We start from the raw sequence: 72,089 nt of genomic DNA, 5'->3' as shown, positions 1-72,089 counted from the left end.
CAACGGATTCTACACAACGCTGGTGACTACCATGAAGGACAGTAACAGGTGTAAACATCTATCGATTGTGAATAAATAGTTGCCACTGTTTAAGTTCCAACCATCGTATATGCAGGGCGGCCAAACTAAGACTCGCACCGGAGAATTTTTCCTTGACAACCTAATATATACACCACGGAGAACGTTTGGTTAGATTAATACGTTCCAGCATTAAAGGCAAGATTTTTGCATGGATCGAGTCATATCCCATCAGAAAACAGAGAATGGGATTAACAAATAAAAGTTAGCACATGTACTAACGTAAATTGAGAGCCGGAAAGTATTAAATACAGTTTATTTGTGTATGTGTGATGCCTGGGGTTTGGGACAGGAGTGGAGATGATATTTGGTTTGTGGGACGCTCAACTGCGCGGTCATTTGGGATAGGGGGCGCTACATACGTAGTGTGCGACAAGATGGAAAGCTGAGTCGGAAGGAAAGCTGCTCGGATAGCGATAGCGGTTAAGCCGACTGCTCACGTAAAACGGTAAATCAGGATCTGAGTCCCGGTAGGATACAAACTTTTCACTTGTCATCACTGAATTTGTTTCAGGGCCCAATTGGAGATGATGTCAGAATTTATCTCATTTCGGTATTAAATAGTGTATCTGCTAAGGTTCAGTACTCACTCACTCAGGATCTAGAATTACACCACTGGCAAATTAGTCTGCAACACAGGCAATAGAGCAAATGAACACGTTTTATGATGTTATGTGTAGAAGAAGGAGTATATGATTAAATATATAGAACTGGAAGAAGACACAGAGCTACATGGCTCTAACACGGCAAGGTATCAAGTGGGACTGAGTCTGGATGACAGACATGGGTTCACTGGTGCATTCTGCTTCAATTCGATGCCAGAATTTTAGTCACAGCGGCTGGCGAGTTGTGGCAACCCATGACCAGCAGGTTTTCAGCAGGTAAGAATGTACTAGGATGGCAGCATTCGAACACCCTTTGTATCGATGTATGTCACGACAGCAGGCCCAGCATGCCGTTTGGCGTTGCCTTCTTGAAAGATTTCACTGAGACCTGAAAAATAGGTAACAACCGGCAGACTTAATACGTGAGATATGGTACCACAGGTGACCGTGTTGTGTATCCAATGATGTCCCACACCACACCAGCTTCTGAGGCCGTTTGACGATGAATGCAATATGAGAACGTTCATTGTCCTTAGAGCCTCCACGCACAATACATTCATCATGATGCTAAATACAGAATCAGGACTCACCTTAAAGGTGGCGTCGTGTCACTCTTGTGTTCACTGTCGTCTCTCGGCCCTCCAATGTCAGCGCATCTCTCTCTGCTGATGAGGTAATGAAGCTGCAATAATAGTCTCTTGGCTGGCAGTACGTGGCGCCCCAGTCGTCATGGCATTGGTCGAATGGATACTTGTCTTGCTGCAAACGAGTCCCTTTCTGAGTCATATTAGCCGGCCGCTGTAGCTGAGCGGATCTAGGCGCTTTAGTCCGGAACCACGCGGCTGCTACGGTCGCAGGTTCGACTACTGTCTCTGGCATGGTTGTGTGTGATGTCCTTAGTTCGGTTTAAGTATTTCTAAGTCAAGGGGACAAATGGCCTCAGATGTTGTCCCATAGTGCTTACAGCCATTTGAACCATTTTTTTCCTGGGTCAAGGTACGTCACGTGGCTGTGCGATTCTATATCGCAAAGCGAACAATGTGTCTGTCCTTTAGGACGATCGTCGCCTGAGTCTGTCGAGCTCCTGCATGGCATTGAGTATGGCCTCCTAAACCCATCAGTTCTTTATTCAAATGATAGTTCGGACCAACATAAGCAGCAACATTCCAATATGTAACAATCCTGCTGCTATCCAGTTTCCAAATGTGCCGCTAGACTTTTTTCCTTACTACCCGAGGTATAAAACGATCTTCTAACCAAGAATCAAAACTGAAATGTGATTTCTGGATGAGAAACCCACTGCGTAATCTTTCCTTATCTGTGAGGGGTAGTTCAATCAAATCCGAAAACCCGCGAGAACAGGACCGTGGAACGGTTCCATTTAACAGTAATCACTCTACACGCGTTAAGACTTTATCCCGCAGGGAGATGAGGTGATGCAATTCCTGTTTCATAGAATGGGGTCAACGGATCCGCAGCTGCATCAGTTCGCATACTAGATCTTCTAACTTGAGACCACCGTCCATCCACGTCTTTCTTCAGGTCGCCAAAGATGTGGAAATTAAATGGTGAACGATTTTGGCTGTACGGAGAACGTTGTAGTCGAATGAAAAAACAAGTTTACAGTTACCAGTCACTGTTCATTTATATCCAAAACGAATTTCGAAAGTTGAAACCTTGATCATCAGATGGATTTACATGTGTTAGTATGACATGTTGTGTTACGATGTAGGGTAACTTGTGGAACTCTCTTGTGAAGAAACAAATAAACAGTGAACTGGTAACAGAAAACCTGTTGTTTCATTCGATATCAATCACAGTCACGGTAAAGCCGAACCAAAAATGTTCTCATTTAAAATGGACGTAGTAGTGTTTCTCAAACAAACCGTTGAAGTGTAGCTTCCGTGTTATTGGCCTGTAGGGGCGGGCATTATCGTGCAACAGGATGATTTTGTCCAACAGCACCCCAGGGCTCTCTGACTTTATAGCGAGTCGCAGTTTCTTAAAAGTGTCTTCATAGTGTCACACATTGATTGTGATTTCGCACTCGAGGAACTCAACGGCCAGAGGACAGTCGAAGAAGGTCACCATGACTTAACGTGAGTCAGCCCATATCCTCCCCGCTAATGAAATCGAATGCTGTTCACACAAGTTCCGGTAAGGTGAAGACCACCTTCCTCTTCGACTGCAGGGGCCCTCTGCTTGTACAAAATGTAGCTGTTGCCTTACTCCCAGCAGCTTTATGGTGAATCCTGATAATTTTCACATCCAAACATGTAGTACGCTTCACGTCAGTTTGACGTTCGTCGCATGCCGTCTTCATGCTGCTGCCTTTTTAATTTTCAACAGTATACATAAATGACATCTGGATCTGTAGTCGTGTTGTCGGGATACGTATACCAGCGCAAACTAAAGAGGGAGCAATGTGCTGGCGGGACGAGTGGAGGAGGAGATGCTGGGCGTGACAGCGATTAGAACGGGAGGGGTGGGATGCGGTCTGGCGGAGGGAGAGAGAGAGAGAGAGAGAGAGAGAAAATCACTGCGCAAGCTCCGAAGTAATCAGTTCATCAACGCTTTGATGATGGCAACTTGGTCCTTCTCTGAAATATTATTCGCTTTGGACACTGTGATCCGCGAACTACACTGAAGAGCCAAAGGAACTAGTACAACTGCCTAACATCGTATGCCCCTGCTAGCACTCAACACGACGCGGCATGGACTCAACTAATGTCTGAAGTAGTGATAGAAGGAACTGACACTATGAATCCTGCAGGGCTGTCCATAAATACATGAGAGTACAAGATAATGGAGACCTTTTCTGAAACAGGACGTTGCAAGGCATCCCAGATATGCTCAATAATATTCGTGTCTTGAGAGTTTGGTCACCAGCGGAAGCGTTTAAACACAGAAGAGTGTTCCTGAAGTCGCTGTGTAGCAATTCTGGACATGTGGAGTGTCGCATTGTGCTGCTGGAATTGCCCAAGTTCTTCGGAATGTATAACGGTTATGAATAGATGCACGTTATCAGAGAGGATGCTTAATTTCGTGTCACCTGCCAGAGTCGCATCTAGACGTATAAGGGGTCCCATGGCATTCCAACTGAACACGCCCCACACCATTACAGAGCCACCACCAGCTTGAACAGTGCACTGTTGACACGCAGGGTCCATGGATTCATGAGGTTGTGTCCATACCCGTCCACGTCCATCCGCTCGACACAATTTGAATCAGGACTCGTCCGACCAGGCAACATGTTTCCAATCACTAACAGTCCAATGTCGATGTTGACGAGGCGGAAAGCTTAGCGTCGTGTAGTCATCAAGGGTACACGAGTGGGCCTTCGGCTGCGAAAGCCCATATCGATGATGTTTCGTCGAATGGCGCTGACACTTGCTGATTGCCAAGCATTGAAATCTACAGCAATGTGCTTGAAGGGTCGGACTTCTGTCATGTTGAAAGATTCTTTTCAGTCGTCATTGGTCCCGTTCTTGCAGGATCTTGTTCCGGCCGCAGCGATATCGGAGATATGGTGTTTTAACGGATTCCTGATATTCACGCTACATTCGTGAAATGGTCGTAGGGGAAAATCCCCAGCTCATCGCTACCTTGGAGATGCTGTTTCCCATTGCTTGTGCGCCGACTATAACACCATGTTGAAACTAACTTAAATCTTGATAACCTGCCATTGTAACAGCAGTAACCGATCTACCAAAATCGCAAGACACTTATTGTCTTATATCGGCGTTGCCGACTGCAGTGCCGTAATCTGCCAGTTTACTTACATCCGTATTTGTATACGCCAGGAGAAGCTGGAGAATAACACTGAAGAAAACGTTGACTGGAATGGACAGTCTAAAGAGTACAGAATATTGATTGTGAATAAACTGAAGAAGACGGTAATGGGTAGTAGCAGAAAAAAACTTAACATCGAAATTGGCGTCGAACAAGTACCGTATTTGCCCGAAAAAAAGCTGCCAGCACATGTAAGCCGTAGTCTTACGTGTTGAGGAAGAAATAAAGAAAAACATTTTGCGTGAAAATAACCCTCACACTGCTTAACACGAGAAAAATTACCAAAAGTGTATGACATAAGTATGTACTGCAAACGTTTGTTTAACATTTGATGCAACTTATTGACAACATATTTCGTCTTATTTACTCTCATCACAATCAGCAGCAGTATACGCTTCGACACACTCACTCCTATCATTTTCTTCATTCTCCGCCCACACTATGGCACCCTCACTGACAATTTTCGTTCAGCACTCTCTCCGCTGCTTGGACTCCTCTGCTTGATCCCATGATGTCTGCTGCACCCAGATTCTTGTACAGTCTTTGTTGTAGCGAATGACTCTTAGTGTGTTACACCTAAACTGTACTCTGCATATCTCCTTAAAATGCTTACAAGAGGACGGTTTCTTCTCATTCCATTCAGGATTGACTTCTTATACGACAATCTACCCGGTGTTATCAATCGCAGTGTCATCTTCACATTCTCCTAGAAACTGCGTCTTAGAGTTAGCCTGAACAGCTTTTGATGTGACATGTGGCGTTTTTCTTCTAGTGTCTGCTAGCTGATATTTTTCAGTATTTATGTTACTCTCTCGAAAAAGGAAAAGAAGTTCGACCATTAGCACCACCTTTCTTTCCGTACACCCAATGTCTCGCGCAGTTCTGACTTGATCGAGCAGTACCGACGACTGTGCCGCTAAAGCGGAGTTATTGAACGCAGTTTTCCGAAATTCCTTCACCAGGGAAGACGAATGGAATATTCCAGAATTTCAAACACGAACAGCTGCTAGCATGAGTTCCTTAGGAGTAGATACCTTAGGGATTGCGGAACAACTCAAATCGCTTATACGGGCAAGTCTTCAGGTCCAGATTGTTTACCGATTAGGTTCCTTTCAGATTACGTTGATACAATAGCTCCCTACTCAGCAATCATATACAACCGCTTGCTCACCGATAGATCTGTACCTACAGATTGAAAAATTGCGCAGGTCGCACCAATGTTTAAGAAGGGTAGAAGGAGTAATCCATCGAACTACAGACCTATATCATTGACGTCGGTTTGCAGTAGGGTTTTGGAGCATATACTGTATTCAAAGATTATGAATCACCTCGAAGGGAACGATCTATTGATACGTAATCAGCATGGTTTCAGAAAACATCGTTCTTGTGCAACGCAGCTAGCTCTTTATTCGCACGAAGTAATGGCCGCTATCGACAGGGGATCTCAAGTTGATTCCGTATTTCTAGATTTCCGGAAAGCTTTTGACACCGTTCCTCACAAGCGACTTCTAATCAAGCTGCGGGCCTATGGGGTATCGTCTCAGTTGTGCGACTGGATTCGTGATTTCCTGTCAGATAAGGTCGCAGTTCGTAGTAATAGACGGAAAATCATCGAGTAAAACTGAAGTGATATCAGGTGTTCCCCAGGGAAGCGTCCTGGGACCTCTGCTGTTCCTGATCTATATAAATGACCTGGGTGACAATCTGGGCAGTTCTCTTAGGTTGTTCGCAGATGATGCTGTAATTTACCGTCTAGTAAGATCATCCGAAGACCAGAATCAGCTGCAAAGCTGTAAGGTGTCAGGCAAATCAAACACGTTCCATGAAAACCCTGACATGATAAGCAAATCCAGTAGTATGTCACATAGCTCCAAATAAATCGTGACATTAAATTAACCAAAGTAATACGAGTAACGAGTGAGCAAATGGAATACCACAACTAACACAAGAATGCCTAAATGCATGTCGTACCTTCCCACCGTGAGGCAGACGCAGCTCCAAGGGGAGAAACGAGGACAGAAGCCGAGAGCAGAACCGTGTTAAGCTAGAAGGCCCTACGATAAGGGATGGACACCTACGTCTCCGGCTAACCACTAGGTCTCACCACCCGCACGTTTTAGCGTGAGACTTTTTCGCGTCTCAGGTACGTCAAGGACCACCCCCCGGCCCATGTTAAAAGGTAGAGCCCTCCAGAAAAACAATATAGATCTTAACATAACACAAAAAGGGCCACTACCACCCGCAAGTTTTAGCGTGAGACTTTTTCGTGTCCCAGGTACGTCAAGGACCACCCCCCAGCCCATGTTAAAAGATAGAGACCTCCAGAAGAAAAGTATAGATCTTACGATAACGCTAAAAGGACCACACCAGCTGCAGGTTTTAGCGTGAGACTTTTTAGCGTCTGTTACGCTTCAAACTTTAAAAACATTGCCCCACCACGAAAAGTATAACGTTTCTCATTGGATAGACAGAATTTTTGTAGGCGGAGCTTAAGGTTAACATTGAGACCCTGATTGGTCAGATGAAAAGTTTTAAATTAACTTCGGAAAATTGTAGCAAGGAGAAGTTAGGAGAGTTGGTTCCGAGACGGCGAGCTGGATGGCTGCTGCGCCGGCCGCTGCCACCCTGACGTTGCTTAAACACCGACAAGGTAATGAACGTACGCGATTCCGCATTTTTGAGCGCATAAGGCTTCACTCAGAACTGCAGAAGTCTCATCTGTTACACCCCCTTTTTGCGTAATACTAGTGTCGATCGTTAATTAAAACTCATGGTGTTCACATTTGCCACTTGAAGAACAGATCTGAAACGCGATGATTTTTCTTTTATATAGTTATTGAGAAGCCACATCAGCCACTGTAATTTACAACAAGTTAAATAAGTAATTAAAGATAATTGAGGGTCACTGTAGACCATTTTGATAGTTTTCTTTTTTGTGAAACTTAAATTAAACCTAGATTATAGATGTGATATGGCATAGGTCATCCTTCGATCGATTGTAGAACTTGGGAATCCATTCAGGGAATATTCGTTCACATTTTTATTGAATGCAGTTGGTTTTTACCATCCTGTATTAAAACATTTCTTTTTATCAATAGTGCAATTTATAAACGATGTTTTGTGAGTAGAATAAAATTTCCAATGGTATACTTAACTGCTTTTTCTTCGTTATTTTACCAGCTAACTAAAAATAGGAGAGCCTTGAACCCTTTTCCACTAAATTGAGTTAGCATTAAGATTCTGTTACAGGGAGTGCAATGGAGCTGACACTGAGATCATTTAGTATTTGGTTATATCATCGCTAGTCTCACTGAACTCTTCTGAATTCTACATGTCATGTGTGGTCTGGCGTCTCCTTACCAGCAACAGGTCCCAGGTTCAAACTAGTTTATTCCCTAAAAAACACGCTCAGAGCGTCGTTGCGCGAAAGTGGTAGGGAGACACGATATAAGACATACAGACACCACCATGAACGTTTAGAAAATGGCGACCCTGCCAGGATGGTAAATTACCATGATTGAAGGTCGACCACATGCCTAACTAGGTCAGAAAAATATCCTGCTGAAAAATTTTCGTAGTAAATTTTTTTCTGAATTTATACATAGTCGAGAACAGTAGCTGCAGCGATAGATAGTAAGAAAGTATTCAAGTGAGAATTCTAGCAGAGACAATAGCATAATTATGTTATGAATTTTGAAAATTGTTAGAATTAAGTTTTCTCTCGAATGCAAGCGCGCAGGTGGCGGATACATCGTTGACAAGTTGGTTCTGACCCAACAAGTAAGTGAATGGATTGTCAGTCTTGGTAGTGTCAAGTCGTGTGAACAAGAAGTTTATGAAACGCTTAAGATCGTATGAGCGTATGGTGACGCGGAGTAGGGCGCGTGAATTGCTTTTAAAACAGAAAATAAGGGATTCGGAAAGATTAGCAATGGCAGATCGTGACCTTTACCGAATTGAGGTAGAGACCCATCATGAAAATTGTCAGAGAATAGAGGACAGTACAACAGACGATGCAGTATCGCGAGAAATAGGCCAGATATCGCACCATAACGAGGATAATGTACGCCAAGGCACAGAAAACCTAGGACAGCATACGACAGAGGAGCAGGAAAGTAGAGAGACAGTCGATAAGGATTGCGTCTTGAATACGTAGAACCCATAGTACAAGTAATCAGAGCTCCCTCATCAGAGAGTACAAGGAATGCGAGCAGAAATGTGTCACAGCACAGTTCAATGCAATCGGTTGCGAACCAACACTTGGGCGAAAACACAGAGCGTAGGACGTCGGAACAAAACGCAATAGGACCCACCAATCTGGCAGAATTATTACAACAAATTACGGAAACCATGACAAGGCAAAATAAAGACATAGCGAACCAAATTCAAATTCAGAATGCAGAAACCACGAGACAAATGCGTGAGATTAAAGAACAAAACAAAAAAATTCAGTTACACCTAAGTGATATTGAAGACGAGGCAAAAGAATCTCGAGAAGTGATAGGAAACTTAATAATAGGTCACAATCAATTGAGAACAGACATTGACAAGGTACAAGCGGACGTACAAACATTGCTTAATGACACTGAGGACGAGATCAAAACATTACGTAACAACACCGAGGGAGAAGTCAAGAAATTAGAGAAACAGATAAACGAAATTACTAGACAAGCAGCAGGTACAGCACGTGAAATTGTTGAAAACGATGTGTTACACAAACGTATCACAAAAGCAGCGCTGAAAAGATATGATAACTGCATAGTCAAAATAGAAGCGCAAACGAAGCGACAATTTCAGAAATTGCGAACAGAGTTGTAGCAAACCACTGAAGAGCGTAGTGAACAGGATCGAACAAGCACAGAGTCTGCAACCACATCCGTATCTGTAACAGCACCGGAAAAACAAGCAATTAACGAAGACATTACGCATTTGCGATTCCAATCACAGACGGAAAGTAACATAAGTGACAATGGAAAGCCAGGTCGCGAAGAGTACAGTGCAATGCATTCAGCTACACGTTCACAACCGATGGAAGAAAATTATTGTGTACCACTCCAACGATACTACGCAAGGGTAGGCGAAAGTTACAGTGGACAATATCCAATGGATCTACCACAACAGGAAAGAACGACGGGAGAAATGATCAGAAACAAAAGTGGCGAAGAATCGCGAATTTCATATGGAACTATGACGAAGTACGACAACGATCATTTCCTCACAGTCAGAAAATTTCAACACTTTCGAGAAGAAAACTCATTACATCCACGAACTTTTATTGATCAATTCCGAGTAGGATTACCAGAACACTGGACGCTAGCACACAAATTAGACTTTATATGTGCACACATGTCAGGAACAGTCGCAGAAACCATGCAGAATGTTGCAGCGACATGCTGATCGTACGAAGATTTCAGAGAGAAGTTTCTCTCGCGATATTGGTCGAGCGAAGCACAGAACAGAGTGAAGTACGAATTATTACAGAACCCATATTTTGAAAATTCAGGAGAGAAGAGTCCCGTGAAATTTTTCGAAGTAATGGCAAACAAAAATCAATGCTTAGATGTACCATACAGTGACGAAGAGTTGATTAAATTATGCGCGATGAAGCTACCATTGAAATACCAGCAATCATTAGTAGGTCGCGGAGGCAATGACGTCGAAGCATTTAAAGGTATTCTAAGGGAACTAGAGTTCATATTTTCGGAAGATGACGCAAGAAAAAGACGAAGCGCACGTGAAAACGAAGGCAAAAAGCAGTGGAATCCACAAGAAACAGTACGAAGAAACAATAATTACGAACCACGTGATAACTTCGCACCAAGAAACGACAATAGATTTCAACAAAGAACCAGTTATGGATTTAGAAGGGAATATGGGAATAACTATAATTCACCCAGGATCGGCAACAACTATTACAGAGGGAATAACGACAACCGGAACGGGTACTGGAGAACCAATAGACCGACAAATTATCAACAAAGAAACCACTATCAACAAACTGAACAAGAACAGCGAATACAGATAGAAGAAATGGAGGTAAAACCACCAAACCCCGATAAATGTTCGAGTTGACAGCTAAGCGCGCATGCCAAAGAGAATGACGCACCGACCCAGGACAATTGCAGCACCTTGAACAGAGAATTAAAAATCTTATCTTGAGAAGAGAAGAAGGAAGAAACAAATCTGCAGGGACCAGTTGAAAACGAAGACAAGAAAATAAGAATATCGTGTTGGGACGAAATTATTTGGGAGAATACTGACGAGGAAGATGAATTATCAGAGGCATGCACAACGAATGTAGGAGGAAAGGACGAAGTAATGAGTATTGCAGAGCTATTTGAGATGGAAACCAGGGAAAGCGAATTCAATGAGGATAATGCACAGTCGACAGAAGTTGTAAATAAATTACGAGTGGGCACACAACCCAACGTATATAATGATGGAAGTTATGAAGCGATAATTAGAGCATTTAGATGCGATTATGTGGAAGTAGCGACGAAGAAGGAGAAGATAGACGAGGATGAGGAAAAAGTAGGGGATGTAGAAGAAAGGGTAAATGAAGAAAGAAATAGAGAAGAGGTAATAAAAGAGAGAGAAGTAGCAGTCGAAGCTTATCCTACAGAAATTTCGAATTCACAAAGGAAATTCCTAAAAAGACTCATGTATGATTCAGTGGAGGATTCGTTGATGCAAGAAGAAGAAGAACAAGTAGATACTAGATATATGTTAGATGATTATAAGTAAAACTTTTGTAAGAACCATTGTAAAAACTCCAGCAAGGAAGAGATGCAACGACCCACAAGTTGCGACGCGAGATGTATCAAGAAAGAAAAGGACGTAATTAGCAAGACACGATTCCTACGTAGCAGGAGCGTCGAGAGAAGGAAAAGGACAGCGAACCAACAGAAGGCCCTTGTAGCGAAAGTGGGCAATAAATATGCCCACTAGGTGGAACCTTGCTGGGATGGAACACCGAGCCGCACAGTAACAGACCCCTGCTGAGACGCGGCGGGACGGCGTTGGGACCGCGAACGCCGGAAGGGTCTCTGAGCCCCGACACAGCGGAGCGAGCAAAAAACGGCCGGACGAGAAGACCTCTTGGGCAAGTCACCGCTGGCAAAAAATATGTGTAAAAGTGAATCTACTGCTATTAAACAGCACGCTGATGCACAAAACTGAAGAAGAATTTCCACAAATTAAAAATGACACGCCCAAACAATTTATCAAACTGTTACTAGGAGGAGAACTTCAAAGCGACTAGTTATCAATAAATATTTCCATATCCTGCTCAGAGAAGAACCAAGAGGCAAGTAAGAAGCAGAGAAAAAGCAGGAAGAACAGAAGTTGAAGATTCGCAAGATTGAGACCAAGAAAGAAGATGGGTGAAGAATAGACGACATACCTTCCCAAATCCCTATCCTATTGTAAACTTGTCGTCTGAGAAGTATTACAACGAAAAACGACCGCTTTCAGCGACACATAACGATGACTTTCACGCATACAAAGCCAGTAATCCACGAGATTCTGGACTCTCAGCTCCATTCCATTATGGGACCTCCACAACAGCCACACACACTTGCAAAGCCAACAAGGAACGACGAACGAAGTTGTACATCAAATGCTTGCACACATCCATCTCGCTCAAGTCCATCACCTTAGTGCAAAAACATTCGCCAACCTCATGCTTGAACATTCATAGGATTGTGTGAATGTGTGAAATCAAATTATGTGATGTAGGAATTGTGCAAAAGAAACGTGTGAAAAACTATATAAGTTAAGCACACCAGACAGCTAATAAACAAAAAAATAACAGTCATTGACTATGGACTTAAATAAAAAAATAGACTGTCGATAAAAATAAGTCATTAGTTCTGAAATGGACAGTATATAAAGAAACAATATGCCACTTATTTTCTCTTCATAAAAATAAAAGAATAACTATTTTACTTATTTTCTCTTTATAAAAACAAAGAATAAAAAATTATCTTGTTGGATGTTTTCCCTTTTTTTAACATTTGTACCATTTAGTAGGATAATATCTCAATACTTGTGTATGTATATTTCTTTGTCAAAGCAATTCTTGGAAATAATTCTTATTTGTTAGTGTAACAATGTTGAAATGAGTGTCTAGAAACAAAAACATTTTTACTTGCACATGATATTTAGAAAATGTGTTAGGAATAGATTTTACTTAATTACTATATTTATAAAAACAATATTTCTAAGAAAGAAAATAATTAAAAATTAATAATATAAAAATATTCTTCTCTCGTCATTTTTAATTATACTGTGGAAGAATATAAAAATATAAATTAGTAATACAAACTAGCATAGAACAGAATAACGTGGCTGAACAGAAGGCAACAAAATTTAGACACCGGAATAATTTTTGACTGACTTAGACAACGATTCAATCATTGCCTAAATTCAGTGCAAAAATTAAGTTCGAAGGGTGGTGATATGTATGGTGTCAGGCAAATCCAACACCTTCCATGAAAACCCTGACATGGTAAGCAAATCCAGTAGTATGTCACATAGCTCCGAATAAATCGTGACATTAAATTAACCAAAGTAATATGAGTAACGAGTGAGCAAATGGAATACCACAGACTAACACAAGAATGCCTAAATGCATGTCGTACCTTCCCATCGTGAGGCAGACGCAGTTCCGAGGGGAGAAACGAGGACAGAAGCCGAGAGCAGAACCGTGTTAAGCTAGAAGGCCCTACGATAAGGGACCGACACCCACGTCTCCAGCTAACCACTAGGGCTCACCACCCGCACGTTTTAGCGTGAGACTTTTTCGCGTCTCAGGTACGTCAAGGACCACCCCCCAGCCCATGTTAAAAGGTAGAGCCCTCCAGAAAAACAGTATAGATCTTACGATAACACAAAAAGGGCCACTACCACCCGCAAGTTTTAGCGTGAGACTTTTTCGTGTCCCAGGTACGTCAAGGACCACCCCCCCCCCCCCCCCCCCCCGCCCATGTTAAAAGATAGAGCCCTCCAGAAGAACAGTATAGATCTTACGATAACGCTAAAAGGACCACACCAGCTGCAGGTTTTAGCGTGAGACTTTTTAGCGTCTGTTACGCTTCAAACTTTAAAAACATTGCCCCACCATGAAAAGTATAACGTTTCTCATTGGATAGACAGAATTTTTGTAGGCGGAGCTTAAGGTTAACATTAAGACCCTGATTGGTCAGATGAAAACACAGCCAGATAGTTTTTTTAAACCAACTTCGGAAAATTGTAGCAAGGAGAAGTTAGGAGAGTTGGTTCCGAGACGGCGAGCTGGATGGCTGCTGCGCCGGCCGCTGCCGCCCTGACGCTGCTTAAACACCGACAAGGTAATGAACGCACGCGATTCCACATTTTTGAGCGCATAAGGCTTCTCTCAGAACTGCAGAAGTCTCATCTGTTACACCCCCTTTTTGCGTAATACTAGTGTCGATCGTTAATTAAAACTCATGGTGTTCACATTTGCCACTTGAAAAACAGATCTGAAACGCGATGATTTTTCTTTTGTATAGTTATTGAGAAGCCACATCAGCCACTGTAATTTACAACAAGTTAAATAAGTAATTAAAGATAATTGAGGGTCACTGTAGACCATTTTGATAGTTTTCTCTTTTATGAAACTTAAATTAAATCTAGATTATAGATGTGATATGGCATAGGTCATCCTTCGATCGATTGTAGGACTTGGAAAACCATTCAGGGAATATTCGTTCACATTTTTGTTGAACACAGTTGGTTTTTACCATCCTGTATTAAAACATTTCCTTTTATCAATAGTGCAATTTATAAATGATGTTTTAAGAGTAGAATAAAATTATCGATGGTAAACTTAACTGCTTTTTCTTCGTTATTTTACCAGCTAACTAAAAATAGGAAAGCTTTGAACCCTTTCTACTAAATGTAGTTAGCATTAAGATTCTTTTACAGGGAGTGCAGTGGAGCTGACGCTGAGATCATTTAGTATTTGGTTATATCATCGCTAGTCTCACTGAACTCTTCTGAATTCTACATGTCATGTGTGGTCTGGCGTCTCCTTACCAGCAACAGGTCCCAGGTTCAAACTAGTTAATTCCCTAAAAAACACGCTCAGAGCGTCGTTGCGCGAAAGTGGTAGGGAGACACGATATAGAACAAACAGACACCACCATGAATGTTTAGAAAGCGATTTAGAAAAGATTGCTGTATGGTGTGGCAGGTGGCAGTTGACGCTAAATAACGAAATGTGAGGTGATCCACATGAGTTCCAAAAGAAATCCGTTGGAATTCGATTACTCGATAAACAGTAAAATTCTCAAGGCTGTCAATTCAACTAAGTTCCTGGGTGTAAAAATTACGAACAACTTCAGTTGGAAAGACCAAATAGATAGTATTGTGGGGAAGGCGAGCCAGAGGTTGCGTTTCATTGGCAGGACACTTAGAAGATGCAACAAGATCACTAAAGAGATAGCTCACACTACACTCGTTCGTCCTCTGTTAGCGCGGTGTGGGATTGACGGAGGACATCGAGAGGGTGCAAAAAAGGGCAGCTCGTTTTGTATTATCACATAATAGGGGAGAGAGAGTGGCAGATATGATTAGCGAACTGGGATGGAAGTCATTAAAGCAAAGACGTTTTTCGTCGCAGCGAGATCTATTTACGAAATTTCAGTCACCAACTCTCTCTTCAGAAATCGAAAATAATTTGTTGAGCCCAACCTACATAGCTAGGAATGATCATCAAAATAAAATAAGAGAAATCAGAGCTCGAACAGAAAGGTTTAGGTGTTCGCTTTTCCCGCGCGCTTTTCGGGTGTGGAGTGGTAGAGAGATAATATGATTGTGGTTCGATGAACCCTCTGCCAAGAACTTAAATGTGAACTGCAGAGTAGTCATGTAGATGTAGATGTATTAAAATATGGCTCGTACATTTGTTTTGTATGCTGTCGTTTTCGTAGGCTACATCTCCCAGGAATCTTGCCAATTAATCGTAGCTTGTTGTTAGCTTTATGTGCGACTGTTTCTAAATGATCGTTCCACTTCGTACTCAAACACTACTCGTGCGGCGTGATTCCAATTCCGACCCTTTAATCTTGTATTCAAGGGCCACTACTTCTTTTGCATGACGTAAATTACGTAATCTTACATTCCTATAGTGAAATTCTAATTGGTAGTTTTCGTATTAGCTTGATATTCCGACCAGGGAAAAGAAAATACGTGACACGAAGAGTGAAGCTTAAAATATGTGCTGCACAGATATAAACAGATTACAGCCTACATGGGCCATGTCTTCGTTCTCGAATTGGAATACGACAAAATATGGTTCGAATGGCTCTGAGCACTATGGGACGTAACTTCTGAGGTTATCAGTCCCCTAGAACTTAGAACTATTTAAACCTAAATAACCTAAGGACACCACACACACCTATTCACGAGGCAGGATTCGAACCTGCGACCGTAGCGGTCACGCGGTTCCAGACCGTAGCGCCTAGAACCGCTCGGCCATCCCGGCCGGCGGAATACGACAGAGACTGTCTACTAATGGTACGAAGTACCCTCCGCCAGGTACTGTACAGTGGATTGTGAAATGAATTTGTTGATCTGGATCCAAATGGATATTGCTTTTCCTCATATATAATGGCGTTATATGTACAAAGTGTCGGCCGTGGTGGCCGAGCGGCTCTAGGCGCTACAGTCTGGTACCCCCGCGACCGTTGCGGTCGCAGGTTCGAATCCTGCCTCGGGCATGGGTGTGTGTGATGTCCTTAGGTTAGTTAGGTTTAATTAGTTCGAAGTTCTATGGGACTAATGATCTCAGAAGTTAAGTCCCATAGTGCTCAGAGTCATTTGAACCATTTTGTACAAAGTCTTGAGCCTGTAAACTAACATTATTTGCTAAGTCAGTAACACAAGGTGGCCTAAATAAAACGACCCGGTAATGGCACACCAAACATAAATCCTGTACATCATACTGGTAATGCTTTATCTGGCATATAGTGGTGAATTTTCCTGGTTTCAGACACCAGGCAGTGATCCACATCTCTGCCGCAGAATTGTGAAACTGAACCTTCATATCACTTCATTCGGAAAATACGCAAGGACTGAGCTCGCGCAAGTTAATCTAAAAGTCTTAACTCATGCACGATGGAAAATTAGTAAGTTGATTATTTTTTTTTCGACGCATCAGCCTTTTAATTTTCGTTTCCGCCGTTAAACGGCTTTGCCATTTTATTGGGTTATTCTTTGCGCTATTTTTCACTTGAAACATATTTTGTAATCCGCCTCCGAAGTTGAGTGATCAGCTTGCCTGACTGCCATACGGAGCATCCGATTTGGATTCCCGGTACTGCCTGGGCTTTTCCCTTGCTGAGAGGATCGGAAATGGGTGCACTCAGCCTCGTGATGCCAACTGAGGAGCTACTCGACCGACCAGTAGCGGCTCCACGTGACAAAAACAAACAGCGACCGCGAGAATGGTGTGCTGGCCCCACACCCCTCCATATCGATACCAATAATGCCACTGGCGTAGGATGGCACGGCGGTCTGTCGGACCGATGTGCCCGCCAGACTGTCTAGACGGAGTTCGCATAATTTTTGGTGTTCGTACTCTTTTCGGGTACTTCTCTAACATTGCGTATGGTGTCCATGTTATGTTGTGACCACATCATTTTCTTGAGCCAGTTTCATTTTTGTAAGATTAACAGTTAATGTTTTTGTTGCGATCCAATTGCAAGCCTCAAGCCTGTTCCACTATTCTTCCGGCTGTGTCCACTTTATCAGTATACTTGTACCTTGACAAACGTCCCAATTTTTTAAGAGTCCTGCAATGTCTTCGGCTTGTAATTTCAATGATTGCAATATAAATGTATTCAGTGATAAGTCTGTTTCGAACTGAGTCTCGATGACCAGCGAACACTTTCCTGCAGACGCCCGGACAGCGATGGGATACCAACTTCGCTGTCGCGTGCCATACAGTCCGACAACCAATAGTCATGGTCAGGGGTGCCATTTAATTTCATAGCAAAACACCTTTGTTCGTCATCTGTGACACCCTTACAGCACAGCGGTATGTCGACGATGTTCTATGCCCCTTTTTGTTGCCCTTCATTGCAACCCATCCTGGGATCTCATTTCAGCAACAGACTTCCCGTTGTCTTCGTGTTTGCCAAACCCAATTTTGGGCAGCAATGTCACCGGATCTCTCCCCAACTGAAAACGTTTGGAGCATTATGGGCAGGGCCCTCCAATCAGTTCGGGATTTTGACGATCTAACGCGCCAGTTGGACCAAATTTGGGACGATATCCCTCAGTAGGACATCCAACAACTCGATCAGTGCCAAGCCGAATAACTACTTGCATAAGGAGCCAGAGGTGGACCAACGCGTTATTGACTTATTCAATTTGAGAAGCTTTTTCTCTAGAATAAATCATCCATTTTTTTCTAAAGCTGAAATCAATTGTTTGTCTGTGCATGTGCATCACATCCACAGGTTTCCATTCAATTCGGATAATTACTTCGTGGTTCGTTTTTTTCGACGTGGAGTGTATTAAAATTGTTAACAAGGTTCAAGGGTTAACAATGTCAGGCTGCAGGCCTTCGTGTTCGATGCAAAGGCTGACGTCTCGCCGTATTCTCGTGTGCATGCGCTGCAGTATACCATAGGACCATGGGAGAACCTTTCAATGGCCATGCCAACTCCGTCTTTCAGTTGACCGTCATTCGCCTGTCGTCGTTTATAAACGTCTTCCCCAATGCTGTTATCGCCATGTGCCCGCCTAGGATTGTAATACTTACATGCAGTCTGAAAGAGCCAACGGCCTTGCCACAGTGGTAACACCGTTTCCAGTCAGATCACCGAAGTTAAGCGCTGTCGGGATGGGCTAGCTAGTTCTTGGATGGATGACCATCCGGTCTGCCGAGCGCTGTTGGCAAGCGAGTTACACTCAGCCCTTGTCAGGCAAACTGAGGAGCTACTTGATTGAGAAGTAGCTGATTCAGTCTCGAAAACTGACATACGGCCGGGATAGCGGTGTGCTGACCACAAGCCCCTCCATATCCGCATCCAGTGACGCTTGTATTGAGGATGACACGGCGGCCGGTCGGTACCGTTAGGTCTGACGGAGAGACAGATGTCTGAAAGAACAGACAATTTTGTTATGTCCCATAAGGCAGTGTTCGATTTGTTGACGTTTAAGCTTCGTGGAGGTCATGAGAATGGTGCTGGTAAGTACCATAACCCATGTGCAAATCAGTCGTTTGGAAACTGGCATTTGGCCGTTTGCGGACAGGCAGCAAACTGTGTTGGAGCGCAATCTTGTTGAAGCTTAACGGTGTCAGCTATTCTTTTAGACATTAATTATGAATGTAACCACATATTAATCATTTGAAGACAGCTATGGAAGTTCATAGTAGCATCAAAGAAATACGGTCCGAATACAAGGTCAGCCGTTAACCCTGCTCAAATTATAACATGTGGCAGATGGCACTCGATTTTCACATATAAGGGAGGACTGCCTTTGTCGAAAAGAAGACGGTACGATTTCATTAGCTACGATAAACAGCACACGCTACAGAAAATCTGAAGTTAGTTTTATCGTTTGCATGAGGGAAGCGTGCGAGAAGCATTTCACTTGAATGCACACTTTGCTACATTCGCTCACCTCGTTCATTTAGAATGACCAAAAACTTGAAACATTCAAGTCTTTGCGCATGTGATCTCTCACAGCTGATCACTGAGTGCCTAATTATGCAGACCGGTTACGGGTTGACTTCATCAGCGATCGTGGGTCGGCGCAGCAGTACAAGTTTCAGTACGAGCCGTAGGCCGTCTGTTCTCGTGATAACAATTTTCTGTATGTGTAACTATATTACGCTACTACCAAGTAAAGGGACTTACCGCCGATCCGATTCTCTTTAAAAGATTGACTGCTGTTAACAGTAATGTGAATAAATTCGAATAGTATCTGTGTTCATTATACTGAGAAGTACTTAGAGCTCTCGTAAGGGTCGCGGAGAAAATCTAGATAACTGTCAATTTATAGTATCCCATACATGCTCAACGCAGTTAATGTAGAGGAGCCCAAAATATCATTCCGCATGTACACCTTGTTTCTCCAATAATTACCCGATTAGAAGTACTCTGTGTGGAAATAATCATAATTTAACATAGTATAATATTTGTGAGACAGATTTATTATACACTCCTGGAAATGGAAAAAAGAACACATTGACACCGGTGTGTCAACCCCACCATACTTGCTCCGGACACTGCGAGAGGGCTGTACAAGCAATGATCACACGCACGGCACAGCGGACACACCAGGAACCGCGGTGTTGGCCGTCGAATGGCGCTAGCTGCGCAGCATTTGTGCACCGCCGCCGTCAGTGTCAGCCAGTTTGCCGTGGCATACGGAGCTCCATCGCAGTCTTTAACACTGGTAGCATGAAGCGACAGCGTGGACGTGAACCATATGTGCAGTTGACGGACTTTGAGCGAGGGCGTATAGTGGGCATGCGGGAGGCCGGGTGGACGTACCGCCGAATTGCTCAACACGTGGGGCGTGAGGTCTCCACAGTACATCGATGTTGTCGCCAGTGGTCGGCGGAAGGTGCACGTGCCCGTCGACCTGGGACCGGACCGCAGCGACGCACCGATGCACGCCAAGACCGTAGGATCCTACGCAGTGCCTTAGGGGACCGCACCGCCACTTCCCAGAAAATTAGGGACACTGTTGCTCCTGGGGTATCGGCGAGGACCATTCGCAACCGTCTCCATGAAGCTGGGCTATGGTCCCGCACACCGTTAGGCCGTCTTCCGCTCACGCCCCAACATCGTGCAGCCCGCCTCCAGTGGTGTCGCGACAGGCGTGAATGGAGGGACGAATGGAGACGTGTCGTCTTCAGCGATGAGAGTCGCTTCTGCCTTGGTGCCAATGATGGTCGTATGCGTGTTTGGCGCCGTGCAGGTGAGCGCCACAATCAGGACTGCATACGACCGAGGCACACAGGGCCAACACCCGGCATCATGGTGTGGGGAGCGATCTCCTACACTGGCCGTACACCTCTGGTGATCGTCGAGGGGACACTGAATAGTGCACGGTACATCCAAACCGTCATCGAACCCATCGTTCTACCATTCCTAGACCGGCAAGGGAACTTGCTGTTCCAACAGGACAATGCACGTCCGCATGTATCCCGTGCCACCCAACGTGCTCTAGAAGGTGTAAGTCAACTACCCTGGCCAGCAAGATCTCCGGATCTGTCCCCCATTGAGCATGTTTGGGACTGGATGAAGCGTCGTCTCACGCGGTCTGCACGTCCAGCACGAACGCTGGTCCAACTGAGGCGCCAGGTGGAAATGGCATGGCAAGCCGTTCCACAGGACTACATCCAGCATCTCTACGATCGTCTCCATGGGAGAATAGCAGCCTGCATTGCTGCGAAAGGTAGATATACACTGTATTAGTGCCAACATTGTGCATGCTCTGTTGCCTGTGTCTATATGCCTGTGGTTCTGTCAGTGTGATCATGTGATTTATCTGACCCCAGGAATGTGTCAATAAAGTTTCCCCTTCCTGGGACAATGAATTCACGGTGTTCTTATTTCAATTTCCAGGAGTGTATAATGAAGACTCAAGGAGATTAAAATTCTCAGTTTCAGTTTTACTGCAAGTTCTGTTTCAGTTCAGTTTCTGACGAAGGAAAATCGTTTGTCGTAAATTGATATTCCTGAGATGATCTACACATTATTTAAGTAATGACAAATGCAATGTGGTGGCTTGAATCATTTTAACAATTATCCGTGAAGATGGTCCAGGACCGAAACCGGTTGATATTTAGGGTTTAAGATAAAAGCAGCTGATAGTCAAACATGCATTTTATACCTTACGAAGTAGTCTGTGCCTCTGCTCTTTTCTTCTCCTCTCTCTCTCTCTCTCTCTCTCTCTCTCTCTGTCTCTGTCTCTCTTCCTCTCCCTCTCTTTGTGTCTGTCGCAAATTTACGCCATGCATTTCCGATTTTAATTTAACGTACTACAAAAGGTGAATATACAGTCGACCTCAACGGTAGTGAATGGAACGTTACTTGATTTACAAGTTGATGATCGCCGTGGCCGCTCTTACACGGTAATTATTCACGTATTTGCTTCAAGAGTTCCATTCGTTACGGAAACAATACACATTGTATTCAAAAACACAACATTCAACTTCTACAGAAATTAGCACTTACATTATTATTATATCCAGGAAATCACTGTATAATGGAGAGGGTGCAAAATTCGACATCCCATCTCGAAGAAGCAAACGGAGCGAGGTGGCGCTGAGTTTCACGCAGAGGACTTTCATTCAGGAGCACGGCAGCCAAAAACCACGTCCGTCCATTGCGATTTAGGCTTTCCGTGATTTTCCAAAACCAGTTCAAGTGGATGCCACGATGGTTCCTTCGAAATATACACGGACGGTGTCCTTCTCCGTCATTGACAGATCCGAGTTTGTGTTACGTCTGTATAATTTGTTGTCTTCTTCTTTCTCTGCATGTTGAAGCTATATGAACGTACAATATTCGGAGTTTGTACTTAATCACCATCCTCGCCAAAGGTAAAAAATGATAGCTAATTATGAATTGCGCGTATCTCAGTATTATAACGGCCCTAGGAAAGAAACCTTTGTATCTAGTGAAGTCGTGATCTGCCCCATTTGTGCTTCTGCTTCGCATGGCAGTGATCATATGTCATTTGCTCTATTGTAGTGAGTGAAAATTATATAGTACTACTCAGAACAATGCCCGAGTGGTGGATGGATATTGAGAGTAGAGGATGATTGTTGCGAATGAAGAACAACAGTTGAGTGCGGTGCACTACCTCTGAGAGCGGAGGCCGTCTAATGAGTGTGGCGTATTTCTACCGAAAACGGCGACCGCTGGAGCGTAGCCTGATTGTTGAATTTGAGTCACTAATAGACAACTGTCTGTCATTACAGAGATCCTGGATGACGATGGATGGCAGCTATCTTTTACTTTGAGAGCAGTGATGTCTACACAGAGATTCTAAACCAGGTGAACAGTTTCTTCTTAAGAGAAATAAGGCAAATAGTGCTTCGATGCAACAAATGTGCTTTGAAGTAAAAATGGTTCATGAGTCTAGAAGAAGAGTGCAGAGGGCCATAGTTGGCCAAGGTCTTTATAGTAGGAATACCAAACTTAGATCTGAGAAAATGCTCAGAAATTAAGTGCCCGAAGCCGTTTTGGCTTATATGTCGTGCCGTAAAATTGACTTTCGCAGCATGCTCGTCTTCCCTCCCAACCAATCGACTAATCTCGGGCTCGGTGTCTAACCAGAGGGCATGTCTGGCGCAACTCCGAGCTTTCGCCTGCGAGACCCGACCTCGGCCTGCTGTGGCGCGCAAAACAGGCGACATCGATTTGGGCCAGCACTGCTGGTCGCTGCGGCAACGGCTGAGAAGTTGTGGGGAGGCGCCGCGGACTCGATGTGCGCTCCCCACACTTCTCTGCGTTGACATGGCTGACTGAAGAGTCAGTGCGCGACACAGGCAGCACCCGTAAGTGGGAGAGGCCATTATTTTGAGCCACCACTAGCGGCCGCTGCCCTGTTGGTGTACAAGTCGCGTGGTGGCGTCAGGGACTTGTGGCGCGCCTTCTGGACTTGTTCTGGTTCTTGTATTGCTGTAGCTAGCCAAAGGGTCGGCCACAGTGTCTTGCAGAAAGTGCAGCAGATCTGCCGGAGGGAAGAGTTTGCTGACGACCAGCAGGAGAGCAAGAGAGAGTGGAACGTTGAGTGCCATGCAGGGGACTCGGCAGAGTCGTACCGGTCTACGTGAGGCACAGCCAAGCGGTATGTGAACAGTGTATAGTCACAGAGCGGACGGCGTTTTTTTCGTTGGTCATAAGAAGACGTTAGCCCATAGCCAGAGACAAGGAATGGTGGGAAGTTGTTACTGCAGAATTGTGCAGAGCACAAAGAGTTGTGCCTTTGTGGCCCGGATCTATTAGTGGGAAGCTGACAGGTTTTTACACAGTAAATTTACGCGTGGTGAAGTTGGCTCGCACTATATCTGTTGAGGTGTTTTCAAACACGGCGATCCGTTACAAATTGTGCGAAGTGAAATTCCGTATTGCGCGCAAGGGTTGTGGTGCATAAAATAGTGACATTTTATTCCACTACGATTATAGTAACACGTAGAGAATGTAATTCAGTTACTGTAGATAGCCACAAGTTTCTCGTGTGGTGTTGTTTTTTTTCTGTTTATATAATAGGTAGCTCTGTGAAGTTGTGTTGTGCGCAAGCACTGGTTAGGAAGTCGCTGCAGGTAGATTCTAGTAGGGTGTATCTCTTTCTGTGGCAGTTGCTAATCTTAGTTATACAGAGTGCGTGCCCGCTTGTAAAGGTATCGTGGGCTGATATTGTGATATTTCTTTCTTGACTGGTGTCCGCTTGTAATGTCACCGGGGTCAAGTAAGACTATTGTTTAGGAACGTCTGAATCTGTTAGGAACAAGACAAAGATTTTTATTGTTATTTTGCTGTACGCATTTTCAGCTAAAATTATTCCTGCGCTAAATATTGTTTTTTTTTTTCTGATTTTAACGATTGAATTTCTGTTGATGTCGTTCGAGCTTCCATGTTACAACATATGGTAGTAAATAAGAATCTTTTAAAAGCTAACCCAGGATCGCACTACCCCTAAGCTCAAAGCTCCAGTGCATCTGTGGTACAATGGGCAAAGTACTTTTTTTTTCTTTACAGCTGCACCGTGACACTACACTCGTTTCCAAAACGTCTACATGAAAAAGAGGGAGCTACGCACAAAGGCGATCCATCATTATAAGTTGCTAACAAGATTTTACCCCATATCAGTATTAAGCTATCTGTCCAGCAAAGGACATGCTGCAAGCATAAAGAAGAGCGTTGCCTTAGCTCCACAGCTGTATTTGTATTTTCTTAGTAATTAGTGAATTTACAACGTAACGCCACAAAGACACCATTTGGACTGTGTTTTTCTGGATGATGATGATATTGATGGTGATAAAGATGATGACGATAATGACGATGACTCATGTTTTAGGTCGCTTGAGTCCTCGGATACCTTGAAAAGATCACTAATAATGTATTTAGAGGTTCTGATTGTTAGTTCGTTTTATTTGGCCTCCAGAGTTTTTGGTGCTAGAAATTGGAAATTTGTGGTAAGTTCTGTGGGACCAAACTGCTGAGGTAATCGGTTCCCAGGTTTCCACACTACTTAATCGAACTTAAACTAACACACTACGGACAACACACACACCTGTGCCCAAGGAAGGGCTCGAACCTCCTTCGGGAAGAGCCGCGCGAACTGTGGAAAGGCGCCTTAGACCTTTTTACTCTATTTAGCCATCGACACCGCATGTGTAGATAAAATACATAACTGTACAGAGGAAATATATAAATACATATTGACAGAAGTGGAAGTTCCAGCCGTCAGTTTTTCCCACAAAACTTGTTTGACAAATAGAATGATAAGTAAACTAGACATATTTAAGATATCAATTCACACTACTTCTTAAATTCAATAGTAAGCGATATTCATAAATGAAAATATGAGACATACATATTTTTACTTGTACTCTTCAGAAAATTGAGAGTCACTTTATACAGATGACTGTCTTTAGAAACCAAAAGAGAAGATCCTGATTGAGGGAGGAGGTAACTCGTACTCATCATAGCCTTCAGAAATTCCGATCGTTCGGTGTCAAATTTGTAACACGAAAAATGGATGTAATTTACGTCAGCTTCTGACTCGGAATCAAACTTACATGCAGGAGAATTGTAAATATAGATTCTTTATAGATGTACAAGAAACGAAGCTTGGTTAAAGCGGTGTCGAATGATCATGGAAATCGTAGACTGGTCGAAAGACGTCCTCGTAAACCACTAACTTTCAGGAATTTGAGGTTGTAATGCCGCATAATATCCACCTTTTGTTTGATGGGACACATTACAGATATATTGACATTGTTGTTTTCCGTGGTGTCAAATGTGCCACTGAGTGTAATTTTAAGAGTTGGATGATGGCTCCAAGACAAGTTAAATATTCTTCGTAGGCAAGTACAGGCCGACACAGAGTTACTATTACACAGAGAGGAAACTAATCAGACAACTACGCGATTATATTTAAGGATGAGTGCAAGACAGTTTCTACTGCTGCCTCAGGAGTAACAGTTTCTTGATAACTTTTTATCGGTGGCTTAGATCAGATCAGATCATTTGAGCTGAAATGTATTTGTACATGTTGATACGTGGATGAATGTATTAGGTGATAAGGTTGCGAAAGTACATCTATTCCTGCATCTCTGTGTATGAGGTTGGAGCCATGTTGAGGTTTGGGCATCAACAGTGTGTAAAATGAAATCAACAAATCCAGTTGATAGGAAATAATAAATAAAATTCGGGAATAAAAATTTATTTAGCGCAATGAGCTTTTCGTATTCATTGACGGTAAGGAGACGAGAATCACGGTTTCATTGGAGATACGAAGACTACTGTCAACATGTAGAGGTACAGAGGCGAGACACTGTCGACACGTGTGTCACTTTTTAATGCCAAAGACATCCTCTTATTAGGATATAAGTTCCGTCCTACGACAGCTGGAATGGAGAGGCCAGTTAGGTTCCTAGGCCTATAGTGTTGAGATTCCCAATCTGTGGCTAATTTCCCTTTGAGGTGATAAGAACGAAACTTTCATTGGGGTAAAAATGAAAAGGATTCTGTTGTTGTTTAGAGGGCCCTCTTATTGAATTTATAAAATATTCTCCATTACCAGACAGGCTCTTATATTTAACAGATCGCTGTCATCATCAGCATCGTCATCAGCAATCTGACATCCACTGCTGGACAGAGGTCTCGTCCGGATTTTTCCATGCATTACGATCTTCAGCGATATGCACCACTGTACTTCCTGGATATTTTCTAATGCCATTCATCTTCCTAACACTAGGTCCTCGTGACTTTCTTTGTCCGTCCACTAAACATCCACCGCTATTTCAGTTTCATTACAATCATTTTCCACTCGAGGCCCTGGTACATTTGTTTGTTTTCCTGTCTGTCCTCGTAATATTCAATACTCATTGTTCGCTAAGCAGTCCTAAAGTTTAGGATGCTTTTTGTGTTGAAATCCATGTCATCTTTCTACGTGGGAAAACTGTTAATCCATACTGGCTTTAAACTTACGTTTCTGAGAGAGACTAGAGACTCGCATCCGTACACATGTTTAGCTTACAGAGATCTATCCAGACCAGTTTTACTTAAGACGTGCACGATTGTACAGCCATGTTAAGTGCAGGATGTTCAGTGAAGGACTCGCTGATATTAGAATTAAATAGCTCGAAAACTAATATATACAGACGACTGAAACAAACGGTATGTTTATTACGATAGCTGTAAGAATTTTGTACAGAAGTTTCGAAATAGTTCGAAAAGCTGCTAACAGATGGCGCTGTACTCTGAGCAGCTCCTAAAGTGCAAACGTGTGTAATTAAATTCGACCTCTGAAAGCACTCTTTCATTCACATCACAATCTTGTCGAAATGTCCACCACTGACACTACGGATGTGGCGCAAACAAACAATGAAATTTTCTATCATAGCTTGTAGTGCTTCAAAGGAATTGGATTCAGATGCCACGTAAGATTGCTGATTCAAGCTCTTCTAGCATGTTTTCGGTAGACAGTGTCCTTCAATGTGTCCACGAAAAAGTGAACACGAATATGGAGCCCATCCCATCCCTGCAGCAGTAAATCTGAAATAAACCAATGCGGGAACTCTATTCCCGAAGCACTCACCAATGAAGCGAAAAACCAGTGTCATGTGGCTTGGCCCCATCTCGCACGAACCGCGCGGTGCCTGGTCCATCGTTCAACGTTAGCTGTGTTCCAATGTAACGTTCACTAGTGATGATTTCTCGCATGGAAACAGGGCCAATAAAGCCGCTGCCGCACATCGCAGCTCAAGCAGTAACTCAGGGAGAACACAGTGATTTCATTTCACGCAATTGGGGATTTTCGGTACACCGAAATCGCCAGTTTTGTTTATTCACCACTCCATTTAAGTGGAAGTGTGCTTCATGTGCGAGCCAGATGCAGTCAACATAAAAGCCTTCATTATTAATCAATGCGAGGATCTGATTAGCAAAAGTAGCCCTCCGTCGCACATGTCTTAATGATACGGCGTGGTGACTTCGGATTTTCAGTAGGAAGATATATGGGTTCTGTCACAGCGTTTTCTGTTGGAATGCTTCAAACCAGTTTCAGTTGCAATTCTGATTTACTTGGATTTTACTGAATAATTTCAGTTATGGTGGCGACGTTATCAGGAGTAGCAACAGTGTGACTGGAGACACAGTCCCGGGTAGATCATCAACGACGCTGTCTGTCCGTTGGATTTGGTGAAGATCTTACGAATGGTTTCGCATCGGGTACTTTCAGAATATTCAATCGTGTTTAAAAACTATGTATTATTGACAAAAACATGTTGTTCAACGGAAAACATGATTTACAACACTTCCTGCGGAACATGAACTACTTTTCTTTATTTTTTATTTGCACGTAAGTTCCGTAGGACCAAATTGAGGAGCAAATCTCCAAGGTCGTGGAAAGTGTCAGTATATGAAATCACAACATAGAGGTAATAACAGATAAAAGTAAAATGTTCACGAACCAGAAAAAAGTCAAGTAAACGCAATCAACAATACAACAAGAGTCAGCTTAATTTTTCAAGGAACTCCTAGACAGCATAGAAGGAGTGACCCATGAGAAAACTCTTTAGTGTGGATTTGAAAGCGCGTGGATTACCGCTAAGATTTTTGAATTCTTGTAGTAGCTTACTGAAAATGGATGCAGCAGTATACTGCACACCTTTCTGCACAAGAGTTAAGGAAGTCCGACCCAAATGCACGTTTGATTTCTGCCGAGTATTAAGCGAATGAAAGATGATTATTCTTGGGAATAAGCTGATACTGTTAACAAGAAATGACAGTAAGGAATGTATACATTGAGAGGCCAATGTCAAGATACACAGGCTAGTGAACAGGGGTCGACAAGAGGTTCGCGAACTTACACCACTTATTGCCTGAGCCGCCCGTTTCTGATCCGAAAATATCCTTTGAGAATGGGAAGTGTTATCCCAAAATGTAGCACCATACGACATAAGTGAATCAAAACAACCAAAGTAGACTAATTTTCGTGTCAAACGACCCATCGCTTCAGATACCGTTCGAATAGTAAAAATGGCAGCATTAAGTCTTTTAAAAAGACCCTGGATGTGAGCTTTCCATGACAGATTACTATCTATCTGAACACGTAGAAATTTCAGCTGTTCAGTTCCATTAATGACATGCCCATTATGTGAAATTAAAACGTCAGGTTTTGATGAATTGTGTGTTAGAAACTGTAAAAAACTGAGTCTTACTGTGAGCTAGCGTTAGTTTATTTTCTACAAGCCATGAACTTATGTCCTGAACTGCACTATTTGAAACCGAGACAATGTTGCACACAACATTCTTTACTACCAAGCTAGTATCATCAGCAAGCAGAAATATTTTAGAGTTACGAGTTACTCGTAATACTAGACGGCACACCATTTACATAAATAAGGAACAGGAGTGGCCCCAACACTGATCCCTGGGGGACAGCCATTCTCAACACTGTGAATAATTACCTTTTGCTTTCTGTTACTAAAATAAGAAGTGAACCAATTGTGAGCTACTCCCCGTATTCCATAATGGTCCAACTTCTGGAGCAATATTTTGTGATCAACACAATCAAACGACTTAGTTAGATCAAAAAATATGCCTAGCGTTCGAAACCTTTTGTTTAACCCATGCAGAACCTCACAGAGAAAAGAGAATACAGCATTTTCAGTTGTTAAAAGACTTCTAAAGGCGAACTGTTCATTTGATAGCAAATCGTGTGATATACAATGAACAATTATCCTTACATACAGAGCCTTTCAATACCGTTAGCAAACACTAATGGCATAGACATAGGTATAAAATTGTCTACATTATCAATTTCTCCCTTTCTATAAAGCTGCATTACTACTGAGTACTTTAATCGTTCAGGAAACTGACCATCCTAAAGGAAAAATTACAAATATGGCTGAATACAGGGCTATCATGTGCAGCACAGTAATTATATATTCTGCTAGGCACTCCATCATATCAATGAGAGTCCTTAATCTCCATTGATTTAATTATTGACTCAATCTCTCCATTGTCTGTGTCACAGAGGAGTGTTTCAGACATCAATCTCGGAAGGGCATTTGCCAAGGGAGTTATATGGTTCCCTGTAGAAACTAATTTTTTTTAAATTCACCAGCAGTGCTCAGAAAATGATTGTTAAATACTGTACATATAACTGATTTAACAGAAATACTTTTACTACGAACTGACTTTACATCGGTGACTTGGTACTGTTCACCAGACAATTCCTTCACAACTGACAATATGGTTTTATTTTTATGGTGCGAATTAGCTATTCTATCTGCGTACCATATACTCTTTTCCTTCCTAGCAACATTTTTAAGCTTCTTACAGTACTGTTTGTAATGGGCTGCTGTAGCTTGATTGTGACTACTTCTATCATTTTGATATAATTCACACTTTGTTCTACATGATATTCTTATCCCACAAGTCAGCCAATCAGGCTGCCTTTTACTGCTAGCACTCCGTTTAGGACGTTCTAATGGAAAGCAACTCTCAAAGAGCATGAGAAATGTGTTAAGGAAAACATTGTATTTGTCATATATGTTATCGGCATTATAAACATCCTGCCGCTCTTATTCCTCTATGAGGTTTAAAAAACTCTCTACTGCTATTGGATTAACTTGCCTACATAGTTTGTAATTTTATGTGACTTTTTTGATTTCAAAAGCCTTTTAGTGTTACAATTTGTGGATCATGATCTGAAATGCCTTTCACCCTTTTACTAGCAGAATGCCCATCTAGTAATGAAGAATGAATAAAAATATTGTCTACGTGTATGTGTTGTATGGTATGAGTGATCGGCAGTTCATGTTATTGATAAACAAGAAAACTAAATGATGCCAGAGGGAATTTCCAGGAGTATATATATATATATATATATATATATATATATATACGCCCATCTGCGTTATGACTTTTCGGATGATGTTCTTTTTGTCTTTTCGTTTTCTCTGTAAGCGGTATAAATATTCGATAAGTTTCTTCTTGAAACACGAAACACTCCGGCTACCTTGGTTACGGGAGCCCCCACCATACGAGCACCCACAATTTGCCCACGTTCCAATTCACTTAGCTCCGACATAACGCACTCACAACCACACAGAACACTGTTATGATCGTGACTGACACTTGCAACGTAATGAGGACACTCCACAGGCGCCGTTCATAGTCAGATACAACAACACAACCTGCAGGCTCGGCTAGCACCTGCACTTATAATGAAGCATGCATTTCTCGCGGTGTTTCCATATTTTTGTCCCACTTCTATATTGTGTGGAGACTCCTAGGAGGAACAACGTTGTCAGGTTGGATTGTTATTATCATCACATGAGCCGAGCACTTGACGTGATAGTACGGAGCGCCATTGAGTTCGCATAGCGCAGTGGTTCCCTACCGAGACCTTTACTTCTGAGTGCAATCAGTATTAGCTAGTAAGCTAGTAACCCTCCCGCCCCCCTGCACTCCTTCCGGTCCCTCATTCACTCCATCGTTTTTGGCACTGTTTATTTCTGATAACCCTTTTTATAGAATGATGAAGGTATTCTAAGGGCAATGCAAGTGCTACCTGCAATTCCTTCTCAGAAAAGAAAGTTAACTATCCACAATAAATCTAGAAATTCGCTACAAACATCCTTACTCCTTACCACTCCTCTCCCTACCGACTCTTGCTTCAGCCACTCCCTGCACCCCCATTTTATGTCAACCAAATTAAGATCTGAGCCCTATTTTTACTTTTTGTAAATCATTTGCTTATTGGTCTCCCGAAGAAACTGGAAGACTTTGGGGTACCAGCCCTTTATTTCTGACCATTTCCACTAATAATAACAATAATAATTTCATGCGGGTGTATGTCTTTCAATATGATAACAATTCAACGATTTGCAAGCCCATACGCTATCCGTTATCCAGCTTGGGAAAGGGGACCTCCAGTTTAATATGGAATCCGAACCATGATGCCTCACATTGTTGAGAAGTGAAGGTCAGATCGAAGGCACACTAAAACTTTCATGGTCCAACCGAGATACTATCCTGAGACCTGTCGGATTCCAGGCACTCACTTTACTAGGCCACCAGGCCTGATCATAATAACAGTAATAAATAATAATAATAACAACAATAGTAATAATAAAATAATAATAATAATAATGATACTGTTTAGCCCTTGCAGCAGTGTAGTAGCTATTATACTTAGTTACTGTTATGTTGTGCTCTCGGTTTGCTCATTTATTCTTGAGAAATGCAAAGTGAAAAATGAAGCGCCCTCTGGTCAACTGTGGGTACTACCTACAAATTATGGAAGCTATTTTCATTAGATATTTCAGCATATTTAAGATATATGTATCAGTTTCAAGGTGAAAAAAGAATGATACAAAGTAGAAAAGGTCTACTCAATGGGTAGACTATGTTCGTTTTACAAGATGTAAGCCTCAATACTTTGTATCACACGTCAATGCTAGTATACAAAAATTAGAAATGTAATTATTGGTAATTTACATAATGAATATTACAGTTTTGGGAAATAATGTTAATAGTAATGATCTTTTAAAATAATTTAGTTTAATAACCAAAACAGAAAATTGCATTTTGCCCCTCAGGGGATAATTACCTCCAGGTTGGGAAACACTGGCGTAGCGAATAATTTGGCGTGTTAAAGATGTGTTTAGATCTGTGCGACGTTTCTGGAACAAAATAGGTGCATGCGGCCATTGCACGAAAATGCAAGGAGGCGCATGGACCGATGCCAAGTCACGCACTCCCTTGAACTGTGCACACGGGATAGCGAACGCAGGCACAGGTCTCTCTATACTAGACGGGAGACACGTGCTTCTACTTGCCTGTGTGGCAAACACTGCCCATGGCGACTAGTTGTAAGGCACACCGGTGTAAATGATCTTTAATGATGGTGACTGTGTCCCATCTTCGAGGTCTCAGTGATGTTATGATTCAGCAAGATTATGCAAGACTGCATGTTGCCCGTTCCCTCCTGACCTATCTTGATTGAAATGGTGTTCGACTGTTGCTTTGGCCAGTGCGATCTCCAGATCTCTCACCCGTTGAAAACATCCACTTATGGGTCGCCCAGAAACTGCCAAACCAGCACTCGCCAGGTATACGACTCTGAGGTAGATTCGAACTAACAGGGAATTATCCACTCTTCACCAAGGTAAGTTCGACTCTGTGAGCAAACGGCTTAAATGCATTGTTACAGCCAGAGGTGGCAGATCCGTATGCTAACCCTGATCTATCTTGATTGAAATGGTGTTCGACTGTTGCTTTGGCCAGTGCGATCTCCAGATCTCTCACCCGTTGAAAACATCCACTTATGGGTCGCCCAGAAACTGCCAAACCAGCACTCGCCAGGTATACGACTCTGAGGTAGATTCGAACTAACAGGGAATTATCCACTCTTCACCAAGGTAAGTTCGACTCTGTGAGCAAACGGCTTAAATGCATTGTTACTGCCACAGGTGGCAGATCCGTATGCAAATTTCGAGCCATGTAAATCCAAAATGACCTACAAATATAGTTATCAGCCCAAATCTACTATGCATGCAAGTAGTAGGGAGAAGGGGCCCCTGGCGCAATTTTAATATCAATTTGAGATGCAAACTAATTAAATTGATCAGTTAATTATCCCTACCCCTGGATGACGCCATGTGTTTTTCTCAGCCAGCACGTTGGCTCCCGCCCCATCCCCTCCTCCCCCACTAGCTGCCCCTTCCTCTCCTCCTCCCCCACCTACCCTACTGGGGGGAATTTCGAATTTTGGCGAGAATTTAAAAAATGGTGAATATTTCTTTGTCCTAGAGCTTTGTTGACATCCCATCTCCAACCCCTCCCACAGAAATTCGCAAGCAATCCAAATTTGGATGGGAACTTCTTTTTTCTCTCCTCATGTGACCAGAACTGGTGGGAGAAGTTCAGTCTGTGCTGAGCTGTCGTTGTAGAAGCATTGCGATTGTCGCTCAGTGACATTAATCTGAAGGGTAGAGCAGCTTTCAATAGCTGTATTACATGATGTATTCGAAGGAGTGCTGTAGCCAGAGTTCACCACATGGAGGATGGAAGGCTATGACACTGGAAGAGTGTAGGAGAAAGAAGCAGAAGAAATTGGTTCAGCAGATTGTGACAATGCAGAGGGGTGGAGCCAAGACGCACATCACAACCAATACATGTTTATGTGTGTGTGCAAACTGCAGAGATTTTCAATACGAGGCGTTCACACCTTGAAAATAGAAGAGGAGGGCAATGGGTGCTAATTCGCTTCAGTGGAAGCATTTTTGTATATGTGATATATACAGTACTATGGAAGAGCTTCAAAGCTCATCCCCATCCACTTCCTCCTCCCCCAACTCGTCGTTCCATCCCATCGTCACTTGCCTGCCATCCTCACTGCTATGCAGAATGTGTTCTATCGAAGAGCTGTTAGTGTCAGCCTAGGAGGAGTTCAACAGGCATGTTGTCCATAAGCATGCAGTTGAGGACTGCACCCACAGCCTCCTATATGGAGAATGGAAATGAGTGCCTGAAGAAGAAGAGGAATACTGTCCATCAGATAATGGATATGCTGCAGAATGGTATCAAAATGCATTCTGCAAGTCATGCGGACCAATGCTGTTTTTATAACTTTTTACCATTTTTGAAATTCACTGTCAGTTCGCACTTCACAAGAGACATCTGTCTCAGACACAGAGGGCCAGGCAGCTGGTTTAGTTCACAATCATACCACCAGAGGCGCTCGAAATAGGCAGTAGTCAATAGGAATGCAGCATCTGATCACATCGGGGATATAAGGTGAGGCCACCAGCTCTGCATCCTCAGACGCAGTCAGAGATAGTCCAGCACTGCCCAGCTGCAGCAGAATAGGGAGAAGCCATGGAAGAGTAAGTTCTCTTTGCTTAATGTCTGTCTTTGCCGCTGTGTGAGGAAGATGAAGTCTTTGTGCAGCTATTATCTCTTGTAACGGGTTTTCTTCTTTACTCATCACTGGATGTGACATCCTACAGCCTGTGGGGTTCTGCAGCAGCAGCAGCATAAGCCAGGCCATTGAGACCCGCAGTAGTGGCAGCATCCTGGGATACTGTCGTGCACCTGGTCAGCCTGATACAGCAGGATAGTCATCTGTTGTAGTCGGTTGAAGACACACAGTCAGCCCATGACTTGCAGGAGTGCACTGGGGTTCCTAATTAGCAACATGCAGGTCGATACTGGACCCATCATACGCGCCAGCCGGCCGGAGTGGCCGAGCGGTTCTAGGCGCTACAGTCTGGAAACGCGAGACCACTACGGTCGCAGGTTCGAATCCTGCCTCGGGCATGGATGTGAGTGATGTCCTTAGGTTAGTTAGGTTTAAGTAGTTCTAAGTCCAGGGGACTGATGACCTCAGATGTTAAGTCCCACAGTGCTCAGAACCATTTTAACCATACGCTCCATTATAGAATATTTCAGTGATATTGCATAGAAAAAGTGAGTATGTAGTGGATGAGAAGGTAGAATTAAGCCCTGTGCGCCACTACTGTTCATTTCAGTGTATAATTTAACTGCTAGTGGTTTGAAGCGTTTACATATAGGGTTAGAAGCATCTGTAAACAGACACTGGTGTATTATGATAGAGATCGAGAACGCACATAAAAATGTTTTGTTTACAGAGGTGGAACAGGATGAACTGTGTCGTGCAACAGCCTACATCGAGCATCAGTTGAGCCTTCCTCCTTCAGAAAAAATGGCTCTGAGCACTATGGGACTTAACATCTATGGTTATCAGTCCCCTAGAACTACTTAAACCTAACTAACCTAAGGACACCAAACAACACCCAGCCATCACGAGCGAGAAAAAATCCCTAACCCCGCCGGGAATCGAACCCGGGAACCCGGGCGTAGGAAGCGATAACGCTACCGCACTACCACGAGATGCGGGCCTTCCTTCACACGTTTACTGTGCTGCTCTATGTCTGTCCATTATAAAAGTGTATAATGACTGCACTCCGTTTGAAATCAGGTGACACATCCATTTGTCTACAATATTCCACTGTTACAACCTTGTTTGGTCTATAGATGGTGCTATTCATTGTGTTGGAAAGACTGAACAGATGGCTGCCTGGTGTTAAAGCTGTGTATAGCGAAATTGCGGGGTACCTCTATATGAACAGTTTGCATGAAGACGACATTGAGTAGTGCGTCAGTACGGTGCCAACGAAAACTACTGTATTGCCAATAAGTTTGAGAAAAATACATGCTGAATTCTGTGTTTAAAAAAAGGCTTTGTTTTCTGAATTCTGTACTGGTGTTAAGAAAAACAAAGAACCTGTTGACGTAGTGCATCCCATGTGTGACTACTGTATAAAAATGTATACAATCATGTATATGTTTTATTTCTTACCTCTCATTACATTGTAAGTCCTAAAGCTATTGCAACCAGTATTTACACTCTAAACACACAACAGGAGAAAATTATGTCATTTAATTAATTTCTCTGTAAAAGCCAATTGCATGCCAGTACATGAGATAGTCTGTGTCATGGCAGGGCATAGTGTTCATTATTTTCTAAAAAAGCAAACTGCACGCCAATACAACACGTAGTAGGTAGCATGGCAGCGTGGATGAAGCATCAACACTTTGTTATAAGCTACTGGAGCTGTGACAGTGTGCAAGAAGAGCGGAAGAAGAATGCATTTCTTCCCGACAACATACGAGCAATAATTGTAGGTCCATCCAGCTACAGCAGGACAAAAGCACTCATGCTGCTGCTAACACGTCCATACAGAATCCGCTTTGAGCACGTATGCGCATTTTCAAAAGCACTGTTTCAGCCGAAATATCGACTATTACAGGAGATATTACAGGGTGGAGATGGTGTGACATCTATCCACTGGAAAAAGTATAGCCAAACACAGTGTTGATATTTGACGATGCTGCTATGGAAAACCAAGATCAAATTCGACGATATTTCTGTTTTGGTCGCCATATGGCTGTTGACGTTTTTCACCAGAGTCAGACATATTCCAGAATCCCGAAACAGCTGGGAGGGATAATGCAAACCTAATTATAGCACACGTTGGTTACTCAGTCTGACAGGATGAGTGCGCATAGACTAGACATTCACTTGTACATGGACACGAAATTTCAAATTCTTGAACATAAATTTGTAGGCGTATGTAAAGAACTACAGACGTATTGTCTTGCCCTTCTGAGACTGAACAGTACACTGAAGATAAGGTTAATGCAATGGAAAAGAAAGTAAACGACTTCACTAAAGGGAAAGTAGTTGTTACTGTGAAGGGGGAGCAGCATATGAAGAAGAGATGTCGATACATGAAATGTCACGCTGCACACATGTCTGAACAATATATAACGAGATGACGATATAAAGTCATCGAGGCATGGAGTGACGTTCGAGAGAAGTTACGATTGATGAGGTTAAGGCATTTTAAGAGGGAGGAGACACCACTTACTGAATCTCTAGACGAACTCTCAGTGAAATTCAACAACAACGACGATGACGCTGTTGCCGATTTCATTAACCATCACAGCGACGTTAGGATAGACAAAACATTCGGTGTCTGTGGTGAAAAGTCATAAATACTGAGCATGCAGCCTATAATTTTAAATCAAGGAAAAAAAAAACAGTACAGATCGGCAACAAACAGTTTCAAAGGACACCTGGTCAACTGAACCTTATTTTCCAAGGACTCATGTGAAATACAAATCCATTATAAAACCTATTTCTGAGCTTATAGAACTCCACAAAACAGCACACAAAACGTACCCTCGAAGGTATGTCATGATTAAAGATTTGGATGAACTGTGGCAGGCGGATCTTGTCTACATGTGTGAATAACGGATTCAAATATATTTTCATGGTCATTGATTTTTTTCTAAATACACTATGTGATCAAAAGTATCCGGACCGCCCAAAAACATACGTTTTTCGTATTTCGTGCATTGTGCTGCCACCTACTGCCAGGTACTCCATATCAGCGACTTTAGTAATCATTAGACGTCGTGGGAGAGGGGACTGCGGCGTTCCGCGGAACTCACGGATTTCGAACGTGGTCAGGTGATTGGATGTCCCTTGTGTCACACGCCTGTACGCGAGATTTGCACACTCCTAAACATCCCTAGATCCACTGTTTCCGATTTCATAGTGAAGTGGAAACGTGAAGGGACACGTACAGCACCAAAGCGTACAGGCCAACCGCGTACCGGCCGGTGTGTCCAAGAGTTTCTAGGCACATCAGTCTGGAACCGCGCGACCGCTACGGTCGCAAGTTCGAATCTTGCCTCGGGCATGGATGTGTGTGATATCCTTAGGTTAGTTAGGTTTAAGTAGTTCTAAGTTCTAGGGGACTGATGACCTCAGAAGTTAAGTCGCAAAGTGCTCAGAGCCATTTGAGCCAACCTCGTCTTTTGACTGACAGACACCGCCGACAGTTGAAGAGGGTCGTAATGTATAATAGGCAGACATCTATCCAGAACATCACACAGGATTTCCAAACTGCATCAGGATCCACTGCAAGTACTTTGACAGTTAGGCGGGAGGTGAGCGGCTGCTCATGAACCACAAATCACGCCGGTAAATGCAAAACGGCGCCTCGCTTGGTGTAAGAAGCGTAAACATTGGACGACTGAACAGTGGAAAAACGTTGTGTGGAGTAACGAATCGCGGTACACAATGTGGCGATCCGATGATAGGCTGTGGGTATGGTGAATCTCCGGTGAACGTCATCTGCCAGCGTGTGTAGTACCAACATTAAAATTCGGTGGCGGTGGTTTTATGTTGTGGTCGTGTTTTTCATGGAGGGTGTTTGTACTCCTTGTTGTTTTGCGTTGCACTATCACGACACAGGCCTACATTGATGTTTTAAGCGCCTTCTTGCTTCCCACTGTTGAAGAGCAATTCGAGGATGGCGATTGCATCTTTCAACACGATCGAGCACCTGTTCATAATGCACGGCCTGTGGCGGAGTGGTTACACGACTATAACATCCCTGTAATGCACTGACCTGCTCAGAGTCCCGACATGAATCTTATAGAACATCTTTGGGGTGTTTTGGAACCCCGACTTCGTGCCACGCCTCACCGACCGACATCGATACCTCTCCTCAGTTCAGCACTCCGTGAAGAATGGGCTGCCATTCCCCAAGAAACCTTCTGGAACCTGACTGAACGTATGCCTGCGAGAGTGGAAGCTGTCATCAAGGCTAATGGTGGGCAAACACCATATTGAATTCCAGCATTTCCAATGGAGGCCGCCATGAACTTGTAAGTCATTTTCAGCCAGGTGTCCGGGTACTTTTGATCACATAGTGTATGCCTGCGAAAGTGAAGACAGGGAAGGAAGTGGCGCATGTATCTGGTGGATTGTTGCAGGTGGAGATTTCAAGACTGTGATGGAGCAGTATGGAATACACCACTAGTCGATATTCACCCAACCGAAGTCGAGTATTGTGGAATATCTGAACATTCATGGCTCACACAAATGAATCAATATTATTTCGCAAAGAACTGCACAGTATAATGGAATCAAACATCGCACAGTAAAAGTGAAACCAATCGATGTTCGTGATAATATATGTCTAGATACAGTATACAGTCATATGAAAATGCTAGATCCACGCAAACAGGAACAAATGCAGGTGATTTAGTACTTATTTCAAAACACAAGACAGTATTTGAGAAGCCATACATGCCAAACTGGTCAACTGAGATATTCATAGTTTCCAAAAAGCAGAGAACAAATCCTAGAACCTACTTATTAAAGAACAGCAGTGGTATTGAAATTGCAGAATGTTTTTACACACAAGAGTTACAGAAGAGCTTGGAACGAGATGAGTATCTCGTAGAGAGGGTCATCCTGTATCGAGAGAATATAGCGTTAGTTAAATGGCTTTGTTTTCCCGCATCAAGGCTGGATCAGTGGTGACAATTTGTTATATAACATGGTGCACAAACCAAAACCACCTCAGTAACATAGCATGTTTGATAGGAGACGCATTGGAGGACGAGGCGTAATTTTCGACAAACTACCAGGCTAATTACGCTATCCTGGATACAACTATGCCGGCCGCTGTGGTCGAGCGGTTCTAGGCGCTTCAGTCCGGAAGCGCGCTGCTGCTACGGTCGCAGGTTCGAACCCTTCCTCGGGCATGGATGTGTGTGATGTCCTTAGATTAGTTAGGTTTAAGGGGCTCTAAGTCTAGGGGACTGATGACCTCAGATGTTAAGTCCCATAGTGCTTAGAACTATTTGAACCATTTGATACAACTACTATGGGCCTGGAACAAAACTTCAAAAACGATTGGCACGCGGTGATTAGGGGATAAATCTGATCGACAAAGAGTGTATGGAACACGACATCGCACATGTAGCAAAAAAGAGCTTCACACCGCCGATCGAATTTTATCTTTATTAGGTGCGAATTGCTTCCCATCACTTGATTTATGCATTGGAGATAGGAATATCGCGCTGATTGGACTGGAGCCATACAATACCATCCCAAATATCACAGAGGCTAACAATGAACTTCATCTGAAATTAGTGGTAAAAACTAAATTATGGAAATTGAAACTGGCATATGACATTGACGATAAACGAAGTTTTAAACAGTCTGGAAAAGGGATTGAGCTCCGTGCAAACATCATTACATTTCAATCTGAAATAAGGACGGTGAATGCATCGATTCGCTTTAGGTAGAAGGGTTCAATAGACCGACTACTGGGTTTCACAAATTGACAGGTTTTGAAGACAGATCCCAGTAAATTTTACAAATCTGATCAGGCAGTGGATATTCTCCATGTCAGCACAATCCGTGTTGAGAGTAACATTGTAACGAACCCATATCTCAACAATATATTGGTTAATTCATTTTACGGATCTTCCCATCAGCTGGAACAGTGTACAAGATTGTTGAGACTCCTACCGAGACTATCTACCTTCCAGTGACAATTCAGACAGTGGACTGTCTGGAGCTGCGTATTGTGGGCCAGAATAACCAGCTTTTTAACTTTCGTGATGAGGAAATCATTGTACGACTACATGGTTCAAAGACGAGCCTGTGGGTAGGACTACAGAAGAGTATCGCCGATTTACTGGATGCATAACTCCAAAAACGCTTATGTGGTACTTCGAGGACATGCAGAGAATTATTATGAATGCTAAATAGGAGCTTATTACGTATGGAGTGCAGCAGATAGCAATTATACATTTAAGGAGCTCAAGAGGAGAATCGGAACATCATCAATAAAATTATATGGAAAATGCCACGCATCACTGTCGCAGAAGAGGAGCGTTAGAAGGTTTTAAAAGTTCTGAATACCGGTACATACCTGCTGTTAACTTTCCGCTCATTAGAGGTCTTTGAGTATCCGGTGCTACCGGCAGCGAGCAGGCAAAGAAGGGCTATTAAAACCACCACGGAGCTGGAAACACTGAGACTCATCATACTTGAATTTCAGACCAATAGAAGGGAGAATTTAGCAAATGATGCCACCTTATTTGACAACTGTAGTGTCACTAGTGCCAAAGGCTACCTGAATTCAGAATTCTATCCATGTGACAATTTACTGCTACAGCGGGACCAGAATGTATACAGTCTACCATTTGACATGTATTCAAGGTTCCGTGCTTCTTACTATGAAAGTGCTGAAGAGAAAGGATGAGTACTCAGTCCAATGGAGATTCAACGACCTAACACCAATCATTGTAATAGACTCTTCTAACCTGAATGAATAATTAAATCTCGACCAATAGATGTACATATCGAATTTGAATCATCAAATTTCTCAGAACACACTGAACCTTATGCTTTATTTCTATATGACCGTGTGATTAATTATTGCCCATTTACTGGCGTTGTGCAGCGTGCTGTATAAATGACCAAGTGCTGTGTCACACACAAAGCATTTCACAAAGCAACTTGGAGTGTGAACGTCGTTGCTTACATTCAAAGTTTCTATGATGATGAGTGTAGACAATTTATATTTAAAGATGTTGCATTCATAGCATACACAGAAGACACTGGTATAATAGACTTTCACTGCAATCATTGCATATCAGACGCCTTTCAAGGATGTGAACTGTGCTAAAACATGGAGGAGTGCAAAATGGTTAACTCATTTCTTACATGGACTTTACTGGGACGATCCTGCTATACCTTATAAAGATATGATAACGTCACAGAATATTCGATCATCCTGATACCATCATCTGTGTCTAGGGCGAGGAGAAGTTCACATGGTTGCATCGAATCTTCCAATTTGCATCTATTCAAGAGCTGGAATTCTGCAGGTGCCCTGCTATCCATCAACTCCATAAAAAGATGTGTGAAAATAAGGTTGTGTCTGCGTATGAAAATGCAAAATTAGTTTTAATTTGGATTAATGAAAATTAATGATTATTTTACGTCACATTCTGTGTTTTTCTTTGTTTATACCTAGCTCCTACTTAGATAGTATGTAGCTTTGCCCAGATCCTACGTCTGCGGCTTTGTTCAAGCACAGTGACATAATTTCAGGCGTGTTTGCAATAAGTCTTTGAAAGGTGACACGATCATGCGCCGCCTGTCCCCCAAACCCTGTACGTGCAGCACCATAGGTGAAATCCCATGCAATGATTACACATATTTTGTTCCACCTTAAACCTCACCTCCCTCAGGCTTCAAACTATTATCTTGTGCACCTTAAACAGCCTTTATATACATTTGTAACGGTAGAGATTTGTAAAACAACTACAAAGATGTGTGGTAACGAAGAACATTCTTTTTTTCAGACATAAATATTCACAGTAGCAATACAGTTTTACATTCACAAATCTTGTTGGTTTTCCAATACACGAAGTAGTACTACTTTTAAATTCACAGTTCCTGTTACTGTTCTCTCTCTCTCTCTGTCTTTCTCATTCACAGGAGGGTCTTTTTCCTGTCGTCACAAATGGCTCCTTTATCGCCATGAAGTGACAATCCGACTTAAGGTTGCAGTACAGTGTACACCTCGTAGCATCACGATCGAATACTACTTTGCCGTACCGTATGCGGAGGGTGCAACAGAGCACCGCAATCACCACTGTGCAGGCACCACAAGTAGGCTTAAATCGTGAGGACACGTGATGCTGCACGCTGCACAGCCTTAATCCTCCTCTGGGTGAAACCATCTATTGTATGATATGCATATATTTTGGATCTTAGTCCCACAAACTCCACAATCAGCAATCCATCCGCCTCATCTTTTATTAAGCCTATAACCTTCTTGTTCTGAAGAACAGTACTGTAAGGATTATCAGCTGCATGTCCCGAGGTGTCTAATTTATTGCCGTCAGTCCTAATTACTGTATACGGATCACTGTTCTTCACCCAATATATAAGGCTATCTGTATCCACATAAAGTAACTTTGGTTCCACGAAATGCCCATAAAGTAACTTTGGTTCCACGAAATGACTTTTAGCAAACTCGTAGTGGAAGCGGTACATGTGGAGTTTGGAGATGTCCAGTACATACATACCCAAACAGATTGATTTTGTAAACTCTACTGAAACCTTCGACATCTCCACAGTGACAAAGTTCTCATTGAAAATAGTGACCTTATTTATAAAAAATTTATAAAAATCTTTATCGAAATCACCAGTCGAGCTTGCTTGTTTTAGGCATTTAATCCAATACACTCCTTCAACCAGGGGGAGTGACTGAAGGAGATAGCCCCAGTGATTCTACCTATTACATCTCTAAGCTGAGACACTACTGGAGATTACGATGTATCACAATCTCGAAAAATTTGAAAACATTGCTGCGAAATTTTATAACTGTCGCAATTTGAACTCATAATTTTTTTTATATAAACATGGCAATTGCCCCAAGTTTGGTAATTTCCCATCACTGCTGCCACTGGCATCGCTACTGGCTGGCTGTTTCATATTGCGAGAATCACACGCTCACAACCAGGCACAGTCAGAGACTGAGCAGGCCGGTGTGGCCGTGCGGTTCTAGACGCTTCAGTCTGGAACCCCGTGACCGCTACGGTCGCAGGTTCGAATCCTGCCTCGGGCATGGATGTGTGTGATGTCCTTAGGTTAGTTAGGTTTAATTAGTTCTAAGTTCTAGGCGACTGATGACCTCATAAGTTAAGTCGCATAGTGCTCAGAGCCATTTGAACCATTTTTCAGAGACTGATTATGGTCGTTGTGAGGGTTGGGCTTTGTGTACTTTCAGACTCCGCCCTCTATTTTGCAGAGGGACAATAGGAACTCTGAATGCTATACCAGTAAGTTATGACTTGCCTCCTTTCTCTGCAAGCAGGCTGAAATAGGCTTGGTTCAGTTGATTGAGAAACAGAATGCTGCTTCGTGAGAGGAAAAAATTCTGGGTCAAACACGTAGAGGAAACTTTCGAAAACATCATTTGTTTGCTGGCAAGTGGCTGCATGTGACTGGAAAATTGGACGCAGCTGCTATCTTTAAAAAACACCCTTTTGTTCATTCTGTCACAAACAGCCTGGCACTTCTGACATCGGCTCCATCCCTCGAAATATATGTTGGAGCTCGTTAGGGCACGGCTATGGGAGAAAAATGTTAACCTTTGAAAACAAATCTATTGTTGGTGGTGGACGCCCACTGCCAGTTGCCTAGGGAACGGCAGCTCACATTCAATCATCTGCCGATTTCTCTTTGACCGCTGGCCGGCCGCTGCAGGCCCCACTGTGGCGCTGAGTGGTAGCGGACTGCTAGGAGGCTACTGGTGTGGGCGGGCGGGGTACGGGTCCAGTGTGTGTGGGGCGAAGACGTCGCGCAAGGCGAGGCACCTGCGTTCCAGCCTGGGGGCGGCTGCCATCGTTCTGCTGCGGGCCGCCACATACCGCGCCAAGCAACGCGCGTGGCGTGGTGCATGTCACTGCACATTCAACAGCAGACCGGCATGTGAGCGAAACTCTCCCCGGACAGTCACGATCGCTCTGCATGGCGCGTTTAATATGCGTGCAGCAGCCGGTGGTGCGACCGGAAGATCGGAAGATAAATAAAGGTATCCCTGTCCTATGAAATGCAAATTATGTCCTCCCCAGTGCATAATTTCCCGATTTCCCATCCTCTTGAGTATTTTCCGATTTCTACTACCTACCCCTGTTTTATAAACATTAACAATTTCTGTTAACGTCCTCTCAACTGACAACTAAATTTTACAGCGAAAATTCCATTTTACCGCTAAAATTCAGAATAACATGATAGGTGGGGGAGGGGGACGGATGACGGGGTGGGAGAAGGGTCGGGGTCACACGTGTCAGCTGGGGAAACACATGGTGTCATCCAGGGGTGGCAGTAATTAATTGATCAATTTAATCTACATCTACGTGATTACTCTGCTATCCACACTAAAGTGCCTGGCAGAGGGTTCAATGAACCACCTTCAAGCTGTCTTTCTACCGTTCCACTTTCGAACGGCACGCGGGAAAAACGAGCACTTAAATTTTTCCGTGCGAGCCCTGATTTCCCTTATTTTACTGTGATGAACATTTCTCCCTTTGTAGGTGGGTGCCAGCAGAATTTTTTCGCAATCGGAGGAGAAAACTGGTGATTGATATTTCATGAGAAGATCCCATCGCAACGAAAAACGCCTTTGTTTTAATGATTGCCACTCCAATTCACGTATCATGTCTGCCACACTATCTCCCCTATTTCGCGATAACACATAACGAGCTGCCCTTCTTTACTTCTTCGATGTCATCCGTCAGTCCCACCTGATGCGGATTCCACACCGCACAGCAGTACTCCAGAATAGGGCGGACAAGCGTGGTGTAAGCAGTCTCTTTAGTAGACCTGTTTCACCTTCTAAGTGTTCTGCCAATGAATCGCAGTCTTTGGTTTGCTCTACTCACAATATTATCTATGTGATCGCTCCAATTTAGGTTATTTGTAATTGTAATCCCTAAGTATTTGTGTATCAATTTCATATCCAAATTGCATCAGTACCACCATCTCCCTACTACTCATGCGCTATGTATAAATATTTATTATTTGTCAAACTTCGTAATGTAGCAGTATTTATGAGCAGAACTGTATTTTTCTAATTGAAAAAAAAACAATTTAAGTGAATGTAGGAGTATTTTCAGATTGTATATTTCGAGCAAAGTACGTTTTCTTGGACTCTGCAAACACAAGACATTAAAAAAGAGATTCTGAGGGAAAAGAACTGGCATTATTTTCGCGAAATGTCGCTGGGCAGTTACGAATACCGATTCCACTTCTGACTGCGGTGGTCCTCAAAACAAAATTAAAGACCAGTATAGAGTTGGAGCACGACTTACGATGCTCAAAGACCGACAGCAAATTACATATAAAAAAAGGGTTATTAGAAGGAAGCACAGTCAATTGTCTAATCGGTTTCCTGTTCCTTGCTTCTTTAAAGTGCCAACAAGATGAGTGAGTTTTGTCTGAATGTTACTAATTGTTATTCAGCACTCATTACTTCAATTTCTTTTAAAGTCATTAATTTGTATTTAAGGGATAATGGTCTCGGAAGCGCTGGGAACCACTCGGATATCGCTTGCATGGGACGCGACATGCGGCTCGTCAGGTAGCAAAGGCTCTCCCAGATCGCTGCACAGCTCTGTCTCAGAAATGGGATATCCTAGGCCTACCAATACATCACACGTCACGCCGCTGCCGAAGATGTGTGCAAACATGGTACATGTGTCCATTAACAAGTGACGGAAATGAGATTTTTCCAGCTATTTGATGTGTCTTCTCGATCTAAAAATCTTTGTAATTTTGGAGATTGTTGTACGCCAGAAACCCTGTTTTTTAGTTTATCTCACACGCGCCACAAGACTCACCTCAAAATACTAACACGAATTTCTGCATTTACAGACGAATTGCTAGACTGCTAGAGGTCGACCTCAGGGAAAGTCAGTTTGGGTTTCGGAGAAAGTTAGGAACACGGATGGAATATTCACCCGATAACTTATTATAGACTGAATTAAGGTCTCCTTTCATTTCTAACATTGGTAGAGTTAGAAAAAAGCTTGTCTTAACACTGACTGGAATAAACTCTTCGAAATTATGAAGGCAACAGGCATAAAATGCATGGGACATAAGGTGAGCTACATGTTGTACAGACTCCAGAGTTCAGTTATAAGGCTCAAGGACCTTAAAGTGAAGTGAGTGAGATAGGGCTGTAGCCTATCACCGACGTTCTTCTGTTCGTGTACTGAGCGAACAGTTAAGAGAACCAGCGAGGAATTTTAAAAGTAATTGCAGTCAGGGAGAAGAAATGAAAACTTCCAGGCTTGCTGACGATGTAATCCTGTCAGACAAAAAAAGGTCTTCTAAGAGCAGTTGAGCCGAATGGATCGTGTCTTGAGAAGAGGTTATAAAATGGAAATCAGTCAAATTAAAACAAGGCTAATGGAATGTAATCGACAGTTGTGTAGTTGTCTACAATGTTTATTACTCTCGTAAATGGTTTTTAAATTTGTACGTGATGCAAATTATCTATTAGTCAGTTATGAACCATCGGAACAGTCAATCAAGGCATGTAGAATTAAATCACCTAATGCTGTGGGAATTTGATCGGCAAATGTAGCGTTAAAGTAGTAGATGAACGTTGCTATTTTGAGAAAAATAACTGACGATGGCTGAAGCAGTGGAGAGGGTTTAAAATTCAGAGAGGACCCCAAGTACTGATCGTTAAATGTCGGCAACATTCGGGTTGTCTACTGATCTCTGTTTCAGATTGCTGCCATCCTCAGCGAGCGCAAACTTGAGGCGTTGTAGTTGTCTGAGAAGTGTTGTGTTGTCTATGTGAGAGAATTAACGACTGGTCAATAACAGAAATTGCACTTATATGCATTCACAATTCGAGACACGATCACATACGTTTACTACATGTTTTGGATGTAATTTTTCTTGTACTTATTGCTTTGTATTACAACAGCTTTGAATGAATTTCATATTCCGTGCTACAAACAAGTACTGCGTTTGAAGACGACCGTCTGCGCCATGAGCATTTACGAATCCATATAACCGCCGTCTGAAATTTATGCCACAACAGCTGATCGGCACGAGTCGCACTCTCCCGTGAGTTGTCAGTAATGAAAGACAAACCATAAAGCATTCGCACTCTCCCATTCTCTAACCCCTATGTGGCTGCTGTACTTACCACTCTGAGGAAACTGCCAGATATAACTCAGGTCAGAATAGAATTCAGCAACGTCAATTACAATTAAGCGCATCTTGACATAACAGTTTCTGTGTAAGTATTTTTGTTTATTAACGCATTCGTATAGAATTACGCAGATTGTTAATCTGGACGGTAAACTAGCTGGAAAGTTATTTATTGTGGTGAAAAGAGTTAGAGATGTTCGGCCGCCTACGATTCCTTCTCGTATGCGTCATCTTGCAAGGCCAGTAAGCCATATTTACGTCACATCAAGCAAGAGTGGGCAAATGAACGTAAGAGAACTACAGCTGCTGAAATATATAACACTGTAGTAATATTACGACCCACTAATCACTAAGGTGGTGGGTTCATTTTGTATAAATATTATAGACATTGCAGTTCATACCACCTGGAACCACTGGACAAATTCAGCGCCTGGATGTTTGGTTTTTCCTTGCCTACAAAACATATTATCGCACTAATCATAGCTTGTAGGCTTTCACGGCCGGCGTCTTCAGTAATTAAAACTTCCGGGCTAAGAGGCCGTAGTCCAATAGTAGAAATACTTTTCCCTGACGTTTCGTTGCCAGCTGGCAACGAAACGTCAGGGAGAAGTATTTCTACTATTGGACCACGGCCTCTTAGCCCGGAAGTTTTAATTACTGATACTATCGCACTATCCGCAGCTTCCCCTTAAAGAATAGCCAGTTTCAGTATAAAATCCACGACAGGCCGTCTCGCATTCGGTTGCGTACCATCCAATTCCATCAGTTCTCATCACCTGGTCAAGTTAAGAACTACTGACGGTCTTGGGACAACCCGTCCTGACAAAACTCTACCAGCTGGTGAGCAAGATGTATGAGACAGGCGAAATACCCTCAGACTTCAAGAAGAATATAATAATTCTAATCCCAAAGAAAGCAGGTGCTGACAGATGTGAAAATTACCGAACTATCAGTTTAATAATCGACGGCTGCAAAATACTAACGCGAATTCTTTACAGACGAATGGAAAAACTGGTAGATGCAGACCTCGGGGAGGATCAGTTTGGATTCCGTCGAAATGTTGGAACACGTGAGGCAATACTGACCTTACGACTTATCTTAGAAGAAAGATTAAGAAAAGGCAAACCTACGTTTCTAGCATTTGTAGACTTAGAGAAAGCTTTTGACAATGATGACTGGAATACTCTTTTTCAAATTCTAAAGGTGGCAGGGGTAAAATACAGGGAGCGAAAGGCTATTTATAATTTGTACAGAAACCAGATGGCAGTCATAAGAGTCGAGGGGCATGAAAGGGAAGCAATGGTTGGGAAAGGAGTGAGACAGGGTTGTAGCCTCTCCCCGATGTTATTCAATCTGTATATTGAGCAAGCAGTAAAGGAAACAAAAGAAAAATTTGGAGTAGGTATTAAAATTCATGGAGACGAAGTAAAAACCTTGAGGTTCGCCGATGACATTGTAATTCTGTCAGAGACGGCAAAGGACTTGGAAGAGCAGTTGAACGGAATAGACAGTGTCTTGAAAGTAGGATATAAGATGAACATTAACAAAAGCAAAACGAGGATAATGGAATGTAGTCAAATTAAATCGGGTGATGCTGAGGGAATTAGATTAGGAAATGAGACACTTAAAGTAGTAAAGGAGTTTTGCTATTTAGGAAGTAAAATAACTGATGATGGTCGAAGTAGAGAGGATATAAAGTGTAGACTGGCAATGGCAAGGAAAGCGTTTCTGAAGAAGAGAAATTTGTTAACATCGAATATAGATTTATGTATCAGGAAGTCATTTCTGAAAGTATTTGTTTGGAGTGTAGCCATGTATGGAAGTGAAACATGGACGATAACTAGTTTGGACAAGAAGAGAATAGAAGCTTTCGAAATGTGGTGCTACAGAAGAATACTAAAGATAAGGTGGATAGAGCACGTAACTAATGAGGAGGTATTGAATAGGATTGGGGAGAAGAGAAGTCTGTGGCACAACTTGACTAGAAGAAGGGATCGGTTGGTAGGACATGTTTTGAGGCATCAAGGGATCACAAATTTAGCATTGGAGGGCAGCGTGGAGGGTAAAAATCGTAGAGGGAGACCGAGAGATGAGTACACTAAGCAGATTCAGAAGGATGTAGGTTGCAGTAGGTACTGGGAGATGAAGCAGCTTGCACAGGATAGAGTATCATGGAGAGCTGCATCAAACCAGTCTCAGGACTGAAGACAACAACAACAACATATTCATTCACTAAGGGTGGATACCTAGCTGAAAGTCCTGCACGGTTTGTAAGTCCCAAAGAATTCGCCTTAAACCCTGATGGTGCGACCTGTATGACCAATGTACGGCGGCATTTTTCATTCGTTGATGGCGCAAGTTAATGTTTTGTTTTGAACATTTCTTGAATGTCGGCGATGTCCATTTTGTGAAGTGTATACACACATCCCATAAAAGGTTGATTTGTTCACCTCTCGGACACTCGTTTTGTGACGCTCTTCTGATCCTTGTGATGAGTGATTAGCAGCTAATACTTTTCTTGTCATAACTGGTAACACAACACTTTCAAATGACCCTCAGTAAAGGTTGAACTTGCGACGTCGCACTCAAGATGTTCCCCGTTAGTGCTAATCGTGTGACGCCAGAGCCGGTCGCTGGTAAGCAGTAATTGTCTGCATTGCGGTGAACTGTTGCGGCCTAGTGACCCCGGTCTCAGGTGTAATCGAGACGTGTTCCGGTGCCGGCCGTGACGTAACGAGGTGGCAGAGGCGTAATGCAGACCAGCTCGGCAGGGAGGCAGGTGGCCGGCCGCCAGGGCGACATTGAGGCCCGCGTCCTTGCGCAGCCTTGGAGTCAGCCGTTGCACCGCGAGGCACGGCGAGGGCGGTGAGTCAGCGCAGATCGGCGCGCGCCGACTGCACAAGAAGACGCTAGCGGCCGGGCGCGCAAGGCCGCCCGCCTCTTGTGCGGCCGTGGGCGCCGCCCCGCGCCGCGCCTCGTGACCACCACGCCCACGTAGCTCCTCGCCTGTCGCACGCGCGCCTCCACTCCGCCCTCCGTCATTCTCGGCACACATGGGATCCCGTTGCCTTGACTCGCCGCACATCCGTATATGCCACAAGCTGAACGTGAGCTCGTTACCTAGGCCTAGGCCTAGCTATCTGAACGAGCAATACTCACAAACTTAAAAATCAAGCTCCAGGCATGAAATTTAGTGATCCAGTCTACATTTGCATCTTTCAATACGCTACATTTTTTCCCCCTGGCTGCGTAAATCCGTATTGTTGCTCTACGGAAATACAAACGACCATCTACATCTACATCCATACTCCGCAAGCCACCTGACGGTGTGAGGCGGAGGGTACCATGAGTACCTCTACCGGTTCTCCCTTCTATTCCAGTCTCGTATTGTTCGTGGAAAGAAGGATTGTCGGTATGCTTCTGTGTGGGCTCTAATCTCTCTGATTTTATCCTCATGGTCACTTCGCGAGATATACGTAGGAGGGAGCAATATACTGCTTGACTCTTCGGTGAAGGTATGTTCTCGAAACTTTAACAAAAGCCCGTACCGAGCTACTGAGCGTCTCTGCTGCAGAGACTTCCACTGGAGTTTATCTATCATCTCCGTAACTCTTTCGCGATTACTAAATGATCCTGTACCGAAGCGCGCTGCTCTCAGTTGGATCTTCTCTATCTCTTCTATCAACCCTATCTGGTACGGATCCCACACTGCTGAGCATTATTCAAGCAGTAGGCGAACAACCGTACTGTAACCTACTTCCTTTATTTTCGAATTGCACTTCCTTAGGACTCTTCCAATGAATCTCAGTCTGACATCTGCTTTACCGACGATCAACTTTATATGATCATTCCATTTTAAATCACTCCTAATGTGTACACCCAGCTAATTTATGGAATTAACTGCTTCCAGTTGCTGACCTGCTATTTTGTAGCTAAATGATAATGGATCTATCTTTCTATGTATTCGCAGCACATTACACTTGTCTACACTGAGATTCAATTGCCATTCCCTGCACCATGCGTCAATTCGCTGCAGATCCTCCTGCATTTCAGTACAATTTTCCACTGTTACAACCTCTCGATATACCACAGCATCATCTGCAAAAAGCCTCAGTGACCTTCCGATGTCATCCACAAGGTCATTTATGTATACTGTGAATGACAACGGTCCTATGACACTCCCCTGCGGCATACCTGAAATCACTCTTACTTCGGAAGACTTCTCTCCATTGAGAATAACATGCTGCGTTCTGTCATCTAGGAACTCTTCAGTCCAATCACACAATTGGTCTGATAGTCCATATGCTCTTACTTTGTTCATTAAACGACTGTGGGGAACTGTATATAACCCCTTGCGGAAGTCAAGAAACACGGCATCTACCTATCAACCCGTGTCTATGGCCCTCTGAGTCTCGTGGACGAATCGCGCGAGCTGGGTTTCGCACGACCGTCTTTTTCGAAACCCATGCTGATTCCTACAGAGTAGGTTTCTGGTCTCCACAAAAGTCATTATACTCGAACGTAATACGTGTTCCAAAATTCTACAGCTGATCGACGTTAGAGATATAGGTCTATAGTTCTGCACATCCGTTCGACGTCCCTTCTTGAAAACGGGGATGACCTGTGTCCTTTTCCAATGCTTTGGAACGCTACGCTCTTCTAGAGACCTACGGTACACCGCTGCAAGAAGGGGGGCAAGTTTCTTCGCGTACTCGGTATCCTACCAGGTCCAGCGTCCTTTCCTCTTTTGAGCGATTTTAATTGTGTCTCTATCCGTCTGTCGTCTATTTCGATAGCTACAATTTTGTCATCTGTACGGCAATCTAGAGAGGGAACTACAGTGCAGCCTTCCTCTGTGAAATATCTTTGGAAAAAGACATTTAGTATTTCGGCCTTTAGTCTGTCATCCTCTGTTTCAGTACCATTTTCGTCACAGAGTGTCTGGACGTTTTGTTTTGATCCACCTACCGCTTTGACATAAGACCAAAATAATTAGACAAATCGATTTAGAATAAGACTTGTGTAATTCTTATAAAATGAGACTTTTACAACTCCTTAACTTAATCCCCACTAATATTAATACACTTGTCTCAACGATGAACTTCTTTACTTATACCTGACACAGTCCGCTCCGATAGCTGAGTGCACCCGGCACGGTAGCTCACCGTGTTCGGTCAGAGGGCTGCGTGCTCTCTGTAATAAAAAGAACTGAGTCAAGTCCTCAACGATCAACTTGAGCGGATGTCTGGTGACCATACGTAACGAACTATATCGAACAAAATGAAAAAAAAGTAAGTTGTCAGCTTGACGGATTGCTGTCCTACGGGTCCGTGTTCGATTCCCGGCAGGGTCGGGGAATTTCTCCGCTCAGGGACTAGATGTCTTCATCATCATTTCATCCCCACCCGTCGCACAGATCACCCAGTGTGGCGTCGAATGTAGTAAGTCCTGCACCAAGGCAGCCGGACCTGTCTCGCAAGGAGCCTCCCGGCCAATGACGCCAAACGCTCATTTGCATTTTACCTGATACAGAGAAGTTTTGTCTTTTGTTAAAGCCACTTTCCCTCTAATTCTCTGAACTAATTGTTGCTGAACCTTTTTTTCCATGCTTCACTGAGTGGACCAAATAAATTAAAATCCGAGGGAAACAAATCTGGCCGAGCGGTTCTAGGCGCTACAGTCTGAGACCACGCGACCCCTATGGTCGCAGGTTCGAATCCTGCCTCGGGCATGGATGTGTGTGATGTCTTTAGGTTAGTTAGGTTTAAGTAGTTCTAAGTTCTAAGGGACTGATGACCTCAAAAGTTAAGTCCCATAGTGCTCAGAGCCATTTTTTAACGAGATCTGGACTGTAGGGGCGATGATGGAGTATGTCCAGTCCTTTTTTTGTATTCTTACGTGAGTAAGCAGGGGGACTTGCTGGCGAGCCTTGACGTCTAGCAATATCGCGATTTTTGTTAGGGATCTGCAACTTACAGTGAGGTGACAAAGACATGGGATAGCGTTTTGCACATATACGGGTGGCGGTAGTATCGTGTACACAAGGTATAAAAGGGGAGTGCATTGGTGGAGCTGTCATTTGTACTCCAATGATTCACGTGTAAAGCTTACCGACACGATTATGGCTGTACGACGGGAATTAACAGACTTTGAACGCCGAATGGTAGTCGGAGCTACACGCATGGGGCATTCCATTTCGGAAATAGGTACGACATTCAATATTCCGAGATCTTTGTGGTGTTTAGTTCACTATTTTGAGACCATACTCTCACCGAGCGAGGTGGCGCAGTGGTTAGACACTGGACTGGCATTCGGGAGGACGACGGTTCAATCCCGCGTCCGGCCATCCTGATTTAGGTTTTCCATGATTTCTCTAAATCGCTCCAGGCAAATGCCGGGATGGTTCCTCTCAATGGGAACGACCGACTTCCTTCCTCGTCCTTCCCTCATCCGATAAGACCGATGACCTCGCTGAATGGTCTCCTTCCCGAAACCAACCAACCAACCATACTCGCACTTGTTTTGCTATGCTTGAGTTTGTTACTAAAAATGTTATGAACTGTGCCAACTTTTACTTTTTTTTTTTTTTTTTTTTTTGCTACATGTTCATCTGCAACACGTCGATCTTACGAGTGATGACGTTAGTGGGGGTTCAAGCGAAGGAGTTAACACTTCAACTAGCCGCCTAGGTCGTTATTCGTAATTCACAACAGTTCTATAGTTTTTGAACTCTACTCCCCACTTAACAAAAATTTCCTCACTTCACACTACTTCATATCATTCGAGGAAAGATTTTTGGCGATTTTTCACCTTCAGAAAAGAAACCAGGTCACTGAACGTTGTTCAACTAAATGGAAACTTCAAAGGGATACGCCATCGCTAGATGAAATATTTAGATCATTAAAAAAAAGTTATACGTCATCTGGTCTCATGTCATCCCAGTGATGGTAACCCAAAGTCGCGAAAGTACAAACATTCTCGTACAAACTGTTTAATTTCTACATAAATTTAGCTCTTTAATTATTGAATGTCCTTTGTATCATCTCAATGTCATACTGAAAATGAATGCCACGCAACGGTTTCGCTATCTGAGGGAGGCCACTGGGAACCACGTGGAAAGAGTCCAAATACTAACTGTGCCTGTATTCTGTGCAGATCCAGCAGGTGCGTTGTTGTGGAATAAAAACACCCTCCTTGAACAGCTAGCTGTGAGATCCTGACGAGATTTTAGTACTATGGTTCTGTAGCACTTCGGCTCTTAAGAGCGTAATCTGTTATGGTCTGACACAGCTGCAATACCCTGAGGTGACAAAAGCTATGGTATATCTCCTAATAGCGTGTCGCACCTTCTATTTCCAGCGTCGTGCAGCAATTCGACGCGGCATGAACTCAACAAGATGTTGGAAGTCCCCTGAAGAAATATGCTGCGTCTATAGCTGTCCGCAATTGCGAAAGTGTTGCGTTGAGGACGTTCTGCAAGAAATGATCTCTCGATTAAGCCCCATAAATTTTCGATGGGATTTATGTCGGGCGATCTTGGTGGCCAAATGAGTCGCTCGTATTGTCCAGAAAGTTCTTCAAACCAGTCACGAACAACTGTAGCCCAGTGACATGACATCGCCTTTTGGGAACTTGAAGCTCATGAAGGCTGCCAATGGTCTCCAAGAAGCCGAACATAAGTATTTCCAGTCAGTGATCTGTTCAGTTGGACCAGAGGACCCAGTCCATTCCAGGCAAAAACAGCCCACACCATTGTGGAACCACCAACAGTTTGCACACCGCCATGTTGACAACTTGGGTCCATGGTTTCGTTGGGTCTGCACCTCGCTCGAACCTTACCATCAGCTCTTACCAAGCAAAAGCCCACGGTTATCCAGTCGTCTAGGATCCAACCGACGTTGTTACGAGCCTAGTAGAGCCACCACAGGCGATGTCGTCCAATTAGCAAAGGACTCGCGCCGGTCGTCTGCTTCCATAACCCATTAACGCCAGATTTCGCTACACTGTCCTATTGGATATGTTCGTCCCACACTGACTTCTGTGGTTATTTCACTCAGTGTTGCTTGTTGGTGCAGTGTTACTAATCTGTTAGGACTGACAACTCTGCGCAAACATCACTGCTCTCGGTTGTTCAGTGAAGGCCGTCAGCACTGCATTGCTCGTGAAGAGAGGTAATGCTTGAAATTATTGTTCTCGGCACATTCTTGACACTGTGGACCTCGGAATGTTGAATTTACTAACGATTTTCTAAATGGAATGTCCCGTGCGTCTATCTCGTACTACCATTCCGCGTTCAGAGTCTGTTACTTCCTGTCGTGTAGCCATAATCACGTTGGTAACCTTGACACATGAATCACCTGAGTGCAAATGACAGCTCCGCCAAAGCACTGCCCTTTTGTATGTTGTGTAAGCGGTACTACCGCCGTCTGTATGGGTGCACATCGTTAGCCCATGTCTCTTGTCACATCAGTGTATTTCCGCTGCTGCCTCATTTCGCGGATTTCTGAATGCGTATAGTCGCAGAATCCAGCAGGCAACAACCTTTTCGTACTAAATTATTAAAGGTTATGTCTTTGTCATGTTACTTTATTAAAACAGAATACCGGTTTCGGCTTTGCAGCCATCTTGAAATCGAAATGTCATAGCAGCGAGGTATAGGCCCCTGTGTGTCGTTGCTGTAACATTTGATGATGGTTGTAAAGTTGGAGCCAGTAACCAATTTTAATAAAGTATCATGGGGCCAACACATGGAATTTTATAATCCAATTCGATACAAACGTCAGCGGTCTCCTCAAGAGGTGCAAACGACCTCACGCGCACTTTATCGTACACAAAATGTAGAATATGTTGAAAACTAATCCAGCACTGATTTTCACTTGTTCCACTGTTACCTCAGACGAAATACGCATGTCTACGAACACAAAGGCCTCCGCTTCTCTTGTGATTCCCCAGTTGTCATGTCCCGCTTCGATCTGACATGCTTACTGGTTACGGTCGTATTTTTTCTCTTGCTTTTTATTTTACTCTTTACCATTTTATAAGTAAAAAAAAGGGGGAACGGGTAAGAATGTGTGTCAGCAGAATAATAGGAGTCTAAACATTTTTGTTCCTAGTGTGAACGTCGCGAAGCAAAACGAGCTCACGAGTTCTGTGAAGTCCGAAAAACTTCCCCTCCTCCCACCGCCTATTTTAAAGGTCTCAAGACAAATACACGGTATTAAAATGAACGGCATTAACATGAATAATATTTATGGAGTGGGAAGTTTTCTTTACATGCGTCGCCATAGACAGACTTTAAAGCAAGTGATGACATAGAGTAAAAAAGAGGAAGAAAGCCACACAGTGTTCGAACTCCAGAAAAAATTAAGGCAGCAAGGCGTTCATTTCAGTAGTCTCCTACGTGATCTGTTCGAAAATGCGGTACAGCTCTTCAGTTACCTAATCGATGAGTGCGTCGAATTTTGCAACAGGATTTGCAATTTCATCTACATAGGATGGTCGTTGTACAACAGTTATTTGAACATGATTATGACAGTTCAATGAAGTCAGGTGCAAACACCCTTGAAAATGTTTCTGAAGATATTATGGTCCATTCCTGTGAGGAAACGTACATTCATTTGTCGGGATGCGTTAATAGTGAAAATTTCAGGATTGGAGTGAAAGAAACCCTGTTGATCTCCATGAAAAATCACTATATAACGATTGTGTTACTGTATAGTGCACGACTGGAGAAGTCTGGAAGCTGCTCATTACTTTTTTTAAGAATATGGTGTACTGCGGCAGTAAACTCTCAACGATATACTCGTACGATCAACTCTTCTTTTTCATTAAGACTTAGTGTGCTGCAGATTCACCATGCGAAGTTTCAGCAGGGCGGAGCCACCGCGCACACAGCTCAGCTTTCCGCACAAGTGCTGAGGAGATGTTTCCCGGACGCCTAGTTTTTTCACCTGTCGACGTCTTCAGGCCAACATTGTCACAAGACCATACACCCTGCAATTCTTTTGTTTTCCAAGCAGGCATTTTAAGGTTGACGCGTTCACAAATCGGCCGAAGACTTCACCGGCTCTGAGAAATGCAATACGGGAAGAAATTGGTGTTATTCCTCAGGATATGATCGTTAGAATATTACGGGATGTCTGATGTCGCATTCAACAATGCATTGGTAGTGAACGGCATCACGTGAGTGTCACATTGTTCAATAATGAAAAATTCCCACTGTGTACATATCATTCATGTTAATACAGTTTCTTTATTTTGATCCACCTGTTTTTTTTTTTTACTTGAACTTTAAATTAAGGGGAATTTTTTGCTCACAATATATATACAAGAAAAAGTTACAGTATTTGCTCCTGATCCAGAGATGATAAATGCTACATACAGCTTCTGAGCCAGAGACAATAAACCTTGGAGGTATAATAACATGGCGGTAAGAAAAGAAGGGACTTATCATGAAGTCACAAACCTGCAACCCACTTCCGCCATTTTCAACAGTTCAAAACATCAGGTTCACCGCTACTCTATCTCCATGGTTCACCGAAGTGATTCTGCCCCCTGATGTCACTGCGCCGTGCCTTGCTTCTTTCCTCACTGCAAACATATATGAGCTAGCAAATAACACACAGGTAAGTTTTTTGCAAACGTGAACGTTAAAAATGTTGTGTATACGAGTTGAAAGCTGGAAATGCAACGAATAAGAAGCAAAGCAAACAAGTATTGATTTCGGAGTTTCAGCTTCTTTTGCTGTCGATACAAATACACTAAACGTGGAATTAAATGGATTACGAAAGCATGCGTTTTACATCACTTCTTTCTCTTCTTTGTTATTCGAAATATATCAACAAAAATCCAGTTGCATTAACGAGGCTAAATGTATTGTATTACTAGAGCAAATACACATTCAAGAACAGTGAAACGTTCGAAATTGCCTTCCTGACACTACGTCATTCATGCAAGTATTGTAATTTTTGGTGCACAAGACAGAAATGATGAACAAGAAGCAAACGTAAACAGAAAATTGCTAATGTTTTGTGCTATTTAAGATGGCAGCAGGCCCCGATCACTTTGGCTTCAAAACAATGTATAGAGTAAGTCTATAGCGCCATGTCACTTCTTTTTTTACCTCTATGTATAATAAGCATAGAGTATGTCTAAAGAGTGAGTATAGTCTATTGCGCGTGTTCTCAATATCATATTTGGGACAATGCTGCTTCTACAATTTGTAGTAGTAGCGAGACTTGTGTATGACACGTATTCGCCTTGTTTTATATACGTTTCTGCAGGTTTGAGTTTTAGTAAAAGCTGTGGTGCAGTATTGTCATTCCTACAGATGTGAAGAGAAGTATGTGAAAGGAGGACCAGTACTTTTTACAGATATGTACAAAAAATGTAGAAATGTACATGTCACATTAATATGAGACACTTCATACGTTGAAAAATATCGAGACACGGTATTATAAAGTATTGTATTGTAGGGATAATTTCTGTGATTTCATGGTCATGTGTTTACGAGACAAGTACTAGATAAATTTGCAAGTGTGTTCGAGTAAACTGCCAGTCAGTGAATACATATTGGTGCTTTGTTATTATGCAGATAAAATTTGTACATGACACTCCATTTAATATCTTCTAAGCCGGCCGCGGTGGTCTCGCGGTTAAGGCGCTCAGTCCGGAACCGCGCGACTGCTACGGTCGCAGGTTAGAATCCTGCCTCGGGCATGGATGTGTGTGATGTCCTTAGGTTAGTTAGGTTTAAGTAGTTCTAAGTTCTAGGGGACTGATGACCACAGATGTTAAGTCCCATAGTGCTCAGAACCATTTGAACCATTTGAATATCTTCCAATTTAAGCAGGTTCTCATACCCTTGTGTGTATCTAATTATTTTTGCATGAGACAGTTTACTATACAATTTCACTGTAACTAATTAGTTAGAACAGATTCGACAGTATGAATCTGTGCAATAGAAAACGTAAAAAACAGAATTTTCTCTTATTACTCCACAATTCGAGCATGATATTGTATTTTTTGTGTACAACGTATAGCTCTGTCCTAACATCATCAACATTTGTGTAGCTCTACTTCTTTGATGAGATGGCGAAAAAAGTTACAGATATTTTACCTAGTCTGTAAAAATCAGACGGATAAATAAATAAAAACGGAAAATAATAATGGACAAACAGGTGATGCAGAGTGCTTACCATATTTACTATGACAATTTCATTGTTCCAAATGCGTTTTTTGTGCCATTTCGGCTCCGTCCTTAATGTCATTGTAACGCAATTAATTAGAACACAGATTCGACAATGTGAATGAACGCAAAAGAAAAGATGAGAAACATTCCTTAGTGTCGCTTCTTACCGAAGAAACGTAAGTAAAGTGGAATCTGAGCTCTGATATTGTGGCGAAAATCGCACTACCACTGCCCTTCTCATCTTTAAGCCAACTTCAGTGCCTCGTACCAGATTGTTCAGATGTCTGGAAAACGCGTTTCATGTTACTTCTAACGTGATCTATCTGTAACAGCGAAGTAATAACACTCACAATATGTTAAGCGCCGTACGGGCTACAATCGCTGTCCCAGAATCACGCGACTTGAGCTGCAGCAGATGTTGCGCACACAGTTCTCATTCTGCGGATCCGAATGCCCAGTACGTAGATATTATGTTCTGTTATAATGAGAGGAGACGGCGCTACGACTTAAGCTTTACGTTGCTTTGAAGGCAGACCCGCCATATTGGCTGCCGTACAACATTAGCAGATTACAGTTTACGATTGTTTCTTGTACTTAATTTCTGTCGTCTCCATGCAACAGTTGTTTTAAATACTAAATGGTACAGTACTTTCGTGAATAACGTAGTGGCAGCAAGCTATTTTTCGACGTTTTTCTGTACGCATGTTTGGTCTAGTTATAGAAAGAATTTAGCCTCGTTAATATAACTTCGTTTTTGTTGCATGTTTCGAATGAACAAGAAGAGAAGTATGTTAATGTTATAAGCCTGCCTTCGTAATCCTGCATTTTGCTTAGTGCGGTCAGACGAACCTAATATTTTGTCTACAGTATATTCTCCTCTCGAAAATACTGAGGACATATTTTGCTATATTTGATCGGATCCATCTTTTCTTCTCGCAGCGGTCATCAAGAGCGCTTTTAGAATTGGACTCACACGAAATCTAAAGCCGATTGACATAAATAAAACCATTACAGCAAAAGTACGCAGCGCAACCAAAATAGGTGTATATAAAGGAAAATGTCGCTTCATCGAGTTCAATTACAAATGAAAGTAGATTCCTTTGCATTTAAGACTATAATGAGAATGATTAGTACAACCGTAAATGACGGAATGTGTCATTTCTTATCAAAAAAACTTCCGCAAGAAGCTAATGTCAAGAGCGTTGGCTTCGAGTTTGTGACGTCATGACAATTCCCCTTATTGTAACTCGATCAAATCAACGCTAAAGGTGGACTCTGAAAGAATCGCACGGAGCAATGCGGGAAAAAATTCAAATAACTTATAAGTGAGAATTTGTTGCAAGCGGGAAGCCAATGAACTTTAGTGACTCTTATAAATATTTTTGTATGAACTTTCGAGATTGACTCTGAAAGTGTTAAAAGAAAAGAACTGTCAACATAAAAAGAAATGCACTTCGGTGAGTTAGTTGATCTGAAGTTCATCTTAGTTATGAACAGCAAAACCAACTGTATTATAGTTTAATTCTTTAATTATGAAAGAAAGATTACACCTCAATATTTTAATGTAAACTAGATTATGAGATTAAGCAAATTGAAATCTAACTTTTCATTACCATTTGCAGTCCTTCTAGCTCAGTGCTTTAGTTTTATAATTAAAGGTTTGGTTCAGCAGCCTCACACGGTAAGGATATAAGGGCTGGTAACAAATGCAAGTAAGTACTAGTGTGCCAACAATTCCTGTGATAGCCAACACAATAAGGGGCAGTTCTGATTGAAAATAATACAATAATTAGCTGTGGGAGGCAAACAACTGGAGAGTACCACCAGGTGTTTTGGACAACGTGTTCTCTATCGACGATGGTAGACCCAGTGGGGTCACAAAGAGATGTCTGCCACTTCTTTCTTGGTCATTCATACCAGTTTGGTGACAGGGGAAGCGTCTGTGCCATTCAAGCACTACGTCAATTGTTGCCGTACGTTTCCACCATCTCAGCACGGATTGTTGCAGCGTTTTCCCCCTTCAAATGCAGAGAATAAAATAATGCACGATACTCAACTTTTCAAAGGGTTGCGCCATTTAGTTTTGGTTCCTCTAGTAGCATGATACGGTACTGTGGCGCGTCATTTTTGTATGTACGCTGAACTATGTTACAGTCTCGATGAACACTTAATGGAGATGCAGGCTCTAAGGAGTTGAGTCTGAGTTAGTTGTACGTCAGGATACGATCGCGAGAACTTGCTATGTTGACAGTCACTAGAATGCGATTTGCAGATCTATGTATTATCGACGATATTGCGTCAGGGACTGACAAGTCCAAACAGAAAATCTGGACTTGGCGTTATATTTAGTCCGTCATTTTGCCCTAAAAGCCGGACTACCCATTGTAAACAGAATTGGAGTCATTAGGTATTTCCAGTAGTTTATTGGTAGTCAGTTACAGACAGTTTTTTGCGAGTTCAAACTTAGATGTTTTTAAACTAAATAAAAGGCAATAATCAGTAAAGACACTTACAGTTTGGTAGTTATGACAGAAATTATGTGCTCAGTCTTCTTAAAATGATATTATGTCAGAATAAATTAAAAGTTCTTCATTAAACAAACTATGCCATCATCTATTCTTCTGGGACAGAAAACGAGAATATATTGAATAACTCTGGTCAATTCAGTTAGAACAACAAAGAAATAATAACAATCTGCAGTTAAAAGTATTAGTATTTGAATTTGAACCTATATTGTGAAGAACATTTTCTTGAAATTCATTTCGCGGATCTATTGGCAGTACAATGTAAACTGCACAACAACATCATCTTTGTGACTGTGTCAATTTGACATTTATTGTGTTCTTTTTCCACTGGGTTTCATGTAAGAGAACACCCTTTCGACGTTAGCATTATGGCCTACAATTACAAAGTAATATGCTGTAAACTTCAATAACTACGAATAAAATCCTTCACTAAGCACTTGCGTGCCTCTAGACGCGCGAGCGTGGCAGGGCAAGGCGGATGGACTGATCGGCACATTCAGCTTTGTCTCGCTGGCACTGTGCATAGCTTGGTCGTGACATTGTGTGTTAGGCTCGCCTGCCCATGAAGAGAAACGTAGGGCATAGACGTAAGAATAGCAGCGGCTGGTGTATCTGTGTATTCTTATGGTACATCTCCTTGTTCCTCCTTGTTCTTATTCCTTGTGTATATGTCATTAACTTCGAAACGACCGGTGTCCATTTGGCCGGACACGACCATGAGAAGCCAAACATGCAGACATCTTGCAGCCCTAACTGCGGCATTTACTAAATGAAATAATTTGAGAGTCCTGGTAATGTGAGTCCGTCATCAACGAAAAAGCTGGACAGAACCTTGCTTGCGCAATCATTTCTGTCACACACCATCTCATTTCGAAACGAAATTGTAATCCTTCCATTTAATTAAGAACAGAAGATTTTGGTTTGATAACTTTTACTTTATTTCGTGTCGTACACTACGTGGGCAAGTCTCGAATCAACTGAAACTGTGTGATGTTCGATCGTGCATCTCAGAGAATATGACTGCAGGCAAAAGTGTTTAAGATGTGTTTTCTGTGGAACGCGTCCATAGAGAGAAAAGAATGAGTTCGTAAATTCATTCTGACAATTTTCGAAACAGTTACAACTGCGGAGTTCCACCTCAGGGAAACAGTGAAGTCAGTCTTCGCTCACTGAGCCATAAGAAAACAATTAATAGCGACCGCAAAGCTCTAAAGTGTACCCTAGGAATAAATTTAAATTTACACTGACATTCTCTTCTCATGTCTTCTGATACAGATCAGGTGCAGAAATCTGCGAAAGAACACTGTCTTACATGCAGTCCAGCAATGCTTTCGGCGATGCTAGGATTTCTGTAAAAACGCCTTCATTAGTATGAGGAACAGCGAAATAATGTTAAGAATGGACAGTTTCGCGGTACATGATGTGGTGCATATTTGTATCGAACATTGTTTGTGGCGATAAATGACGTCATTGAAGGTAGTGCTATTGTATGGGACTGATTTCGGGTTTTTATCATATGTTTTGGTCGACGGCAAAAGACAAAAATTAGTTTATGAAAACATTTTAAACAACAGCATGTTAACATACCTTTTCTGTATGGACTTCTGAAATGTGACACTTTTCATGTATAAGATAAGTTTCATGTAATTTTTAATACAATTGATTATCACAATATATGTCCTTATACACTGCCTGTATCTTACATAACATAACGAACCCATCTACAGAGCAATGACTGGGCAAGGGTAGAGATGAACTCGGCATCATCCTTTTCTAAGAGAATCACCCCAGCACTTGTCCTCTTCAGTTTGGTGCTTCGAAGCAGAACGTAAATCTGAAGAGCCGTGCGTGGAATTGGATTCCTACTCCTCCTGAATGCGAGACCAAGCTTTCACCGCTCCTTCCCCAGAGGACTTTCTAGTAGTAAAGTCTCCATATCGTAACCCGTCAAGAAAAGTGACACAAGTAAAGAAACGGCGGTTTTTAGTCTACATAATTGAAAAACACGTGTAAAGTCTCTCAAAGTGCACGGCAAAATGTCACATCTCCATCTCGCAATTTGTCCATTTCAGAGCAGTTGAGACAGTTTCGTTGTAGGCTACGTCATGTTTCGCCGTGGCGAGAAAGTGGCACTTCCACGTTGCTACTAGCAGGTGGCATAGGTCATTCAAGAAGAGCGGCACATTCTGAGCTTTCGCACTTTTCATGTATAATGTAAGTTTTATGTAATTTTTAATAAATTGATTATTACAATATTAAAAAGCATGCATATGTGAAGGAAAGGACATTGTTTTGACGATTTTAGCTGTCAAAAATATTACGAAATGTCGTGCGTCGCATCGCACAAGGGGAAAAAATGGAATTTTCTGCTATAAAGAAAGTTCATATCGAGTCCCTTTTCTCGGCGTAATGTACTCCTAGATTACATAAATTTGTTTTTTGATTCTAGGTTTTCGTAAACTGTGCCCTTTTCATTATACTTAATTGATGTTCCTTATTAAACTGTATTAAATTTCATAACAGTAGTTTTGAATTTTTAATTTTTCTCATACAAGAATTTTAATTGTTTTTCATTTTTTATTCTAACTTAAGTACTGATGTTGCCTAATGGAAGTTCGGATGTCCTAATGTATTACAGAAAGTGAAAAAAATAATAATAATTTCCAATGGAAAACTGGCAAATGTATTACATATACGGTCACAACAAAACACAAAAGCTTTTAGAGAAGCAAGAACAGTGACACGACTCAAAGAACTAATTAATAATTAGCTGATAACACCTCACATTCCACAAGAAGAAAGCTGCGTTTATGTATTAAAGTTGTATGCAATATAATGGAAGTTACTGGCAAAAATACTTAAAATTTAAAGGTGATTATTTTATTTTAACATAAGTTTTATAGGATTCTTTCAGTCAAATTTTCTCAAGTATTGCGTTTCTGAGTTGTGTCACTGTTCCTACTGGGGTGCGATATATACTGAAGCACCAAAGAAACTGGTATAGGCATGCGTATTCAAGTACAGGAATATGTAAACAGGCCGAATACGGCGATGCACTCGGCAACCAAATGGCTCTGAGCACTATGGGACTTAACATCTGTGGTCATCAGTCCCCTAGAACGTAGAACTACTTAAACCTAACTAACCTAAGGACATCACACACATCCATGCCCGAGGCAGGATTCGAACACGCGACCGTAGCAGTCGCGCGGTTCCGGACTGAGCGCCTAGACTCGGCAACCCCTATGTAAGACAAGCGTCTAGCGCAGTTCTTAGATCGGTTACTGCTGCTACAATGGCAAGTTATCAAGACTTAAGTGAGTTTGAATGTGGTGTTACAGTCGGAACACGAACGATGGGACACAGTGTCTCTGAGGTAGCGATGAAGCGGGGACTTCCCGTTCGATCATTTTACTAGAGTACCGTGGATATCAGGAATCCGGTAAAATATCAAACTCCGACATCGCTGTGGCCGGAAAAAGATCCTGCAAGAATGGGACCAACGATGGCTGAAGATAATCGCTCAACGTGACAGAAGTGCAACCTTTCCGCAAATTGCTGCAGATTTCAATACTGGGCCATCAACAAGTGTCAGTGTGCGAACGATTCAAAGAAACATCATCGATATGGGCTTTCGGAGCTGAAAGCCCACTCATGTACCCTTGATGACTGCATGACACAAAAGCTATATACCTTACCTGGGCCCGTCAACACCAACTGTTGATGACTGGAAACTTGTTGCCTGGTCGGGCGAGTCTCGTTTCAAATTGTATCGAGTGGATGGACGTGAGCGGATATGGAGACAACATTATGAATCCATGGACCTTGCATGTCAGCAGGGGACTTTTGAAGCCGGTGGAGGCTCTGTAATGGTGTGGGGCGTGTGCGGTTGGAGTGATATGGACCTTTGATACGTCTTGATACGACACTGGCAGGTGACAGGTACGTAAGCATCCTGTCTGATCACTTGCATACATTCATGTCCATTGTGCATTCCGATGGACTTGAGTAATTACAACAGGACATTGCGACACCCTACACAACCAGGATTGCTACACTCTTCTTAGTTTAAGCAGTTCCGGTGCCCACCAAACTCCCCAGACACGAATATTATTGAGCATATCTGGGATACCGTGTAACGTGCTGTTCAGAAGTCGATTTCCACCCCCTCGTACTCTTACAAATTTATGGACAGCCCTACAGGGTTCATGGTGTCCTTTCCCTCCAGCACTACTTCAGACATAGTCGGGTCCACGCCACGTCGTGTTTGCGAATCGTCTGCGTGCTCTTGGGGGGGGGGGGGGGGGGCTACACCATATTAGGCAGGTGTACCAGTTTCTTTCACTCATCTGTGTATAATGCACCGTCCCCCTTTAGTGTGATATGCTTGCCTTGTCAGTTATTTGATGCTCTTCTAACTGCCAATCCTACAGGAACGAAGCAGTGTGGCGTAGAGGTTAGGGTCACTAGTTGGTGTGCTGCGCGTTGCCAGTTCAAACCCGACAAAGACGATTTGTTATTATTTAGTGTTTATCATATATGTTATCTTGCCTTTAATGCTGGAACGTATTAATCTAACCAAACGTTCTCCGTGGTGTTTATATTACGTTGTCAAGGAAAAATTCTCCGGAGCGAGTCTTAGTTTGGCCGCCCTGCATATACGATGGTTGGAACTTAAACAGTGGCAACTATTTGTTCACAATCGATAGATGTTTACACCTGTTACTGTCCTTCATGGTAGTCACCAGCGTTGTGTAGAACCCGTTGCCAGCTATGTGGAAGGAGTAGTATACCGTAAGCAGGGCCTGTTCTGTTGATGGTGCGAAGGGAGCGGTCTACTGCCCGTTGAATCTCTGGAACAGTTCTGAAGCGAATGCGACGAAGTGGTTCCTTCATCTTCGGAATCAAATCAAAGTCACAAGGACTTAAGTCCGGGGAGTATGGTGGATGATACAGTACTTCCCAGTCCTTCGACGTGGCTGGGCTGCGCAGAAAGGCTCTGAGCACTGTGGGACTTAACTTCAGAGGTCATCAGTCCGCAAGAACTTAGAACTACTTAAACCTAATTAACGTAAGGACATCACACACATGCATGCCCGAGGCAGGATTCGAACCTGCGACCGTAGCGGTCGCGCGGTTCCAAACTGTAGCGTCTAGAACCGCTCGGCCACTTCGGCAGGCCATATATGGAAGTTCCTACTCCTTTGACGACCATTCTTTCGGACTTGGATTTGATTCTGGTTACGATGTGACAACATCTCGTTCTGCACTTTTCCGATAATGATGTCTGTGTGTACAGTTTTAGGTTCTTCTCCACGTCTTTTATATTCCAGAGAAATTCAGCGAGTTTGAAAATCTCCCAGTTTTTACCTGTTTAAACTGAAGAAGCAGGTTCCTTACGAGTCTTCACTAGCTTCAGAACAATTTCTTTTGGTGATAAAACGTCCATATCTACTAACCAATACATCCAGTGGAGGAAACACAAACAGCAGGACTACTTGAAAAAGCGCTGAAAACCAAACTACTCCACAAATAAAGTAGACAGTTGAATTTATGTAACATATAATATAATAAATAAAATAATGCTACAAGAAAGGCAATAGCCCTGGTTAATGTCTCGCGGGCAGCTAAACAAAATTTTCTTGATTCATTTTTTAAATTTTAGTTCTGGTCCTAAAGTTGTTTTAAGTGCTAAAGATAAATGTAAGTTCCTGTTAGATGAATGATCGTTTTCATAAAAATAACGGTTTCACGACAGACTAAAAAATAATAATACATGTGAATTTTTGTGTATTACCTTCGCAAGAAGCGATTCCCTTTCCGAGAATTGCTGTAACACGCAACGCGAGACGCTGTAGGATTCCCGCCCTCTGCAGCCGTGTCGAAGTTCGCTGCAGTGGGACGTTTGTGTTTAATGCATGAACCCCGCTCGTCCTTCGCGGCGCCGACAGGAAAACGGGAGACTGTCTGGCAACTTTTCCGAGGCTCTGCTGCGATGTTTGTGAATTGCGAAGCGAGGTGCAGGGAGGTCGCTGGACACGACGAGGTTACCGGGAGGGCCGTGCGGGAACTGCGAAGTGGACGTCGCAGGAGCTGGTCAGCTCGTGTGAACGTTCATTCATTTTTATTAATACGATATGGATTAATATTTTCATACGGTTACGTTATGTATTCTCATTGTAGCTAAGGGGAAAACTGATCTATTTAACAATAAAAAACACACAAAAAAGTGTAGAAAAGTGCTCTGGGGAAGCACTTTAACATAAAATACTGAAGCTCTGAGATATATCTTGCTTCGTGACGAAGAATGTACAAACCACAGGCTGAGAAATGTCTCTCTAGCGTGCCTAAAGAACAATCTACTACTCAATCGTCACAGATTTCTTGGTACTGACAGTTATTCAATTCACCCTAGAACAGGAAGAAGACAACACCATACCTTTTCTTGACATAAAAATATCAAAAAAGAAAAAATGGTTCAAATGGCTCTGAGCACGATGGGACTTACAATCTCAGGCCATCAGTCCCTTAGAACATAGAACTACTTAAACCTAACTAACCTAAGGACATCACGCACATCCATGCCCGAGGCAGGATTCGAACCTGCGACCGTAACGGTCGTGCGTTTCCAGACTGAAGCGCCTAGAACCGCTCGGCCACCAACGGCCGGCTCAAAACACAACCAAAAGATAGCTTTCAATGTTTACAGAAAACTTACTGCCACTGACACCACTATACCAAACTCCTCAACACATCCCTCCTCCCATAAAAAGCTGCTTATAGATCAATGCTGTACAGAGAACACAAATTTCCACTACAACACACAGAACTCCAGCAAGAAATATAAACCATAACATATACTGCAAGAAACAATGGATATTACCCTTCTCTAATTAATACCATGTCACAACATTTAAAAAAGTAAACTGAACGAACAACATCAAACTACACTCACAACTGACAGTGCCCCAGCACTCAAATATGTAAAAATGCCATTTTTTTGGAATAGTATCTGACAAATTAGCAAGACTATTCAAAAACACAGTAGGATGCTTATTCTCAGTATAAAACCACCAGTCTTGATGCATCTGGCATTTACAAAATTACCTGCAGCCGATGTAATAAATACACTCCTGGAAATTGAAATAAGAACACCGTGAATTCATTGTCCCAGGAAGGGGAAACTTTATTGACACATTCCTGGGGTCAGATACATCACATGATCACATTGACAGAACCACAGGTACATAGACACAGGCAACAGAGCATGCACAATGTCGGCACTAGTACACTGTATATCCACCTTTCGCAGCAATGCAGGCTGCTATTCTCCCATGGAGACGGTCGTAGAGATGCTGTATGTAGTCCTGTGGAACGGCTTGCCATGCCATTTCCACCTGGCGCCTCAGTTGAACCAGCGTTCGTTCTGGACGTGCACACCGCGTGAGACGACGCTTCATCCAGTCCCAAACATGCTCAATGGGGGACAGATCCGGAGATCTTGCTGGCCAGGGTAGTTGACTTACACCTTCTAGAGCACGTTGGGTGGCACGGGATACATGCGGACGTGCATTGTCCTGTTGGAACAGCAAGTTCCCTTGCCGGTCTAGGAATGGTAGAACGATGGGTTCGATGACGGTTTGGATGTACCGTGCAATATTCAGTGTCCCCTCGACGATCACCAGAGGTGTACGGCCAGTGTAGGAGATCGCTCCCCACACCATGATGCCGGGTGTTGGCCCTGTGTGCCTCGGTCGTATGCAGTCCTGATTGTGGCGCTCACCTGCACGGCGCCAAACACGCATACGACCATCATTGGCACCAAGGCAGAAGCGACTCTCATCGCTGAAGACGACACGTCTCCATTCGTCCCTCCATTCACGCCTGTCGCGACACCACTGGAGGCGGGCTGCACGATGTTGGGGCGTGAGCGGAAGACGGCCTAACGGTGTGCGGGACCGTAGCCCAGCTTCATGGAGACGGTTGCGAATGGCCCTCGCCGATACCCCAGGAGCAACAGTGTCCCTAATTTGCTGGGAAGTGGCGGTGCGGTCCCCTACGGCACTGCGTAGAATCCTACGGTCTTGGCGTGCATCCGTGCGTCGCTGCGGTCCGGTCCCAGGCCGACGAGCACGTGCACCTTCCGCCGACCACTGCTGACAACATCGATGTACTGTGGAGACCTCACGCCCCACGTGTTGAGCAATTCGGCGGTACGTCCACCCGGCCTCCCGCATGCCCACTATACGCCCTCGCTCAAAGTCCGTCAACTGCACATACGGTTCACATCCACGCTGTCACGGCATGCTACCAGTGTTAAAGACTGCGATGGAGCTCCGTATGCCACGGCAAACTGGCTGACACTGACGGCGGCGGTGCACAAATGCTGCGCAGCTAGCGCCATTCGACGGCCAACACCGCTGTTCCTGGTGTGTCCGCTGTGCCGTGCGTGTGATCATTGCTTGTACAGCCCTCTCGCAGTGTCCGGAGCAAGTATGGTGGGTCTGACACACCGGTGTCAATGTGTTCTTTTTTCCATTTCCAGGAGTGTATTATATCGGCCAAACAGAACCCGATTCAAAGAACATTTAGACTGCTACAGGCTTGATAAATGTAACAAATGAGCAGTAGCAACTCAAATTAAAGACACAGGCCACCCTTTGAAAGTCAAAGACAACCTCGAAATTTTACACAAAGTAGGAAAAAGTAAAAGAATGGATATCATGGAAGAAATGGAAATTTTCATACATAACACAAAACATGGAGATGACATTCTTAATGAAATAACCGATTTCAAAAACTCAAAATTCTTCAACAGTCTTAAGCCAGTTATAACTCAATAGATTCAAGATATGTCAATGTAAATAATTGACTACAAATCTGTCAGTACCAAGACTATCGATACAAAACCTCGATAATCGATAATAGTGTAATGTCAATCAACAGCTCCGCCATTACACCTGTGATGCAAGTGAAGCAGCAAGAGGATGAAATTGTAAGTGAGCAACTCTCATATAAAAGCCTTTCACACTATTGTCGTGACACATAAATGATGTAACTCTATCTGCATCCTATACGGGCTGTGATATACATAGTCAACCACAGGAAAGAAAACCAGCAGAAGACATCAATGATTTCGATTTCTAGCCATACACTGCCCCCCTCCTTCCCCACAAATTCCACACCAGCAGCTACAGTAAAAAACAATGAACAAAGAGTTCTAGATAAATCTAGTTTAACACTATTTATTTTTAAGTAACATTTCTCTGTGTGTATATATGTGTATGTATGTGTATATAAACACCTGAGGATGAACAGAACACATTCGAAACGCGTTGCATTATGTTAGATTAAGCATAAAATAAAAAGCGACTGGTAGGAGAAAATTCAAATAAATAATTATCCCATACAGTCACGGTTCACAAACATAGCCATTATGGCTGAAAATAATTACGATTTCTTTCTGCTTTAAATGGTACCACGTTGACGAGATATGCCCGACTTCTAACTCAC

Source organism: Schistocerca gregaria, chromosome 1, assembly GCF_023897955.1.
Source record: "Schistocerca gregaria isolate iqSchGreg1 chromosome 1, iqSchGreg1.2, whole genome shotgun sequence".
NCBI classification, from domain to species: domain Eukaryota; kingdom Metazoa; phylum Arthropoda; class Insecta; order Orthoptera; family Acrididae; genus Schistocerca; species Schistocerca gregaria.
This window is presented reverse-complemented; position numbering follows the sequence as displayed.